The sequence below is a fragment of the Engystomops pustulosus genome, chromosome 4 (assembly GCF_040894005.1).
Source record: "Engystomops pustulosus chromosome 4, aEngPut4.maternal, whole genome shotgun sequence".
In the NCBI taxonomy this organism is placed as follows: Eukaryota; Metazoa; Chordata; class Amphibia; order Anura; family Leptodactylidae; genus Engystomops; species Engystomops pustulosus.
In genome coordinates, this window is record NC_092414.1 from 63,105,407 (window position 1) to 63,168,001 (window position 62,595).

General features: G+C 41.8%; 1 protein-coding gene across 2 annotated transcripts; it reads left to right on the forward strand.

The window, feature by feature from the left end:
* The first annotated feature begins 523 nt into the window (after nucleotides 1-523).
* HSPA4 (heat shock protein family A (Hsp70) member 4) lies at nucleotides 524-26,116 on the forward strand. 2 transcript variants are annotated; one of them, XM_072146100.1, is made up of 19 exons: nucleotides 524-635; nucleotides 11,582-11,639; nucleotides 11,891-12,031; nucleotides 15,556-15,678; nucleotides 16,276-16,375; nucleotides 16,614-16,747; nucleotides 16,846-17,090; nucleotides 17,283-17,359; nucleotides 18,196-18,347; nucleotides 19,103-19,209; nucleotides 19,296-19,429; nucleotides 20,791-20,972; nucleotides 21,058-21,144; nucleotides 21,962-22,114; nucleotides 22,540-22,665; nucleotides 22,929-23,036; nucleotides 23,147-23,266; nucleotides 23,466-23,627; nucleotides 24,615-26,116. In XM_072146100.1, exons 1-19 carry the CDS (start codon nucleotides 577-579, stop codon nucleotides 24,813-24,815), a joined length of 2,469 nt encoding a protein of 822 aa, XP_072002201.1. In that variant the 5' UTR covers nucleotides 524-576; the 3' UTR covers nucleotides 24,816-26,116. The 2 variants fall into 2 exon arrangements, with proteins under 2 accessions (XP_072002201.1, XP_072002200.1); XM_072146099.1 differs by lacking the exon at nucleotides 524-635 and adding an exon at nucleotides 655-932.
* The last annotated feature ends 36,479 nt before the right edge of the window (nucleotides 26,117-62,595 follow it).

Below are 62,595 nucleotides of genomic sequence, written 5' to 3' on the forward strand. Positions count from 1 at the left end.
GGGGTAGTGGTGAGCAGCGCTCACCCCTCCTCCTATCCCCGCGCACTGACGTTGCCCGCCATGCTAGGGTACGGCGGGTAACGGCAGTGTGAATGTAGCCTTAAACCTCCTATTATAATCCGGTGCGGATTATATAGTGCAGTAGGCGGGAGCATTATACTGTGTGTGCACATCACTGGTGGAATAACAGCAGCCTATGCCGGGCAGGTACATCTTCCATAGTGTGCTATGCGTCCTACAGGTTATTTCTTCACAAGGTGAAAGGTAAATGCCGCAGCTCCCTGGTGTTACGTAACATAGTAGTTCATGACGTCATTTTAATGTATTCATAACGGAAATAATCTATTAACAATCAATTCTCCTCCCCAGTGTATTTATAGCCCTGGGCACGTCACAGTCTCAGATGTTGGGGGGCTCTATCACCTCCATGCAGTATCCGTAGCAACTGCATCAACGTGCGTATGACGCACTCGGCGGCGGTAACAGCGTCGCCCCGCCCCCTCCCCTTGAAAGGAAAATCGAAGCGTGAGGAGGCCGCTTAGTCACCCGGTGCCTCCTGCTCCTTCTAGTGACGTCATGAGTTACTGGCGCGCCTATTCGTCCGGCAGAGGCGCAGGGAGGAGCAGATTGGTCAGGTTAGGCCGAGGCTGTGACGTAGGACGCATCGCGAGATCTGCCGGCGCTGTTTCTTTCCTTTACTCCTCCTTTGACAGCGAGATCTTTCGAGATCTTCCCCAGCTCCATTCATCTCCCTGCGGTGGAGCGTAGTGCGGCCAGTCTCCGCATCCTCAGTGCTGTGCGCTGCCAGTGTGTCCGGCTGCAGTCATGTCGGTGGTGGGAATCGATCTGGGCTTCCAGAGCTGCTACGTAGCGGTGGCCCGAGCTGGGGGCATCGAGACTGTGGCCAATGAGTACAGCGACCGCAGCACTCCGTGAGTATAGCCGGCGCCGCCATGCTTGTGGGCAGGCGAGGTGCACATGCCGCTGCTTCCTGCATGGAAGAGCTGCCGCCTCCCTCCCATGTCTGCCGGGAGCCGGCTGCTAGTGTCGTCTCATCGGCCTGTGTGTGGTAAGATGGCCGAGCACCGCGTAGTTACAAACCAGTAATAAGACGCCTGAACAGCAGTGTGACCAGGGAATGCAGCTCGTCTATGCTGCTTTATGGTTGTGTTCACACAGAGCTGATCTAATAAAGACGCATACACGTGGAATAACTTCACTTTTAGAATCCTCAAGTAATTTAGACTTTTCTGCAATATGTCACTTGATTATGTCTATAATGTGGAGCAGATCAAGGATTGTGCAGTATCTCCCTTCCACAGGCTATAGGATATAAAGTAGATCAGTGGGATCTGACCTCTGGGATATCTGAGAATGGGGATCCATTGTTTTCCCATCTGCATGGAATGGTGGATGAGCAGGCCTTCCACTGTGACTTTATCTGACAGCCCCATAGAGTCGGAGACACATGGGTGTTATTATAAAGTATGATGCAAGCTATCAGTACAGCGTCACACCCCTATGACCACATGGGATTTCATAAATGAGGAGCAATACAACAGAAAAGTGACTGTCACCTACTTCTACGCCACTAGCAGCCTCAGGTAGGGTAGGAAACGTCCTTTCTTGAATTCCCTCTTTTAGGTAAAATCTCATCTGTTTACCTTTATAAAAAAAAAAAGTCATGTGAGAATGAGAAGAGTCATATTTTCCTTGAGGTTAGACCTGTTTAGAGGCTGCTGGGAGGGCTGTCACATTATATGCATGTTGTTAGTGTCATTAAAGATCAATCAGGCTTGTGGTTCTGAGTTCTAAGACCAGAGATACTGGCAACTAAAGACATGGGGGCAGATCTATTAAAAATGGTGCAAACTGTGCTATGTGCCTGTGTAGTGAGCAAAGGCCACCAGATTCTTGAAACTGCACCAATTTTTTTTTTTTTTTGTGCTCCTTTACCATAGGCGTGCAACACACAGGGTACCAGAGGGGAGATTGAGAGAAAAGCTCATTACAAGAAATGATCCAGAAACGATAAATTATGGGAAATAAAACTATTTTCTAAAACTTGCCTGCAAGGAATTGATATTGGTCTCCTCTCCAGACATACCATATACATATATAGACATACTGGTATTTTACAATACAATAGAATTTCACTAATCCCCCTTTGGGAGAATTTTTGTACACACAGTATCTGAGCAAAGACATCTTAAAGGGAAATGAGGTAGAATAAAAATTCTTTGAAATATCCTTCTCTAAAATTTTGATCGTTTATTTATAAAATAAAAAAAATAGCTCATGTTCAGATTACATAAGAGGAGTCATATTTTGCCTGAGATGAGTCACTTTTTTTTTTTTTTAGACTGAAAGGGTAGTGTCATTTCAAATGGTTCTAGAGTACCTAAGTACATGCTTTTGGTAAACTAGAGAACCATCGATATAGAGAGTTGAAGGCTTTGTTGGGATTACGAGCTGTAGATAGATTTCCCACCTATTTAATAATGTTTTCACATCTGTTTCCGTAAATCACAAAAATACATGTCTTGCTCTTTCTTAACTTCACTACAACACCAGAAGCATGTTTTAGATACTTCTCCTTGCAGCCTTTAAGCCTGACTCCTCTAGGACAAAACATAACTCTTCTCTGCTCATTGTCACATGACTTTGGAAGCCATATTTTTATCATTTTTCATAGTGGTATCTCCTGACACTTAGGTCCCTATTTTCCCAACAGCAGAAGCTTTGTTTTTTCTTATCTTTTAGACATGTTTGTGTTTTCATGTTCTTGATCTATGGTGATCATTTCTATAAAAGGGATGCCTGGAAGTTCAACTCCAAATGTTACTGTCCCTACGAGGATTAGGGTCTCTCTACACAAAACCTCATCCAACCTAGAAATGTGTAATTGGAATACTCCACAAGTCTGTATATACAACTTCCATTTGGTGTAACTGAGAGGCAGGGCCCTATAAGTCTTTTGCATGCCCCCTCCTGCCTTAAAGATATACATATTTGTCACACTCACACATTTACACGCTCATGTGCATACATGTAGAGCATATAAACGATCGTTTGCCATGACAGCCATTGGGTCTTCGTCAGACCCCAGGCTGTCTGGTTTCTGACACTGGCTCATTGTAATGTATACTGTGTAAAAATGCCATATACTGCAATGCAGTAGTATTGCAGTATATATTAAGAACGATCAGACCATCTAGGGTTAAGACCCTAAAGGGTCTAAAAAAAAAATAGTATAAAAAAGTTTCAAAGATGCCGTAATTGGAAAAAAAAAAAAAAAAAAGTAAACCTAAACGTTCTAATAAACAGCAAAAATTAGACACATTAGGTATTGCCGCGTCCCAAAATGCCCGGTCCATCAAAATATATAAAAGGTTTTTGTAGACGGTGAACCACATAACGAAAAATAGCGCCCAAATATCCAAAACGCAACATTTACACCATTTTACATCACATAAAAAATGGAATGAAAAGTGACCAAAATGTCGCACAGACCACAAAATTGTAGAAATTAAAGCTTCGGCTCATTTCGCACAAAATTACACCTAACACAGCTCCGTACACCAAGCATGAAATAGGTATTAGCGTCAGAAGATACGCACACAATTTTCCGCACACATTCGTTTAATTTTTGAAAATGTATTAAATTACAATAAAACCTATATAAATCTGGTATCACCGTGTTTTTTTTTTTTCCCCCCATATTTGTATTTTTTTCCAGCTTTCCAGTACACGGCATGGAATAATAAATAATGTGAGGGAGGAGTAAAATTTGTTGCGCTCAAAATAAGCCCTCACACAGATCTGTACACGGAAAAATGAAAAAGTTATGGATTTTTGAAGGGGGAGAGCAAGAAATGGGCAAAAAAACCCTGCGTCCTTAAGGAATTAAAATAGTATGAGCTGTTCATCCTCCATGCAAATGCCGGCGTCTTGCCTAGAAGTTAGGATAGTGCAGGAACACTTCTCACCATTAGTGCCTTTAAAAGCTTTGTAATTTAATGTGGGGTTCACCAGTGACATACAAGTGCTGTGAATAGGGGCTATCTTGCTGATCAGTGGGGTCTTGATGATGGGACCCCTACGGGTCATGAGACCGGGTCTGTTGCACACCTGTCGTATCCCGAAATGAAGAGAGCAAATGGTTGCGCATGCTCCTTCCATCATATTTAAAAATCTGTGACGCTGGCCTTCGTTTATTGATTGCTTTAACCCCATAGCGCAATAAGACGTACCCTTACGTCTTACTGCGCATGGGGGAGTATGAAGAGGGCTCACGGGCTGAGCCCTCTTCATACTCACCGGGCATTTGCTTCATAATGAAGCAAACGCCCGTTGCTAACACCCGCGATCGGTGCTTGCACCGATCGCGGGTGTTAACCCTTTGATCGCCGCCGGCAAAGCTGCCGGCGGCATTAAAGAGCCGGCGGCGCGTGGGCGCCGCCATCTTGGCTCCGATCGTTACTCCCCGTGACGTCACCGGGGAGAGGCGATCCGTTGCCATGACAGCCTGGGATCACACAAAGATCCGAGGCTGTCATGATCGAGGCTATCTATTACAATGTGCGATCTGCACATTGTAATAGATGGTGTGCAAAATCCCCATATACTGCCATACTGTAGTATGGCAGTATATGGTAGGATCAATCAGACAACCCAGGGTTAAAGTACCCTAGGGAGTCTGAAAAATAGTGAAAAAAAAAAATAAAAAAAAGTAAAAAAAAAAAAAATATATATTAAAAAAACATAAAAATTCAAATCACCCCCCTTTCCCTAGAACTGATATAAATAAACCGTAAAAATCATAAACACATTAGGTATCGCCGGTCCGAAAATGCCCGATCTATCAAAATATGATAACGGTTTTTCACTGCGTTTAACCCCGTAGCGGAAAATAGCGCCCGAAGTCGCAAATGACATTTTTTTGCCATTTTGAAAAATAGAAAAAATTCTATAAAAAGTGATCAAAAGGTCGCACAGTCCTAAAAATAGAAGCATTGAAAACGTCATCAGAAGTCGCAAAAAATGACACCACCCACAGCTCCATACACCAAAGTATGAAAAAGTTATTAGCGCAAGAACACGGCAAAATGAAGAATTTTTTTTCTGTACAGGAGGTTTTAATTTTTGTAAATGTATGAAAACATTATAAAACCTATACAAATTTGGTATCCCCGTGATCATATTGACCCAATGAATGAAATAGACCTGTCATTTGGGGCGCACAGTGAAAGCTGTAAAAACCAAGCCCACAAGAAATGGCGCAAATGTGTTTTTTCATCATTTTCACTGCATTTAGAATTTTTTTCCCGCTTCCCAGTACATGGCATGGAATATTTAATACCATCACTACGAAGTGCAATTTGTTACGCAGAAAATAAGCCATCACATAGCTCTGTACACGGAAAAATAAAAAAGTTATAGATTTTTGAAGGTGGGGAGTGAAAAATAAAAACGCAAAAACGAAAAAGGGCCTGGTCCTTAAGGGGTTAAATTCCACCTGTTTTGCGGACTTGTCTTTATGTATTTTATGAACTTTACAGAAGCATCCTCTGTGGCATTGTTGGCAGCTGGGGGGTTTTACCAGTAGAGGAAATGATTTCTATCATTGGAGATTTGTCTTTTGACTTGCTTACTGTAGGTCCCGCAGTGAATTTATTTCTTTTTCATGGACATATTACATCATCCATTTAATAACGTATAGACTGGTGTGCCATATACCACGATGGTGTGTAAGTACAACAGACTTGTGTGGTCTTGTATTTAGTTTATGGACCGTTTCTATGGGGACGGAAATCTGTGGCAATATTTTCACTGAACAGTACCATAATTTTAGGACACAGATGGTGATATAATTGCTTAGTGTTTATTGGAGCAGGAATTGATCTAATAAACCACTACCAGTATGTTGTCGAGCAGTTAAACTCCTTTGAGTTTGTGTTTCTCTCATGGCCCAGTGTGGTGGAATCATCCAGAAAATCTGCTTTGGAGTAAGATGTAAATTGGTTGTATAAAGTTGTACAGGGACATCACAACTGGCTCTGCACATTCTGGTTTATGTCAATCACAGCAGAGGGGAATTTCAGATGGGGAGAGCTTGGCTTCAGTGATAAAACTCTGAGGTCGCAGTCACACGTTCCGCTAGCGTTACGTTCATAACGGGTTATACCATAACTTTATACATTAAATTTGCATATCAATTCATAGGTGAATTTCAGGATGATGGCGCATCCCTGAGGCATGAAGAACAGAAGGGAAAATTTATTGCGCCCCTGCGCTAGTGCACCAGGGTATGATGGCGTCCACATCCCTTCGGATACATCAATAAGCTAATGTATCTGTCAGGTGGCGCAGCAAAGGGCAGGATGTCCTGTGCCCGCATGATCTCCGGCGGCCATGCCCCTCTACACCCAAAAATTGGCGTAGAAGAGTTGATAAATATCCCCCATAATCTGGAAGGTGTTAATCTGCTTCACAATGCATTAGTGGTTTAGTTGGTCAGTTTCAGCTGACAGGTTCCCCTTTAAGCTAAACCCCTTCACAACAGCCATACATCTATACTCACTCTATTTGCACATGCCCCCATACAGATAGCCGTTTTTGGGCTGTTTTTAAGCAGTCAGTTAAAAACTGCATGCATTAAAAACCGCATGTGTTTTTGACCCGTTTTAATTAAGATAACTAATTGCAGTTTTTAATGGACTGCTTAAAAACGGCCCAAAAAACGTTCAAACCGCCACCTGTGCTACCGGCCTAAGGCTACATTCACACGGACGTATGAAAACGGCCGTATCCGTACCGTTTTTTTACGGGTTACATACGGCCACATTAATTTCAATGGACAATACGTCTGACCATTTATATTGCCGTTGTTAAATCCGTACCGTACCGTATACTAGCCGTATAAAAATATAGAGCATGCCCTAGAAGTCTATGGGGACGTATAAAATACGGGTTACATATGGGTTACATACGTGCTGCATACGGATGAAAAACGTCACGTATATACGGCCCGTAAATACGGGACTGGAGAAATCATACGGTCGTGTGAATGTAGCCTTAGGCTGTGTTCACACATTGTGTGTTGTTTGCATTTAACACATGGGTTTTCAACTGCAGAAGAGGAGATTTGCCTAATTACATTGTTGTCAATATTGCGTTTACAAAGCGCAAACTTTAATGCATGTGTTACCAAAGTGTTAACGCATACGATTTGTAAACGCAATGTTGTGAACATGTGAACACAGCCTAAGTGTCCACTTTGTAGTGTCCTTTATGAGCCATTACCTATGGGAAACCTAGCAGTAATAATCTTGTGGTGCCACTATTAAAAACTGGGTCTCTTGAGGATTGTGGAAACAGATCTATCATTTTCTGTAGATGACTTGTTGTTCTCAGTAGCTGCAGAAACGTGTAGATACAATGAAAGCCGGTGATGTCTCATGTAACACATGGCTGAAATATTGCCTCTAAACAAGTTAGGAACAGTTTTTCATTGTACGATCTTGCCAGCCTTTGTCCTATAGATATTATAATATAATGTTTCCATGATCATCCGTTCAGAGCCAAGGCTCATCAGATCCAGTTCTATGAGTCACACAATTACATTGCTTGTACATGAAGTTGAAAATGTAGATCTTCCTGATTTCTCAGTTACCTTTTCCATTAACATAACTGAAATATTTTTTTGAGGTTTTTTTCCCCTTAAAATATATATATATATATATATATATATATATATATATATATATATATTTTTTTTTTTTTTTTATTCAGAAGACGCCTGCAAATTGATAGTTTCATTGTGCCCCCCCCCCCCCCACTGATCAGGAGAATAGGGCTCTGTCAGTCTCTTAATGTGAACCTATGTGAATGGCAGAGAAGTGCACATATTGCACTCTGTTTTTATTTTTACATATCCAGATCTGAGAATGAGGGGTCCATTGGATGTTAAAGCAGCGAATGGCATCTGTGACCCAATGGTGTGGACTGTGCATATATACAGTGGGGGACATTTACTATGGCGTTTCTGCCAGTTTTGTGGCATTCTCGCCGCATGTTCTGCTCTCCGACCTATTTATTAGCTGTTGGTGGCAGAAAAAATGACTTTTTCCACCTGCTCCGACTCTTCTCCGGCTTTGGCAGAGTGGTAACAGAATTAATATGTGTCGCAGCCATTTTTGGACGCTGTAAACTGGCGCAAAGTAGATCAAAAGAAATTTGGTCTAGCAGGGAGACAAAACAGCGCTATTGCACTCACATCAGGATGTCTGCCGCCTGTTCTCCGACTGTTGGACACATTTCTGGTGTTCTGGACAGATTTTGGTCCCAGAGACAGAAATGTATGTGCACAGCTCCACAATATTACATGTGTATCTTCTTTCCAAGAGCAGGTCATTAACTAAGCCAATGCAGCCACCGACGCTTTTATGTCCCCCAATGTGTTTTTATGGAAGCTCACCACACCTGCTGCATCACTTTTGTGGGGGCTCTGTGTTTTGGAACAGGTAGCCCACCACCTGTGTTCTCCTGCCAGGGAGCAGAAACCCTTACAATGTTAAATATACCTCCAGGTTTTAATTATTTGTGACCAGATGTTTTCAGTCAAAGCCTTGTACATGCAGGCTTGTTAGTGTCAGACGTCTCCTCAGCTCTGACGTGACCTGGATGTGTTTATGACCTTTGCAGATGACGAGAGAGTTACCCCGGTGTTATTGAAACAAGTATTTTGTATGGTTGTGGAGCTTCTTCTACTACAGATTATTACCTCTGGTTTTTCTTTATTTCTGTCAGGCCTCTTTATCAACATGAATAATGGGACGGAGTCACTCATGATAGTATTATCATTGCCACACTGAATATCAGATTAATAACTCCTATCACACATTGTGAAACTGATTTTGGACCCTACTGTCACAGTTTGACTGCAAACTAGTTGCACTGGCCCTCATAATCCCTCATAATCATGTTTTTAATAAATATATATTTTATATTATGATCATAATTGGACACTTGCTGATTTCCTTTTGCCTATGGCCAAAAACCAGAGTCACTGGCTACATTACTGGTTCTGTATCTGACATGGAGTTTACAATGACTTGTTGGGCTTTTTTTTTTTTTTTTTAAGTTAGGTTGACCTCCTGCATGGTAAGGTTAAAGATTGCATGAAATGTGAGGTAAAACTTGGAGATCTTTTTTTTTTTAAAGTAGGACGTCGATATCATATAAATGGACAAGACAAAAGGGGAATTGTTTACCAAAATGGATGTTATATCTACGGATACATTCATGTGTCAGGTTTTTAGACCAGTGCAGGGTAGACCGTTCTCTGATGCTGGGTGGTTAATCTGGCGAGTTGTACTTTGCACTTCCTATAAGTTGGTCTAGTTTGCTGACTGCAATATTGAATTGTCTGGCACTCAGGGTTTTTCTGTCTAACCAAGGGCCCTTCATTTTTAGTTTTCTAACTTGTCTGCAAAATGGGTCTAAAACCTTTAAGGCCGCATTCACATGTGGCGATTTGGTTGGGTTTTCATCACGTTTTGAAACACATTGCAACACCTGAGGAGAGGTGATTTGCCATATTACCTTACTTTTAACATTTAACAAAGAAATGCCTCAGCAGCCTGCCCCCAGAATTTTACAAACATTTGGATAACCCCTTTAATAAATATGGCGCTCATCATTTTAGGTGCAAATTACTCCTGTCTCCTGGCTTAGACTAATTGATATAACTCCCTATGATTGTGTGATGTATGGCTGATTGTGGTAGGGTGCTGCTGCTGTATCGGGTGTTATCACCTTACGATGGCAGCCATTTTCATGGACTCGTGCTGTCATAGGTTTGTATTTTTTTTGCTTTCCACAATTCTCATTAGACTTAATCCGAAGTAATTGCCTGGATAAATGGAAATATATTCCTAGCCGCACTGATATAAATGGTACGTGACAATCCAGAGCCTCTGACACATACCGAGACTTCTGTATGCGTAGGTGGATATTGTGAATGTATTAATAATAAATGTAAATGCCGCGTAGTAAATATGTTGTAGATGGGCTGGGAGAGTGATGCTGCCTCTCTGGGAAAGGATTGTCGCAACAAAATTGTTGTGTGACGAGATTTTAGAACGAGACAACACTTTTTAATCCATTCTATTGCTACTTTTTGAAGGACTTTTGAGTACAAATACTTATAACTTGTAGACCTACCAGAAAGGTAACAGCCACATGCACGCTTTCGGTCCGTTTTTAAGCAGTCTGTTAAAAAAAAAAAAAGCATGCGTTTTTTGAAAACTCATCCATTTTTGACAGGTTTTACCAATTATCTTAATTAAAACTAGTCAAACATGTTAACGCAAGCGTTTTTGAACGGACTGTGTGAGGACTTATCATTAAGAAATACTGCTCCTCTATTTTCACTCTCCTCCTGGTTTGGGCCTCAAAAACTGCAACTGATAAACTAAATGTGTGGATGCACCCTGAGGGTGATGCCACACATGGCGTTTTGAAACGGTTTTTGGTCCTTTTTTTTTCAGCAGTCTGTTTAAAAAACGCATCGGTTTTTGACAGGTTTAACCAATTATCTTAATTAAAACTGGTCAAAAATGCATGCGTTTTTGGATGGACTGCTTAAAAACGGACCAAAGACGGGTTCAAAACGCCATGTGTGGCATCACCCTAAGCATCCAGCTTTCCCAGACCTTCTAATATTGATTGATCCGGCATTACTTTTGACATAAATTTTGCAGCCAAGGAACTAGCCTACATCACAAATTCACAAACTGTTCTGGGAGTGGCATCTCCTCTCACAACACCATGGGATAAATGTTTGTTTTGACCCCAGAAAAAGTCTAGCAGTGACATATACCTGCTGCAGGAGATAGGAGTGTTTTTCTGTTTTCTGAGCAACCATAATCAGTATAGGATATGTGTATCTTGGGTGGAGTTATTCTGCATATATTAGAGATTTTGCACATTATCTTGCAGTTATCTGGGCTCTTTCTAAAAAGCTGAGTCATAAAATTCCCAATGTATCCTCTGTGACATTCCTTGGATGTTCTTTGTTGCTCTGTTCATTGTCATTTGCATAGCAACACTGCATTGCTGATATGTTTGTCCAGGGACAGGTATCACAATCTATAAATACCAGAATTGCCTTGGATACATTCATTACTTTGTTCATATATATAGGAACTATAACCCCGCCGTGGAATACTCTTGTTAGAGAGATCATGTGCATCCTGTGGATATGTCATAATACCAAAGATGGAAATGGTTTTGTGAGGTGTGGTATTACAGCACTTCATTTTATAATTTACAGGAGTCATGGACTCCTTTCCATGTCGCCATGCTTTGCAGGTTACATGACGGACCTCTAATGTACTAATAGAACAGAGTTTATAATTTTTTTTTTTCTCCCAAGTTTCTATATTAAAATTTTAGGGATCATTTTTGTTTTAAAAGTTTGAAATATAAAATTAGAACTCTTATTAGCAAATGACATTTTATTGTGGTGAAGTTGATTTAACAAGGCACATGTATTCATCGTCTTCATATTTTGCAGGTCCTGTATTTCGTTTGGTCCTAAAAACAGATCTATTGGAGCAGCTGCGAAAAGCCAAGTAAGTAAATTTTGTTCATCCACCACGTGATGGTTTCTGTTCCATCACACATGGTTTATCGTCACATCTTTGCTGCTTCCCATATTATGCAGACATATAATAAAACAGTGTTACTTGTTTTGCTTATCTATTTGGGAAGGAAGCAGCTGACTGAGTGAAGTGTGTTAGCATTGTCATATTGGCATGTCTGCAAGTTTTTCAACTATTAGCAAGAGAAAAATCTGCTAAATAGCGTTTTCTCTTTCCTCCAGGTCATTTCCAATGCAAAGAATACACTACAAGGCTTCAAAAGGTTTCATGGCCGAGCTTACACTGATCCCTTTGTGCAGGCTGAGAAGCCCGGCCTGGCCTATGATGTGGTGGAGCTGCCGACTGGCTCTGCTGGCATCAAGGTGAGTCAAGTGTAAACCAAAACAGGAAATCTTAGTTGTTTGCCTACAAATAAAAGTTCTCAAATTTTAATCCCCTAGTGATGTTTACACAGTAAATGGTTTTAATTTTCTTACTTTACAATTTTACTCAGTTTTATTGCTGTTTTTGGCTCCTATCATTAAGTGATGGTCAGTATAAAATCCCAGAGTGTGGGCGAGGACTCTCTAAGCAGACACTTCATGATTCCTCTGTGCTACGAGATGCTGTTTGCTGACAATGTGCTTAGATTATAAGGGTACAGGGTTATCTACACTTTAGCTTCTGAATGTTCTACTAGTATCTGACACTGCGAAAGAGAGATGAGACAATTTGAAAATAAATTATAATATTAGGTTAACTATTTAAAAAATGTATAACTTTTCACTAACTCTGTGACTTCTAGTAATGGAAAGTCCAGCTCTTTATAGTGAGTTGAATCATTAGGCTTTTCTGGCTTCTGAACGGCTCCTCCTCCTCCCTCCATAGGAAACAGAGGTACATGGCTGCACACCAGTAAAATATATAAAATGCTCTATCTTTTCCCGGTGTGCGGCGTGGAACGGTGCCACACACATGTGGCACCGTTCCGCTGCCGTGCCGTCTATGGGGACGTATATGCGGCCGCATGTACGTCCCCGCAGACGGCTGTGTGAGTGAACTCTTAGGGTGAAGACACACAGGGCGCTTTGTCTGCGATTGCAAACGCAGACAAAGTCGCGCCCACCGGGGCGGGCCTCGGCCCGATCGCATCGGCGTTTCTATGGAAACGCCTGCGATCGGGAACGAGCCGCCGGTGTTTCGCGTTAAATTAACGCAAAACACCGGCGGCTCGTTCCTGATCGCAGGCGTTTCCATAGAAACGCCGAATTAACGCAAAACACCGGCGGCTCGTTCCTGATCGCAGGCGTTTCCATAGAAACGCCGTTTGCAAGCGCAGACAAAGCGCCCTGTGTGGCGCCAGCCTTAGGCAGCAAAGCCACCCACCCCTACTCTACTTCTAACCCAAAATTTTCATGTTAGAAGGTGGATTGATAATGAAATGGGGGTTGGGCTCTCTTAATTGGGGCATAGCTAAATGAGCCGTCTGGTCTCGGGCTCTCAGCTGGATCTTGAGTCGTTCGCGAACAAACCGGGCCTATCACTAGTGACTTCTTCTGGAAAGATGTTCCTTTTTATGGTGAAGTGTGCATCATATAACACCGTATTCTACTCGGTATTTTACACCAGTATTTCGAATACTTTAAAACAGGGGTCCCCAAACTTTTTACTTAGGGGGCTGCTCACTGTCCCCCTCAGACCGTTGGAGGGCCGGACTAAAGTCTAAAAATAAATAGCGGTACATGTGACCGCATCCATAATACACTGGCACCCCCCTCAATTAATTATTTAATATACCGGTACTGCACCCCCTTGTGAACTATTTTATATATTGGCCCAATTAATTAATTAATATACTGGGACCTCCCTCTCTCCATTAATTATTGAATATGCCTCCCCCACCATTAATTACTAAACTGCCCCTCATAATTAATTATTTCCTATACTGCGCCTCATAATTAATTATTTAATTAATTATATTATATATTAATTAATTATTCTACCCCTATTAATTAATTAATTATTCTACCCCTCATAATTAATTATTTCCTATTCTACCCCTCATAATTAATTATTTCCTAAGCTACCCCTCATAATTAATTATTTCCTAAGCTACCCCTCATAATTAATTATTTCCTATTCTGCCCCTCATAATTAATTATTTCCTAAGCTACCCCTCATAATTAATTATTTCCTATTCTGCCCCTCATAATTAATTATTTCCTAAGCTACCCCTCATAATTAATTATTTCCTATTCTGCCCCTCATAATTAATTATTTCCTATTCTGCCCCTCATAATTAATTATTTCCTAAGCTACCCCTTATAATTAATTATTTCCTAAGCTGTCCCTCATAACTAACTATACTAGCCCCCAGTCGCCACAATCTTTTTACTGCCCTATAATAAAAAAATAAAAACCCTGTACTCACCTAAGTCTACTATCTTCTTGCCGCGTCCGGGCAGGAAGGGGTGCGCGGCCGCCGTTTCCGGCCGCACCGAGCACTATACAGTGACGGGCAGGAGCTTCCTGTCCCGACGGACTGAGGCTCCTGCCCGACTGTTGCAGGCCGCGAGGGCCCGGCGCTGGCGCGCAGTGTCGGGGGCCGGATCGAAACGGTCCGTGGGCCGCATGTGGCCCGCGGGCCGTAGTTTGGGGAACCCTGCTTTAAAACAAAGATGTAAGATATGGAAATATTAGTCTTACAAATGCTGTTGCATATTTCAGCTAAAGTACTGCCTTGTGAGCTTTAGGTGTTGCTGTATCCATTTGAAGTCTGAGAAATTTCTGCTTAATTAAATATCATCTATGAACTTTTTTTTTTATATTGGCTCGATTTTCAAAAAATTATGAAATTTTGGTTACAGTGCAGTAACAGACCAAAATGTTTGTCTCTTGAGTCCCACTGAAAATAGTGGTTATCGGGAGAGATTTATCATGGTTGGTATGACCATTTTCTGGCATACAATCCGTAAATTGCAATTACCAGGACATAGCCATTGAGCGCCTGCACAATTGCTTACGCAATTGGGTAGGCCCTGGCGTAGAATTGCAAAAGACTAAGCCATCTTGCTGAATACATCAGGAGGCCTTAGCCGGTAAATTATAACTGTCCCCCAATTGTTTTTGGAAAAGATGTATGTTTAGCATTGATCCCGTTAATGTCATTAAAGTCAGTTATTCTTTATCAGGATTGTTATTTATCTCTTAATGTGTTTGTATTGAGATGTGAGATTTAAAGTTTAAAGGAAACCTACCATTTGATTTCATGCATTATGAACCAAACATACCTTGAGAATACTGTAGCTACACTGATGCAGAAACATATCTTGTTTAATCCCTAAAATGACTGGCTTTGCTGAAAAAAAACAATTATAACATTCAGGATCTTGGGAAAGCTGGATTGCCTTCAGCCTGCATGTTACAGTGAACTGTCCAGACAGGACTAATAAACCTGAGCTGGATGATTTGTACAAAGCAGCTGGGGCATGGTGCAGCAATTGATTACTCGGCCTGTCACGCACAACAGTGATAATATCATTCTCTGTACGGTGCATAATTAATAAGGAGAAGTGCCGGAGCCAGGCACAGGAGTGGCAGAGCTTCATTATCATAATTTTATAATTGTTTTTTCAGCAAAACCACTCAGTTCAGGAATTAAACAAGATATGTTTCTGCATCAGTGTAGCTATAGCATTCTCAAGGTATGTTATGGTTCATAATGGATGAAATCAAATGGTAGATTTCCTAGAAATATTATAATCCTGTTCAATGAGACTGCCTTTTCACAACTCTTTGATTAAGAGCATTATAAAACCATGTTAATTGCCTTATGCAGTTTTTAGGAGGACTGATGCATTGCTATTTTTTTAGATTGTTTCTGAAATGAACATTTTATATCTTGTAGGTCATGTATTTGGAAGAAGAGCGGAACTTCACTATGGAGCAGGTGACAGGGATGCTGCTGACCAAACTGAAAGAAACCGCAGAGAGCGCCTTAAAGAAACCCATGGTGGACTGTGTTGTTGCTGTAAGTGGTTCCCTGTTTACCAGTGTTATCATGATTGTACACTGTTGGGTCATAGATGTTCTGGCAGAGATTAGGATTAATTACCCATGAGCACCTTTTAGCAGATTTTCCTTTACTTGGCTTGCTACATTGGGGTCAACACAGATTTTTGCAACATGACGGTTTGATAAAGACTTTTGCCACCCCTTTGTTACCGATTTGTAGTGAATTACAAGACTGAGTTTGTACATGCAAAAGTCTGGCATAGCCCAGAATGCAAATACTACTCTGCCAAATTCCTGAGTGACTGGAAATCTATCCATTGAAGTGAACAGAGCTGTGAGTTCTGTTCACAACCAGAACACTATCTGTCAAGCTCATTGCCCACAAGCAAGTTAGGTCTGACAAACTCGCACAGTAACAACCGAACCTACAACTCCCTAACTAAGGATGCCCATTCAGATCTGCGAGTAAATGTTCAGTCCTGTAAATCCCGCAAATGCATGGAGTTCATTTGTGGGACCAAACTCCCTCATGGGCAGAGGGTTTAAGTCTGTGAATAACCTGAAGAAGAGCTGGTCTGACACATCTAAGATTGCTTCATGTTTGTTGGTCCAGGTTCCTTGTTTCTTCACTGATGCAGAGAGGAGGTCTGTAATGGATGCCACACAGATCGCGGGACTGAACTGTCTGCGACTCATTAATGAAACTACTGCAGGTAACGTGGAGATGCTTATTAATGAATTAAAATGATGAGATAATGAGGGACTGGCGCTGGCTTCACTTGTGCAATGAATGAAGAGGTTTTTTTTTTTTGGTCATGTAAACTCATACGGGGAGATTTAGGACACTAAACCAGTGGTCCCTGAAGGGTTTCCCTTGCATCCTTTATCTTGTAATACTGTAAGAAGAGAAATAACTTTACACATTTTATGGTTTGCTTCTCTTTAATTTAGTTGCACTTGCCTATGGGATTTATAAGCAGGATCTGCCTGCTCCAGAAGAGAAACCAAGGATTGTAGTGTTTGTGGACATGGGCCACTCTGCATATCAAGTGTCTGTCTGTGCTTTTAACAAGGGAAAACTCAAAGTAAGACACTTTTATTTGTGTAAAGGCAAATGCCTGTTACATTATTAGTCATTATATTATAGGTGTAATTCATGGCCTGGTATTCTTGTCTTCTCTAGGTTCTAGCTACTGCCTTTGATCCGTTTGTAGGTGGAAGGAAATTTGATGAAGTTTTGGTTAACTATTTCTGTGAAGAGTTTGGCAAGAAGTACAAGCTGGATATAAAGAGCAAGATAAGGCCTGTGCTGCGGCTCGCCCAGGAGTGCGAGAAACTGAAAAAGCTAATGAGCGCAAATGCGTCCGAGCTGCCACTGAATATTGAATGTTTTATGAATGATATTGATGTCTCCGGATCCATGAACAGGTACGCTTTGGTATCCTGTGCAGGTCAGATTTTTTATGCTTGGTTGTATTTTATTTATTTTCTGTTTAAAATTCTTTTGCATCCAATACATTTTGTATTGCACCATTCCGTTACAGCTATGTTGTGTTTTATTTGTTAGTCTATTTTTAACATTAATTATTTTTTTTTTTTTGTTTCTCTCCTTTTATAAAGGGGTCATTTTGAGGAAATGTGTGAGAGCCTGCTAGCTCGTGTTGAACCTCCACTCCGCAGTGTCCTAGAACAAGCCAGTAAGTACAGCGGATTAATAACCCCTATAGACAGAAATAATTAGGTTTATTAATTTAAAAGCATTATTTACCATTATGTAAAATTTATTATTAACCCCTTAATGACCTGGCCCTGTTTTTGCTTTTTCATTTTTCACTCCCCACCTTCAAAAATCTATAACTATTTTTTATTTTTACATGTAAAGAGCTCTGTGACAAATTGCACTTCATGGTGATGGTATTACTTTGGTGTACAGAGCTGTGTAGTGTCATTTTGTAGTGACATTTTCGGATGAGGCAATACTTAATGTGTATAATTTTTGCTATTCTATTTATTTCAGTTCTAGGGAAAGGGGGTGATTTGAATTTTAGTTTTTTTTATTATAATTTTTTTTTAACTTTTTATTTTCCACTATTTTTCAGACCCCCTATTTTACTTTAACCACCTAATTCATTAAAATGTGCAAATCGCACATTGTAACGGATGGGTTAAAACAAGACAGCCTTGGGTATTTGGAAAACCTGAGGCTGTCATGTCGACTGATCACTGTTCCCCGATATTATGGGGAGCGACGATCGTCACCAAGATGGCGGCACCCATGGCCCTCTCCATGTACCCCCACCCAACGTGCACCATACTATTACTGCACAAGTCGTTAAGGGGTGAAAGTTCTATCAGCCGAAGTTATTCTAGCCTAGCTTAGACTCCGTGCCAGTGTGGATTATATACTTTTCTAATACATTCATGCATGTTGTGGTATACTAACATTTTATTGGACTATGCATTCTTCCTATTACTTGCTATCCTGCGGTTAACAGGATAAGGGTTTAATTTTTACTTTCCTTGATATTTGCAGAGCTGAAGAAAGAAGACGTTTGTGCTGTAGAAATAGTTGGTGGTGCTACAAGAATCCCAGCCGTTAAGGAGCGGATAATGCGTTTCTTTGGTAAAGAAGTTAGCACTACACTGAATGCTGATGAAGCAGTAGCCAGAGGCTGTGCGTTACAGGTGAGTGAATGCTTAACCTGCGGGAATGTTCTGTTAAGATGTATGAGCTTGTCTTGGGTTCTGTGGATCTCATATTACACTGGAACAGTTCATTTGCATGTTTTTCAGGTCATTTTCTAACTTAAAGGAAACCTACCATCAGAAATCTACCTATTTAGGCATATCTGATGGGAGGCTGCTATTGGGCTACTAAACCCTAATCTGTCTAAACTTCATCTAGCTAATATGTACATTTTTTCTAGAGAGGCTACTGGAGGGTGGAGTAGCCTCTCCAGGCAGTGGAAGCAAAGGCTATTCCATGCCCCAGTAACCTCCCCAACCTGTGTCTCTCTGCTAATCCTCTCGCAGTTCTGTGCTCTGCTTTTGCACTGATGCCAGAGCTACTGCGCGTGCACAGAGCTCAAATGACACTCTAAACACAAAAAAAATGAAAGGCACAACCGACATGCAAAACACGCCTGTGTGAATCCACCCTTCTATGTAGTGTGTTTTGCTTGTTACTGGAGATGGTAAAGAAGCCTTTTGCAGCACCATCCAAAGTTGTTTAAAAAAAAAACAAGTTAGTTTTTCATAAAAACACTGCATGGAAGCTTTTACATTACTGAAAGCAGCTGGTGGTTTATGCCATTGCTTTCTGACTGGTCATGGTCCCAGATTGTGCAGTAGACTCCATCACTACCCTATTTATAGCTTACGTTTCATCTATTATGGTCATTCGTTGAAGCTCTTCTCTTGTTAAATGTTTTCTCTTGTAGTGCGCTATTCTGTCCCCCGCATTTAAAGTTAGAGAGTTCTCCATCACTGATTTGGTACCATACCCAATATCCTTGAAGTGGAACTCTCCAGCTGAGGAAGGTTTAAGGTGGGTACACCTCACACGTTTAAAATCGAAGTTCCTAACAATTTTTTTTCTACTTTTTATATTAATGTGTAAACTTGTATTATCAGCGACTGTGAGGTGTTTCCCAAGAACCATGCTGCTCCCTTCTCCAAAGTGCTTACTTTCTACCGGAAGGAACCTTTCAGTTTGGATGGTTATTACAGTGCACCCAAAGAACTCCCCTATCCTGACCCATCTTTAGGCAAGTACAGTTTAGTTACTTTTGAAGACCTTTGTACAAACAAGTTTTAAGGATCTTATTGTATTAGAAATGTTTATACTTAGAACTAGAAACACTATAATGCCCAGTCCTCATCTTTGTTAGGTTTTCAGGTGTTTTCAGGCTTAATTCTTTCCATTCTTCATAAACTCTTTATAGTCGCTGGACAGACTTGCACTTATTCTATGTGTTTTGCCCACCCCAGGTCCTTAGGTTTTGGCTCAGAATAACTAACAGAGATGTGAAGTAGGAGATTACCAGCAGGAGATGTAAAAGCAATAGCAAGTTACAATCATAAGCAACTATTTTAAACAAAGTATTAGATATCTTTCAGAAACTTGTATAAAACATTGGGCTCAGTTAAAGTCCTGATTGCCTCTAATTTTTTTGGCTTTAAGCAACGGCTTCTTGCCTAGATTCTTGAGCTGAGACTTCGATGTATGTGACTTATTTTTGCCTTTGGACCTATTGGGTTTTATGGGATTTTTTTTGCTTAACTCTGAATCAACTCTGCAGGATTTTTGGTTGGACTTGTCTTAGGTCAACAATATATAGTATGATAATATGAATTAAAATGATTTTGTCAACTGCTTTCCTTTATGTAAATTTTCGAATTACCTCTGATCATAAGCAAAAAGGATATGTGTTATGAAAGTTTACATTTACTATCAATTTAGTACTCTAGTGGCTGCTAAAAAATCCAAGCATACAATATGACCCTCCTAAAACATTGTACCAGTGCTTATTGAATACACTGGATGTGTAGGAACCATGTAACATACTTGGTTGGCACATCATTACATTAAGGGTCCTTGCACACAAACGTATGTAGCCAGGGTGACCATACAGCTACGTACAGGTGAGAGGGTTGAGCGCTCTTCATAGAGAACCCTCTTTATAGCAGCAGGCGCCGTAACACAGATATAGTACCTGTCCTATATTCTTCCATGCACAGTGCGGTGAGAACATCTGCTCACCGTAACCGGACGCCGTAGGCGTCCATGGGGACCAATATTTGCGGCTTGATATTGGTCGCCCACACATGTGCAAGCCCATGTTTGTTAACATTCCAAATAAAACAAAATTTTCCAGCAATTAAAATCTTTAATAGAACTCCGAACAGGGCACACCATTCCCTCTGAATTCTACTGACTGGCTTATAAAACGTGAAATCTGCAGCAGCTTGCTTGAATAATTCACAATGTAGGATCTGGTTTGTAACTGATGTTTGCACAGTATGTTGTATTGTTCATAGATGAGCCATTTGATGCATTTTTAAGCTGACACAAAAAAACATTCAGAATTCTTAGTTTCTATAAACCTGATCTATTTCACCAATACAGGTCAGTTCCATGTGCAGAAAGTAGTCCCTCAGGCTGATGGATCCAGTTCCAAGGTAAAGGTTAAAGTACGAGTAAATGTCCATGGTATATTTAGTGTCTCAAGTGCATCACTTGTCGAAGTCCACAAGACAGAAGATTCTGAGGAACCCATGGAAACGGACCAAGCTGCGAAAGAGGAAGAGGTACAACAGTCATGTAAATCTCTTAAGAAAAGTTCAGTCTGTTACCTTTGTCTGCTGCTTATACTTTATACATGTCTGTTGATAGAAAATGCAGGTTGATCAAGAGGACACAAAAGCAGAAGAAAACCAGCAGTCACAAGCCGAAAACAAGCCCAGCTCTGAGGAAATGGAGGTGCCTGGTTAATTTATTACAGGCTTGCATAGATAGGCGGGTTGTGGGTCAAGTGTTCTTTGAGGGATGTTGTTTCACAATTTACTGTTGGGAAACCGTTTCAGTTTCGGGGTGTATACTACGTTTATTTTTTAGGGTGCACAGCTGAAAAATGTCGTTAGTGAGGGGGCATGGTGGCTGCTTCTAGACATTTCATTAGCATTGCATTTTCCTACTGTTGGGGCTCCCATACATTGTACATTTTGCAGCATAGGCTTTTAGTTTGCCTTTCAGTTGGGGTTAAGTTTTTTTTGTTTTTTATTACACTTGTGGGTTTACAGTAGTAGCCAATTTTGCTAAGTGATTTTGGAAAGTGCAGCCTTATTAACAGTTCAGAAACGGTTCTGTAAGTATGATCCGTCTAAGATATCAAAACACTATTTTGGTCTAATAAAAGAGCAGCCATCTATTTCTAACCTTTTTTACTTTTTTTATGTTCAATTTTGGGGTTTCTATGGAAATCCTCTGACCTGGAATCCTTTTAATACAAGTGTGCAAAGGTCACCCCACAGATTGTATTGGCACATTGCTGCAGTTCATGTGTGCCACTTTTTCATTTGGCAACAATCTGTTTATCAAGAATAGCAAAGAGTTAAGGAAATAAGTGACACACTTATGCACCTCCACTGAAGCAACAGGCGTCAGGCAATCCTTGTTAATGTTAGTATTTTCTGTGTCCAACATAGCAACAAGTAATTTGCACAGCTAAGAGATAATGGAGTGGTGAATGTACATTTATTAGTTGTTGTATCTTGAAGAATTTTTTTTTCTTTTTTAGACATCCCAAGCTTCACCTAAGGAGAAGAAGAATGATCAGCCTCCTCAAGCCAAAAAACCTAAAGTGAAGACCAGCACGATTGACTTGCCCATTGAGCACTATCCTCCTTGGCAGATAGGAAGAGACTCCCTTAACTTATTTATTGAAAATGAGGTTTGTGATTTAATTCTAATGTGGAGGCCTAGACAAGCTGTATAGTCACAAATGTAGATCCCCCTTGGGAGCCTGAAAAACTATAATTTATAAATAAATAATACCATTTTTAAAGAATAAATGTTTGGTAAACCAAAGAGTAAACCGAAATTGTGCCATCTGTCAGAATCTAAAAGAAACTATCCCATTAAATGAACAATATGGGAAAATCTAAATCATAATTTTATTTTTCCGTTTTGATACCCCCTAAAATTAGCTTCTCTTTGACCGCTTTCAGTGTGTGGTTCAAGCAAGTCTCCAAGAAAATTGTTCAGTCCTATAGGGGTTAATTTATATTGGCCGCTCTGACCTCCTTTTGCAGGGGGGTAATGGTCAGGGGCATGGACATCTGAAGACTATTTTGTTTACCGCTTGCTCTTCTTTAGGGAAAGATGATTATGCAGGATAAATTGGAAAAGGAACGAAATGATGCCAAGAACGCAGTGGAGGAATATGTCTACGAGATGAGGGACAAGCTGAGTGGAGTATATGAAAAGTTTGTCAATGAAGATGTAAGTATTGAATGCAATAAATACTTCTCAAAGATTCTTTGTACTGTGAGCATGCGTCCTGCCATTCGATTTAATTGTATCAGAAATACCAGGCACAGCACTTGGCTGTCTCCAGCAGTCCCATTCCCTGCCCCTCTGTCAGTCTGTGTCACCCCTGATCTATTGAATGTAGTGGCAGGAAGGGACCCTTCTGATCAGGGGCCGCTGGCTGTGGGTCCCCCAATGATGTCTATTTTATTTTTATTTTTTTTATTTGTTGAAAGGAACGGAACAGCTTTATTCTAAAGCTGGAGGACACTGAGAACTGGTTGTATGAAGATGGAGAAGATCAGCCGAAACAAGTTTATATAGACAGAATAACAGATCTGAAGGTAATGGCAGATTTACAAGCATAACGTGGTCACCATTGTAAGGTTATAATATGCATGTTATTATATATGAATTCAAACTATTTGTCAATTTTGTCAAATTTTACTCCCAGAACCTAGGTCAGCCCATCCAGACTCGTTTCCTGGAGTTTGAGGAAAGACCAAAGTGCTTTGAAGAGCTTGGAAAACAAATCCAACTGTACCTGAAAGTTATTAATGCTTTTAAAAATAAGGTATGTTATCCAATACTTATAAGATGATCTAGGTAGGAGATATACAAATATATGTTCTGTAGGGCATGTTTTAGTCATGTATGGTTGAAAGTGTGAGAAAAGGAAAGACCTTAGACTTTACATAAGTGATTGTTATTGTGTTATGGATCATTATTCAGGATTGTGAGATTTTGGTGTAAAGTAACATTTCTGGCTGCAGGAAGAGGCCTACGACCACTTGGATCCTGCTGAAATGGAGAAGGTTGAGAAGAGCACGAATGACGCGATGGAGTGGATGAATAACAAAATGAACCTGCAGATGAAGCAGAGCCTTACTGTAGATCCAGTGGTGAAAACCAAGGATATTCAAGCAAAAACAAAGGTATTTTTTTTTTTTCTCCATACAATGTATTTGGCAGTCTGGAGTGTTCCCCAACACAATGTAAGTGTACACCCCTTGTCAGTTAGACACTATACTGCACACAGACTTTTTAATTTGGTGTGCTTGTTATTTACACAGATGACACACGTCCCCATGTATTGCTATGGGCCCACATTGCTATGGTCCTTTTCCTGCCCGTGTTTGCCGCTTGGGCAGTATTTTTTCTCTCCTGTCATCGTCCTTTGAGCAGACCTCACGTGACACTGGTGGGATATAATGTACTACAGGTTGTTTGTGGCTTGTCAAAAGCACATGTTGATGTGCAGATATAAGTTTCTCAGTTTTACCATAACTTCTTTTAGGGAAAGTTAGTAATACCATCCTATAGTGCTATCAACTGTGTGACCTAAAAGTAAAAATTCACTTATTCACGAAGTCAATTTGTTCATTTCAGCACTTTATTTGCGATGAGAGCAACCAACAGTGGCCATTGAATATAATGTCATACAGCAGTTTGAACTGTGTGGAATGCATCCAATACAGCACAATCTAATGTATCTGCAAGTAGTCAAGTCAAGAAGCCAATAAAGCATTGACATGGTTAAATAATTTGGTCATATAATTCCATGGAGTTGGTCTTTTGTCATCCATTCTTTACATATCGCATCCATGGGCAGCTAAGGAGACCTTGAAGTGAAAATCAAATCTAAAAAATAGACCAGCTGCACATAACCATGGTCAGTCTGTGTAAAATGGACCTTGTGTAGGTTACACATTAGGTTACCAAAAATTGGTGTAGGTTACAAATTAAATTTTTCCTACTTATTTTTTGCCAACTAATTTTTCTCCAATATATTGCCCAGTTTATTACTTTATGGATTTCAAACAAAATGTATTCATTTTTATCACAATCCTTAATAAAATGTTAAGGATTATGGTACATGGACTTGAATTCCCATTTCTATTTACTTTGCTTCTATTTTGTAGGAATTGACGAGCGTATGCCACCCGATAGTCTCCAAACCAAAACCCAAAGTGGAACCTCCAAAAGAGGAGCAAGCAGGCGGCGAGCAAAACGGACCAGTAGATAGTAACGTAAATAGCACGGGCGCGCAGGGTGCAGAACAAAGTGCAGATACAGCTTCTTCTGACGCCGAAAAGAAACTTCCAGAAATGGACATAGAATAAATTCCATATTTGATTACTATTATCAAACAGTATAACAAAGCTTTAAGTTGTTACCTACATATGGCTCGGAACACTGATCAGAGAAAAGTGATGACTGCAAAATTCTCGTAGTTTTAGTATATCCCTACGATTTCCTGCATTTTCTTAGTTTTTTTTTTTTTTTTTAATCCTCCTATGAAAGTTGTATTGGTTTGACAAAGTCCTTATTTTTGTTGTATGTTGCTTAAGGGTGAATCCTTGTTACTACAGTTTTAGCAAAGGCTGTAACTTGCACATTTCCTAGTAGGCTTGTGTCTGGAGTTACGCCAAGTCTGTAGCTTACTTTAGTGGTACTCAAAGTCTACCAATAAACCAATAGCTCGGAAAAGCTTTTTTTATCACAAAGCAACACTACGGTATCATCTGCTTATGAGTTTGTCAGAAGATGCTGAAGTTTTGGTTTGCATCTATTTCTGTATGCTTGGTATCTTCCTCATTGACAGCTGGTTTCTGGCAGTAATCTCAACCTCTTGCATGGAAGCCTGGGCGCTTGTTGGGGCTAACAAGATATAGGAGTATTAAAACCCAGCTCTAGCTGCAATCTTCTGATAGTAATGTTTATGTGCATTGTTCTCTTAAGAGCTGGAAATGGTTTGATCCATGAAGTATTATATTTTCCATACATCAATGTAAATTTATAGACTTGCTATGTTCAAACCATAAGCTGTTCTGTCCACGATTCAACTCTGATTAATTCAGTGTGGTAACACTTGTTTTTAAAGGAAAGCTTTGCAGAAGGTAGTTTAATGTGGATGGGAATCCCATACATAGCCAAGAACCATCCTTTGCAGTACTGTTGGATTTCTAAGAACCATATGCATTTCGTCCCCATCTCTTAGGGTGCAGCAGCGGGCGTTCATAGACAAGGGTACTTGCTTGAAGGGTACAGGTGGAGTCACTTGCACCCATGCAATGCAGCTTGTTTGTCAATCATCCTTCATGTTATTTTAAACATGGGACAATATTTTGTCTTTGTTTTGTGGTATACGTTTCTAGTAACCATATTGGTCCCAGAAGAAAACTGGATCCTGTACAAAGCACATGAGGATTGTGTAGAGATGTTGTACATATGGGGGGATCCCCTTCTGAATACTTTCTTCAGTACAACATTAAAGCATAATTTTTATGTTGAATAAACTTCATATCCCATTGGAAAAAGACAACTTTGTATTTTTTTTTTTTTAATTGTTGATGTTGTTATAACCAAATCTCTTAACACCTGCAGCAAATCCTGTCTGAAAAAATAAACTTGCTGGGTTGCATATGTGTTGGTTTATTCATTATGCATCTATTTTATTAATCTTTTGGATTTTTAAATATATTTGGAATTTTTTATTATTATCCACCAATGTGATTGCACTGCAGATTCAGTGTAAAACACAATGAGTGTATCAATTGTAGTGGTAGAGTATTATTTAAAAAGAATTCAAACTGTCATACTTGAGACAAAAGATAAATTATTTCCAGTTAAAGAATAATTCTGTAAATTGTAGTAATTGGCCATATATTTCTATGGTAAAAGGGATGGAGACTTGCAATACTCCACCATAAGCTTTATTACAGATGTTATTTACAAATACAACTGTTACAATTTCTAAACTACAATTGATACTCTCATCATTGTGTTACTTTGCACTGAGTCTAAAGTGCAATCGCATTGGTGGACTTGGTCGTCAATTAGATTAGCATACAAAAGGCGCCCGAACATGGCCGCCCACGCTCCTAGAAGAAGCTGGGGAGACCCAGCGAATCACGTGTCAGGACACTATCTGATTATTTCTGGCCATAGCTTAGGGATATGATTAATGGAGGGACAGTACTAGTGTCAATACTTGGAGCAGTAGCGTTTTATAATTAATCACAGAAGCGTGTTCCAGTAGACCATCTCAATGGCGTGGACGCACACGATCGGAGACACTTTCATCAGCACCGCTGCAGTAAGTGGATTCGCGTCGCACCCTACATCCAGCCGCGATCCTCACTTAGCAGCGATCAGCACTGCGATGCAAGGCAGCTACACTGATGCCTTCTATAAACTGCTAGCCCGAAGACAATAATACCACACAGTCTCTCCTCTAAGATTCCCACAACAAATTATTAGTGGGATTCTGTCTGATTACAGGAGGGACATAATATGTTAACCCCCCACCACCACCACTGTGTTTGCATCCTTATGGCACCACAAATAATTCTAGTTTTTTCCATTTATTAATCTGAAAATATGTTCAAGATATTAGAGCTCCAATAAAGGTTATATTTTATTACACTCACAACTTTTTTTTTTTTTGTCCCTCTCCCTTTTTCTTGATACAAATTTTATCCTGTTATAACTTTAGAAGGCTTAAAGAGAACCCGTCATGCAAAATAACCCCCCTAAACTAAATATATTTTCATAAACTACCATTAGAGAGCATTGCCTCTATCCCTTCATTGTCCCTGTACATGCCTGTAAACTTAACCCCTTAAGGACGCAGGGTATTTTCGCTAATTTCTCGCTCTCCATCTTCAAAAATCCATAACTTTTTCATTTTTCCGTGTACAGAGCTGTCTGAGGGCTTATTTTGTGCGTAACAAATTTTACTTTCCCATGATGTTATTTATTATTCCATGCCATGTAGTGGGAAGCCGCAAAAAAATTCCAAATGTGGAAAAATTTAAAAAAACTGCATGTGCGTCATGTTCTTGTGGGCTCAGTTTTTACGACTTTCACTCTGCGCTCCAAATAACACCTCTACTTTATTCTTTGGTTCGGTACGATCGCAGTGATACCAAATTTATATAGGTTTTATTGCGTTTTAATACATTTTCAAAAATTAAACGGATGTGTACAAAAAAGAAAAAAAATTTTTTGCCATCTTCTGACACGAATAACTTTTTCATACTTTGGCGCATGGAGATGTGTGAGGTGTCATTTTTTGCGAAATGAGCCGACGTTCTCATTGCTACCGTTTTGAGGACTGTGCAACATTTTGATCATTTTTAATTACATTTTTTATGTCATCTAAAAAGGTGTAAAAGTCGCGTTTTGGACATTTGGGCGCCATTTGCCGTTCCGGAGGTCACCGCCGTCAATAACCGTTTTTATATTTTGATAGATCGGGCATTTTGGGACGCGGCGATACCTAATGTGTCTGTGATTTTTACTATTTATTATATTTTATATCAGTTCTAGGGAAAGGGGGGTGATTTGAACTTTTAATATTTTATTTTTTTACATTTTTTAAACTTTTTTTTTTTTCTTTTTTTTTCCCACTATTTCTTAGACCCTCTAGGGTACATTAACCCTAGATGGTCTGATCGCTCCTGCCATATACTGCAATACTGCTGTATCGCAGTATATGGCATTTCTGCTCACTATACATTACAATGAGCCACAGACTCATTGTAATGCATATGCAGAAGCCATGTATCCTCGGGTCAAACGAAGACCCGAGGCTACCATGGCAACCGATCGCCGCCCCCTGATGACGTTCGGGGGAGCGGCGATCGGAGGTAAGATGGCGGCGCCCACGCGCCGCCACATTTAAAGTGCCGCCGGCGACTTTGCCGGCGGCAAAGAAAAGGTTAACACCCGCGATCGGTGCAAGCACCGACCGCGGGTGATAGCGATGGGTCTTTGCTGCGATATGCAGCAAAGCCCATCTCTGTATGAGGAAGGCTCAGCCCGTGAGCCTTCTTCATACAACCTTCACAGCTCCGTGGCGGATATATCCGTCACGGAGCGTGAAGGGGTTAAGCAATGAGGTCCTAAAGCTGTATGCAAATGACCTTGTGAAATGTCCAATGAAGCATTAGCATATTCAATCTGTCCACCTTATTCATGAGTGGGAGGCACAGCCACACCCCCAGTGCTTGACTGACAGCCTGTATAATGATGTGTTTCCTGGTGCTGGTGGCCACACCCCCTGCAGTGTGTGTGTGTGTGTGTATAGGAGAGATACAGCTGCTCCAGGCAGCCATGTTACAGCAGAACATGTCAGATTCATGTGTAGCTGATGTCTGTGTCTCTCACCTGTATATTAGGAGGATGCAGCATGTCAGCAGATACACTAACTATGCTTTACTATACATTGCAGACAGACATGAGCAGGGGAGGGGTAACAGGGGTAACATCACTGCCTCTGACCATGTGACCAGCCTCATTTACATGATAAAGAATAGATGATTTTACAATGAATAATGTATGAAATAACTAGATAAAGGCTGGGATGGGATCCTTGTGAGCTGCTCCAACAGGTAGTAGTGACAGGACTAGTGACACAGACCTGATGACAGGTGTCCTTTTAAGCTTACCCAAGTGTATTTCAGTTAGTTTTTCTGTTACCCTTTGTACTTCAAGTTAGTGGGGAACTTATTTATGAAAAAAGGTGGATTTGGTAAACATTTTGAATAAAATTGTTTTTTTTTTCAAACTTCAAAATATTAGTAACTAATTTGGGTAGTAATACTAATATTTACCATATCAGCTTTATGTTGGCATCATTTTCTAAGTGTCCTTTTGTTTTAGTACGTTGCTAGAAAGATCACAAATTGAACAGCATTCTCTCAAATTTTTAAGAAAATGTTAGAATAAATTATTTTAGGGACCATTTCATTTCTATTTTAATAGAAATCCACCACATATCACCCCATTCTATTAACAACACCCCCATCCCACTACCCACCCCCCAACCCCCCCGGGCAAGCAAACTATTCAAAACAGCAGGTAGGAGGTGCCAAAGGGCCAGGGAAGTGTCAATTCCTAACCGGGTCCCTCTCTCGCAGGAGCAGACAGGTACCTCTGCCGTAGTATACTATGTATATTACTTAGAGGTCAGGCTCCTTGACCTCCGAAAGAGAGCATGCAGGGCGCCCTCTTAATTTGGATGACTCTGATCACCTTCTAAAGTTTATCAGGATGACTATGCATTTGGAATTTTTTCCTGTTTCCAAGTACATGGCATGGAATATTTAATACCATCACTATGAAGTGCAATTTGTTACGCAGAAAACAATCCATCACAGAGCTCTTTACGTGTAAAAATAAAAAAGTTATAGATTTTTGATTGAAAAATGGACATGAAAAAACAGGAACCGGTTAAGTTCCCTAGATTGATGGTTAATCCTAGAAAATCTGAGGTTGAGTCTTCCTTGGAACCCCGGTCAGGATAGAGTTATTACTACAGATGCCAGTCCTTGGGGGTGTGGAGCTCACATAAACAAGCAGGTTTTTCAGGGAACCTGGGACATAGCGGAGAAAAATGTGTCATTGAACGGAAAAGAGTTGTTGGCAATGCTAAAAGTTCTAATAAAAGCCCTTCCTCTGTTGTGGGGGCATGGGGTGGCCGTGATGTCAGACAACACTATGGCCATCATATATCTCAACAAACAGGGTGGTACAAGGAATTCAGGTCTCATGTACATAGCCGCTCAATTCTTTCTCTGGCGGAAACATATTTCACATCCCTAAAGGGGATTCACATAAGGGGTATGGAGAATATTACGGCAGATTTCCTAAGTCGAAAAGCCCTATGTCAGGGGGAGTGGGAACTGAATCAGTCTGTGTTCCGCAAGAACCTTGTCGAGTCGAGAAACTTGTTGTCAGAGGGTCCGATCCTCCATCCAGAGATAAAAGCCATGCATCTGACAGCATGGCTTTTGAGAGGATAATTATTCAAAAACAAGGTAAGTCTCCTGAGGTTATTAATACTTTGCAAAGAAGTAGATAACCAGTAACGTACAAAATTTATCATAGAATTTCCAACGCTATCCTGAGCAGTTGGCTCAGCCTAATGTCAGTCAGATTTTAGAATTTCTGCAGAAAGGTCTTGAAAAGGAACTAGCTACACTTAAGGTTCAGGTATCAGCTCTAGGAGCCTTATTTGATCAGGAGTTGGCAAAACATGTGTGGATTTCCAGGTTTATTAGGGCAGCAGGTAGAATTTGGCCCACAATTAAAAATAAGGATAAATCCCAGGGAGTTACTCTATTTTTTAAGGCTTTGTCAGGCCCCCCCGTTCGAATCTTTGGATAGTATTTCCATCAAACTCCTCACGTTTAAGACAGGTTTTCTTTCAGCCATCACCTCAGCCAGAAGAGTAGGTGAGATAGCGGCTCTGTTACATAAACAGAGAAGGAAAGATCTTTTCATTGTCTTGATGTTAGAAGAAGTATTGTCTTCTGCTTCTATGTGGAGGAAATTGGATAGTCTCTTTGTTTTCTTTTCAGGAAAGAATAATGGGAATAAAGCATCTTCCTCAGCCATTTCTAGATGGATTAAAGTCACAATTCAAATGGCCTATGAAATTACAGAAGTTCCTGTCCCAGATGACATCCGTGCTCATTCAACTAGAGCAGTGATGGCGAACCTTTTAGAGGCCGCGTGCCCAAAATGCAACCCAAACCCTTCTGACTTGAAGTGAAGTGCCAACACAAAAATTTAACTAGAATAACAAGGTTTTAATTGAGAAAACGAGCCATAGAGAGACGCCCCCCCCATATACGTAATATAGTATAAAATGCGTACAGCTTGTCGCCATGTAGTATAAAATGCATACAGCTGGTTGCCATGTAGTATAAAATGCATACAGCTTGTTGCCATGTAGTATAAAATGCATACAGAATGCCGCCAAGTAGTATAAAATGCATACAGAATGCCGCCAAGTAGTATAAAATGCATACAGAATGCCGCCAAGTAGTATAAAATGCATACAGAATTCCGCCAAGTAGTATAAAATGCATACAGAATTCCGCCAAGTAGTATAAAATGCATACAGAATTCCGCCATGTAGTATAAAATGCATACAGAATTCCGCCATGTAGTATAAAATGCATACAGAATGCCGCCATGTAGTATAAAATGCATACAGAATTCCGCCATGTAGTATAAAATGCATACAGAATGCCGCCAAGTAGTATAAAATGCATACAGAATGCCGCCAAGTAGTATAAAATGCATACAGAATGCTGCCAAGTAGTATAAAATGCATATAGAATGCCGCCATGTAGTATAAAATGCATACAGCTTATCGCCATGTAGTATAAAATACATACAGAATATATATATATATATATATATATATATATGTATATATATATATATATATATATATATACACATATAAACACCTACATATACACATAACATACATATACACCCACATATGCACATCACATACATATACACCCACATATGCACATCACATACATATACACATTACATACATATACACATACATATACACATTACATACATATACACATACATATACATATTACATACATATACACAGATAAACTTACTTTAGGTTCTCCAGGAATGCATACAGGTTACGCTGTATGCATTCTCCACTCCCACCTGGAGCGGAGGAGAGGGGGGCCACGGAGCGGAGGAGAGGGGGGCCACGGAGCGGAGGAGAGGGGGGCTACGGAGCAGAGGAGAGGGGGGCTACGGAGCAGAGGAGAGGGGGGCTAAGGAGCGGAAGAGAGGGGGGCTAAGGAGCGGAGGAGAGGGGGGCTACGGAGCAGAGGAGAGGGGGCCACGGAGCGGAAGAGAGGGGGGCTAAGGAGCAGAGGAGAGGGGGGCTACGGAGCAGAGGAGAGGGGGGCTACGGAGCGGTAGAGAGGGGGGCTGTGGAGCAGAGGAGAGGGGGGCTATGGAGCGGAGGAGAGGGAGCAAAGCAGTGCGGAGCGGACCGGACAGAGTAGAGCGGACAGGGAGGGAGCAGAGCGGAGCGGCCCGGGATAATTAATGCGCATGCGTGGTTTCTATGGGAGCGACTGAAACTTTCAGCGCTTCCCAAGTTACCGCGCATGCGCAAAAACTCTGTCTATGGTTCTGTCTATGGAGCGGCGCGTAGTTCCGCCGCTCGCATAGACCAAATTTTTACGGGCAGAGGCTTACTGGCGACGGTACGCGTGCCAACAGAAACGGCTTCGCGTGCCGTCTGTGGCACGCGTGCCATAGGTTCGCCATCGCTGAACTAGAGCCTTAGCTACATCTTGGGCGGAGTGTAGGGATGCTACAATGGAACATATTTGCCAGGCGGCCACCTGGTCTACCCCTCACACTTTCCTAAATCATGTGGATGTGATGGGGTCCTCTTCTATATATTTTGGAAGAAAAGTCTTATCCTCGGTTGCCCCCCCCCCCAATTGTTTCGGTTTTTTTCTCTGTAATTCTCTCTGGTGGTGCCGTCGTGATGAAGGGGAAAACAATAAATTACTTGTACCGGTAATGTTGTTTCCTATATCAAAAAGATATAGAAAGATAAGAAGAGATATATATATATATATATATATATATATGCCGAATAAATATGTATGTAAGTTCTATCTATTAACTAAATGGTTCTTCCAAGAAATCTCTGTAACCAAACTGAGGAGGAATAGGAGGAGCCTCTTTTTATTCTAAGGTTTCCTGCCCTTGGAGGGCGGATTCCAAACTCTCTGGTGGTGCCGTCGTGACTTAAGGAAACAACATTACCGGTAACAATAATTTATTGTTTTCCCTAATGCTAGATCCCAGCTTTCTCTCGAAACTGACGACAGACTTCCATTATAGTCAGGAAATTATCCTTCCTTCCTTTTGCCAAAATCCAAAATCTACTGGGGAAGCCAATTGGCACACATTGGATGTGAGAAGGGTAGTTCTACACTACCTAGAAATAACAAATAGTTGGCGCAAAGATTCAAATCTATTTCTTCAGCTCCAGGGCAAGAATTAAGGAAGAGAAGTGTCGAAGATCACCATTGCCTGCTAGATTAAACAGACTACCCAGAATTGTTACACTCTCCAAAACCTGGAAGCCCCCACTCCACCAGGCAATGGCCACCTCCTGGGCAGAGAGAGTAGGAGCCTCTCTTAAACAAATTTGCAAAGCTGGGACTTGGTCCAGCACTAGAACTTTTGCCAAACATTATAGATTGGACTTCTATTCTGCTAGAGTGTTATAATTTGGCAGAAAAATACTACAAGCAGTGGTCCCTCCCTAAAATTCCCAAATCATTTAGTACATCTCCAGGTGGGCCATCATGGGGGACGACATGGAAAGCGAGAATTGGACTCACCGGTAATTCGTTTTCCATTTAGTCCACCATTACGGTGTGAAGTAACATACTAATAAACCTCTTGTATCCTTTCTTGGTGTAGTTATTTGGTAGAAACTGGAGAGGGATCCAGGGAGAGGTACATTTAACCACTCTGTCCCTGCAGAGGTCAAGGGGTAATCCTCCATCATGGTGGACTAAATGGAAAATGAATTACCGGTGTGGCTAATTCTCGCTTTCTCCATGTACAGAGCTGTATGAAGGCTTATTTTCTGCAGAACAAATTGTACTTCCTAGTGGCAGTATTTTATGTTCCATCCCGTGTACTGGGAAGTCGAAATTTGATTCAAAATATGGTAATATTGATAAGAACCCGCATTTTCTGGTGGGCTCTGTTTTTACGTCTTTTACTGTTCATTCCAAATGGAACCTCTGATATATTCTTTGGTTCGGTACAATGACAGGGATACCAAATACATATAGGTTTTATTAGGTGTAAGATTTTACCAAAAATTAAAACCTTTTGTTCCCAAACAAAATTATTACCTTTACCATTTTCTGACTCTAGTAACTTTTTCATACTTAAAAGAACAGAGTTGGTTAAGGTGTAATTTTTTTCAGGGACAAGCTGATGTTTTTATTCCTACCATTTTCGGGACTGCGCAACCTTTATATCAGTTTTTTTATTACATTTTTTAATTAGTTTTGCAAAGGGCCAAAAATTTGGGATTCGGACATTTTAAGCACATTTTTCCTTTTATGAGTTTCACCGCCTGGAATAACCGTTTCTACATTTTTAGAGTTTGGGAATTTTGGGATGTGGTGATACCTAATATGTTGTATGTTTTCACTTTATTCAACTTTTTTTTAAATCGTTTTACATGTGTTAAAGCCGTTTGGGACATTTTTTATGATTTTTTCCCATTGAGTTTATTTACTCAAAAAAATAAACCATTGCATCAAAGGTTTTTTTTTTTATTTTTTGGTCTGGGACTGAGAGTTCAGTTCTAAAGGTAGAAATGTACAATATGTGCCCTAACTTTGTACCCAGAAAAGGCATAACTGATTCTGCACAAAATAAGTGTAGCACCTTCCACTTAGTCTAAAATGTCGGGTCCTACAACAATGTACTGTGTATATACCTTTAAAGGAAAACTACCACTTCCGATGGTGGGTATAAGCAGCAAATGCTGGGCACCAGTAGCTTCACCGCAGCGTGGTCCTATTCAGATGCACGCACGTTCGCGTGCATTGTGCGCCGAGCGCGGACCACGGTGCGGTGATGCTACTTGTATATAAAGATTACTAAAGCGTTTAAATGCTTTACATCTGTTTAAAACAAATAACTAAAATAAGCGCCGGCACCAGCTCACCCTGAGCTGGTGCACGGCATTTGCAGCTTATAACCACCACCGGAAGTGGTAGGTTTCCTTTAATTGTTATATGGTCATAGTTAAATGGTTAATAAAGAAGGTGTCAGCCTACCAAGGTGAGAGCAGCAGCAAAGGATTATGGGAAGAAGTGGGGAGGAGTTTAGAGTCACGCAGAAGGAGTCAGAATCTGAGGCTAAGCAAAGTGTAAGCAGAGGTTGGGCTTGTGGGGAGCGCAGTGCAATGCAGCGCAGCTGAGGAACACATTGAAAAGCATATTGAGGAGGATAGCTCACCAAGGTGTTCGACATCCCTACAGTTCAAGTTTAAATGCAAGTGTGCGAGTTGTTTATTTGGGGCGCCGCCATTACCACAAGGCAAGTCATATACAGCTCCTCCTCCATTCATACCCTGGGAGCCAGACCTAGTCGGGAACGGTTTATAACACCAAGCTGACCCACAACACCTATCTCCAAGGGCCCAAGTCAGCAAATATTATCCCGACAGGCGTCACAAACATTTCCCTACAAGTGCTTTCCTTTCCCCCTTGTCAGCGAGCACAGTGGTGGCCCCTGGTCCCCCTGTCAGTAACCTCGGCCTGAGTTGAAGGGGTGCTACATAAGCAATCACAAGTTGATTGAAAGCAGGAGTATGTACCGTATTTTTCGTACTATAAGACGCTTCCTACTATAGGACGCACCCCTGATTTAGGCTTCCAAAAAAGGAAAAATATATTTTACACCAAATAAAATATCCATGTTGGTCGCACCTAAGGACAGCACACACAGATCTGCTCCATCCATACATTTATACACACAGATCTGCATCATCCATACAGTTACAAACACAGCTCTGTATCATCTATACAGTTACACACAGAGCCCGGCTACATCCATACCTTTATACACATAGCTCTACATCAACCATACAGTTACACACACAGCTCAGCTATACACACAGAGCCCCCACAAACACTTCCCCCCTTCCCCTATTTCCCTCTTACCCTGTCCCAGGGAAGCATGTCCCCATTCTCAGCAAAATGTGGTGATGTAAGAATCATGTGATCAGTCACATGATTCTGACATCACTGCAGGTCCTGAAGGACACCCGGGAGAGGGGAGAGCAGTGCGGAGGCTCCTCTTTGGAAGATCGGGTGCAGCGCTATATCAGCGCATCACCAATCTCCATTACAGCGGCCAGGAGGGTCTGGCAGTGCTGGATCCTCCTGACCTTCGGTCTAAAGGGTGCAGTCACTTTTTAGCAATAATTTTTCTTGTTAAGGTGCATCTTATAGTCCAAAAAATACAGTATGCATATATCTATATAAATATAGATCCCCTTTGCAACCAACTTACTTGTGACACTAAGTAGCATAAAATAGAACACTACTTGTGTCACAGTAAAGTTCCTTGAAAACTGGGTCCATGACATCATAAAGGGTCTTACTTAGGTGGCAGCCATGACATTTTTACTGCTCATTCAAGCTTTGAAGCTCTTCATGAAAGCTTCAGGAAATGCTTTGTGCTAACCTTGTCACCTGAGGGTTCATGGAAACCCCAGAAGGGGTAATGGGTCATGGCAAGGTCGATACTCTAAGGTAGATTTAAAGCTTATAGCAGAACATAATGCTAAACGTACAAAAGTCACATCATGCTCATTGTATATGACAAGGTAACCATCATATATAGGTGAGTGTTTCCCCTACTCCATCCCCTATAGTACTGTTTACAAATATGTTTTGGGGAATGTTGTCTGAAGTACAAGACAAAATCTAGACACCACTCATCCCCAACCCCAATGTTATCAGTGGAAAGTAGTCAGCCTGTGACGTTTGCCTCTGCTCTTAAAGGAAACCTATCACTTCCGATGGTGCTTCTAAGCAGCAAATGCCGTACACCAGCTCAGGGTGAGCTAGTGCAGGCGCTTATCTTCGTTATGTTTGCAGTGACCCAGAGGGGCCACTTTAGTATGTTTTAGGGTTTTCCTGTACCTTTGATGGCAGATGTTATATTTGCACTGTATAGGTAATGTATTGCACTGTGTTGTTTTACAGGTTTGCACAAAAAACACCTATTTTCAGGTTGATATTGTTTTATACTTCCTATACTGTCTTGACATTGTGATTGAAATGTGATTGCTACAGTTATGTAAGAGCTGATGGGTCACTGTAGGGATCTTCTCTCCCCCTCTCTCACTCTTGGATTCACTCAGAATCTTCTGGAACCCTCCAGAAGTCCCTGTGTGAAGACCTTACATAGTGTGTTTACACAAGGCTCCCTGCTATTTGGCTGGGGAGACCCTGTGCAAGGTCAACACCCCTGCAGGAGGTGTGTTTTGGTTAGTGTTTCCCTGGGCCTACACGAGTAGTGTGTGCTGGGCCTTAGCCAGGCCAGAGGCCTGCTCCTGCTCTCTCCATCCATAACCTACCTTGAGCCGCTGCCCTGGTGGCTAGAGTCGAAGACTCAGGTTTGCTATTTTGATTCAAAGCACACTAGACGTATTTTTGAGCCCAGCTCCGCAACCAGGAGGAAATTTCGCTATTTTTCTTCAAGACATTCCGGCAGTTATTCGTCAGAGAAGATAACAGTAAGTCAAGGGCTTCTCTGCCTAGTATTGTAGCCTTTAATGGGTTCCCCAGCACAGTACGCTTAAGAAGACGGATCCGTTAATCGAACCGGACCGCCTCATTACCCACGGTAAGCCAAGCTGTGGAAGTCCCCTGGATTGCAGTAAAGTCATTGAGCTAGGAGCCTCCATTTTCCTAATCTGAGACCGTTTCCTTACCCTTGCCTACCCATCCCAAGAGAGAGAGAGTGAAGGAGATTACTGGAGAATCTATCAGCTATACACTGCTAAGTAACTGTTATATAACAAATGACTGTGATAGTCTTCTGGCACCACATTCAGTAAAAAGTACCTGGTTCACCTGAACTTTGTGATAGAAGTTATTTACCCTGCACACTGCACAAAGGTGTTCCGGAAGAACTGAAGGGGTCCGTGTGGTACTTGGGAACTCTAGGGCTGCGTACCGCCACGTGACACTACAACACCCAGCAAGCCCATTGCTCCCAGGTTACTGCATGGTCTTAAATGCTTTTAAAGCATTTAAACACTTTATAATTCTTAATATCTGAAGTAGCTTCACCGCACCATGGTCCACGCTCGACGCACCATGCGCGCGACCACTTCCTAATTAGGCGCACGCACCACAGTGTGGTGAAGCTACTTTGGATATAAGGATTAATAAAGTGTTTAAATGCTTTAAAACCGTTTAAGAACATAACGAAGATAAGCGCCGGCACCAGTTCACCCTGAGCTGGTGCACGTCATTTGCTGCTTAGAAGCCCTTTCGGAAGTGGTAGGTTTCCTTTAAACAATAGTCTTTATTAATCCAATTATAAGTCAGAATTTTTCAGTGCATTGGAAGGTCTACATTCAGTAGAAACATGTACCTAGATGTAGGACCTCCTTCCTGAAGTGCATTAAGATCCTTTAATCCAACCCCTTGTTCTCTTGTCCCCTTTTGCCCTAAGTGAAATCCTATTACGTAGGGTAAACCATGCATCATTTGATGAACATTTTAGGACAATATCACAAGATTTATCATCCGGAGCATTGATTTCAGTGTATTATTGAGTTATGTATACTGATTAATCCATATTAAAAACGAATAAAGAATATTTCAACACTACGTGATTGTACTTAATTTTATTACCTGGTAATTTTACTTAGGGACCTACAAGTGCGGTCTGTAAGAGAAGCTTGATAGATGAAATTCAAAATGGCTGCCCCGGAAGAAACAAGTCGAAATGGCTGCCTCCAGTAAAAAAATATATAAATGGCCACCAGCATAAATAAAAGTGAGACTAATTTGCATAAAATAGAACACTACATGTGTCACAGTAAAATTCCTTGGAAACCGGGGCCATGACATCATAAAGGGTCTGACTTAGGTGGCAGCCATGACAGTCTTACTGCTCATTCAAGCTTTGGAGCTCTTCATGAAAGCAGCAGGAGATGCTTTGATGCTTTGTGCTAACCTTGTCATCTGAGGGTTCATGGGAACCCCAGAAGGGGTAATAGGTCATAGCAAGGTCGATACTCTAAGGTAGATTTAAAGCTTGTAGCAGAACATAATGCTAAACGTACAAAAGTCACATCATGTTCATTGTATATGACAAGGTAACCATCAGATAAAGGGGAGTGTTTCCCTACCCCATCCCTTTTATTACTGTTTACATATATATGTTTATGGGGAACGTGTTTGAAGTACAAGAAATAATCTAGACACCACTCATCCCCAACCCCAATGTTATCAGTGGAGACTACAGTCAGCCTGAGACGTTTGCCTCTGCTCTTAAACAATAGTCTTTATTAATCCAATTATAAGTCAGAATTTTTCAGTGCATTGGAAGGTCTACATCCAGTAGAAACATGTATCTAGATGAAGGACCTCCTTCATGAAATGCATTAAGATCCTTAAATCCAACCCCTTGTGCCATTGTCCACTTTTGCCCTAATTGAAATCCTATTAAGTTGGGTAAACCATGCATCATTTGATCAACATTTTAGGACAATATCACAAGATTTATCATCTGAAGCTTCGATATCAATCTATTATTGAGTTATGTAAACTGATTAATACATATTAAAAACTAATAAAGAATATTTCAACACCACTTCATTCTACTTAATGTTATTGCCTGGTAAGCAGTTGTCTCTTTTACTTAGGGACCTGCAAGTGCGGTCTGTAAGAGAAACTTTGTAGATGAAATTCAAAATGTCTGACCCAGAAGAAACAAGTCAAAATGTCTGCCCCCAGTAGAAAAAATATAAATGGCAACCAGCATAGATAAAAGTGAGACTAATTTGCATAGAATAGAACTCTACTTGTGTCACAGTAAAGTTCCTTGGAAACTGGGGCCATGACATCATAAAGGGTCTGACTTAGGTGGCAGCCATGACCAGGGCCGGTTCTAGACAAAGTGGGGCCCTGGGCAAAACTAAAAGTCACAGTCACAGTCAGCAAGAGGCTCCTTTAGTATGGTAAAACAAACTGTAATATGGGAGAATTTTATAGGAGATAGATAAATGATAGGGAGATTTATGGGCAGCACGGTGGCTCCGTGATTAGCACTACAGCCTTGCAGCGCAGGTCAACATCTGCAAAGATTTTGTATGTTCTCTCTGTGTCTGCGTGGGTTTCCTCCGGGTCCTCTGGTTTCCTCCCACACTCCAAAAAATTACTAGTAGGTTGATTAGACTGTGAGGCCCATTGGGGAGAGGGACCGATATTTTCTGAAAGCAGACACTTGCCCCATTTTCAACATTGCATCAAAGATTTTATAGACATAGGCGCCTTCATGCAATTTTGATTCAAATTGAAACATTTTATTAAAAATACTTAAAATTTGACTTTGATGGCAAAAAATTTAGATAGATGGACATGTGTCCCATGTCCCATATTGATATGTTCACATAAATAAATCCACATAATATCACTAAAACTGTAATAACTAGATATCTGCTTTTCAGCTAGAAATTTTTAGACAGTCACAACCTGCAAAATATAGCAATAAAACAGAATAAAAAGTAAAGGCGCCATAAAACCTATAGAATTTTTAAAAAAGCAGACAACCAGGCGATGCATTTGGCAATTAACATTCAAAATTTCCTCTAAAATATGAACAAATCCAGAATACTTATAAGAAGAAAATATACTTTCCTAAAACAGTAAGAGGTGAGGAGATCACACAGACCCCACATGTGTATATTCACCAAAATATGCAGCAAAGGGAACTGCAGAAAATTCACACAGATGTATCATTGTCTGCTCCTTACATAATGGTGACCCAAATAAATAACTATATATCCATAAACCTCTCTAATGAGATAATAAAAGTCACATTTAGATGTGCGCCACTGTATTAGCTGCACAATAACAGAACCCTCCGCGCTTCATAAGGATTTGAGTGAGAACGTCATAACATAGGTGTAAATAATGGAGGATGGTGGGAAATAAAAACTTTATTCCAGGACATGTGTGTGTTTTTGGTGTTACATATAACTTTATGGACATGTTCTGGTCGCGGTGTAGTCACATTAGACGAAGAGGATTGAATGTTCATCGTATCAGTCAATTTTCCCATCAAAAAATAACTATCACAAAATAAAAGGGAATAAGAGAGAAAGGGCCACATTTATCACTTTTGTGCGCCTAAGTGTAGTAGTTGCGCCTAAATTCTGGCGCACTGTTTTGCCAGAATTATCCCAAGCTACAACCATCTGTGATAAGTTAATTTCCTGCCTCTTATTAATCACTTTACTTTAACACAGTTTAGGCGCAATTTTGGCGCAGTTTAGGCGCAATGTTAGATTCAGACACTTACATGTGATCCTGCTACAAGCTCCTCTTTGCTTCTCCCACAGCCCAGAATGAAGATAACTCTCACAGCAGCACCCAGGTGTGTGGCACCCTGTACCCAGTTACCTCCTCAGCAGGGGCTTCTCCTGGAGGGGATCCCCCAGTGCTGATCTCCTGCTGCACCCCTGTAATTCTGCACAGTATCCCCCTCAGACACACTGGTGATACTGTGCAGTATTACATGGGGGACACTTGTCAGTACTATGTGCAACATTCTGTAACGTTCTCTTCTCTCTTGCTTTGAGCTCAGGATTCTGCAGAATGTTTTGTAAATAGAAGGTGATGAACTGTAAATAGAGTCTGCAGCTCCTGTCTGCAGAGTATCTCATGTCTGTATAACCTGTACTAGTGTCTGCTGTGTCTGGATGAGCTTTGCTGCTAGAAATGAGCTGTTCTGCAAAGAGGCTCAGTGCTTTCTTCTCAGTTAACACCACCTTGGGCTGGAGTGTTTTTGCGCCAAAATGAAAAGTCGCAAGTGATGAATATCATTAGGCGCAGCAAAACATCTGGATTACTAGGATAAATGAGGGAAAGCTGGTTATTTTTTCTGCGCAGCTAGTTTGGTGTTTAGTCGCAAAAATGGCTCAAAAACGATGCGCCTGAATGAAAAGGCACAAAAACAACAGAAAAAAAACGATTGATACGTGTGGCCCAAAGTGTGTTCTTAGATAGTTCCGCATAGAGAAGGGTTAAAAACATGAATATCATGAATATTAGTTGATATTATCCCTTCTCAAAATGTAGTAACATATAAAGTGAATATTTCCATTATCTGTGAGCTCCTGTATGCAGCAAATGCTCCCTGCAGCCTGATGGCTAAGAATCTGGATTGGGGGGGGGCTAATTTAAGGGGGCTGTATCTCTGGCTCTGTGACACATAGAACCTTACTTCTTTTTTCCTATGAAAGAAGAGAGTCTCCTCTTTTAAAATGTAGGAAAACTGAGATATTAACTGTTAAACTGCAGTCGGGAGTGATTTTTATATATAAAAATGGCACCTGATATTCTCACTTTAAACCTGAATATCTCTGGATCCATGGCACCTAGAAACACAATTCAAGATTCAATTGAAAAAAGAGATTCTCCCCTTTCTCCCAGGGGCCCTGGGCAATTGCCACCTTTGCCTACCCATAGCGCCGGCCCTGGCTATGACAGTCTTACTGCTCATTCAAGCTTTTGAGCTCTTCATGAAAGCATTAAGAGATGCTTTGTGCTAACCTTCTCACCTAAGGGTTCATGGGAACCCCAGAAGGGGTAATAGGTCATAGCAAGGTCGATACTCTAAGGTAGAGTTAAAGCTTATAGCAGAACATAATGCTAAACATACAAAAGTCACATCATGCTCATTGTATATGATAAGGTAACCATCAGGTAAAGGGGAGTGTTTCTCCTACCCCATCCCCTATAGTACTGTTTACAAATATGTTTTTGGGGCATATTGCCATATGGACATGACATAATCTATGGTTCAATAAAAGTTTATTGAGTAAAAACAGAGTTGTGAAAAAATGACAGTAGTATGAACAGTAAAAACAAAGTGCAAGTACCCAGAGTCTGGGGATCACCAACCTGAAGGCCACCAAGAAATGTCTTAAGATACCTTTCTTAATGTCGCGAAGGCGACCTGGTACACACAACATAATCTAAACACCACTCATCCCCAACCCCAATGTTATCAGTGGAGAGTACAGTCAGCCTGAGACATTTGCCTCTGCTCTTAAACAATAGTCTTTATTAATCCAATTATAAGTCTGAAGTTTTTAGTGCATTGGAAGGTCTATATGCCATATAAACACGTTGATGTAGGACCTCCTTCATGAAGACCATTTATATCCTGAAATCCAATCCCTTGTGCCATTGTCCACTTTTGCCCTGAGGGAAATCCTATTACGAAGGGTTATCCATGCATCATTTGAGCAACATTTTGGGACAATATCACAAGATTAATCATCTGAAGCATTGATATCAATGTATTATTGAGTTGTGTAAACTGATTAATACAAATTAAAAACTAATAAAGAATGTTTCAACACTACTTGATTGTGCTTAATTTTATTGCCTGGTAAGCAGTTGTCTCTTTAACTTAGGGACTTGCAAGTGCGGTCTGTTAGAGAAACCACAACGTTTTAGGTAATATTTTTATTATTATAATTTTTGTTGTTGTTTTATAAAACTTTATTTCATTTTCCATTTACCGTATTTTCTGGACTATAAGACGCACTTTTTAGCAAGAAAAAATCTTGCTAAAAAGTGCCTGCGTCTTATAGTCCGGAAGTCAGGAGGATCCAGCACTGCCAGACCCTCCTGACCTCTGTAAGGGAGATCGGGTGATGCCCTGATATAGAGCTGCACCCAATCTCCCAGAGAGGAGAGGCTTCATACTGATCTCACCTCTCCTCGATGTCCTACTGGTACAGGACTGAGTACAGCTAAGAGTCAGTGCAGCCAGCACACCAGACAAGAGCAGGTGAGCCCAGCTCCCTGCCTGAGTGTAGTGAGTTAGTGAGTGAGGAAAGGGGTATCATCCTACCTTCAAGGGTGATACCTGACGCAACCCAGGACAAGCTGAAGCATCCTACTAGGACACAGCTATCTCCCAGCCTGCCATTGCATCCAGGCTGATGATCTATCCTGTGGCTCCTCCAACTACATTTCCAGCATTCCACCATTCTGTCAAGGCACGTTGCTACGGTTCCTGTCGATTCCAATAAAGAACTGTAAGTTGTTTTTGTTAAACGTCTGCCTCCGTCTGGTACCAGCTACTACGGCTGTCACCATCACGGGCACCCTATCCACTACACTCGGACCTATACTCCAGACCCCAAAGGGTTGCCTCAGGGAGAACCGCTATAGCAACCTCTCCCTCATCATTTCTTGCCAACACCACCCTGCTGGAGACCTGCCAGGCTGTAGGACAGCCCTCCGGTTCCCCATACCAAGCACCGTGACACTAGCGTGCCTAGGCCGCAACCGCCAGCCACTCAGGTACTGCGGGCCCCGGCTGTCTCCAGGCCCCAAGAAAAGGCTAGGCCCCGGTGGGGGATGTTGCATGTGTATAGGTGAGCTGAGTGTGTATGTGGATGGATGATGCAGAGCTGTGTGTGTATGTGGATGGATGATGCAGAGCTGTGTGTGTGTATGTGGATGGATGATGCACACATCATCTGAAGCATTGATAACAATGTATTATTGAGTAATGTGAACTGATTAATACATATTAAAAACGAATAAAGAATATTTTAACACTACTTGATTGTGCTTAATTTTTTTGCCTGGTAAGCTGTTGTCTCTTTAACTTAAGTACTTGCAAGTGCAGTCTGTAAAATAAGCTTGAAAGATGAAATTCAAAATGGCTGCCCCAGAAGAAACAAGTCAAAATGGTTGCCTCCAGTAGACAAAAATAAAAATGGCCACCATCATAAATAAAAGTGACACTAATTTGCATAAAATAGAACACTACATGTGTCACAGTAAAGTTCCTTGGATACTGGGGCCATGACATCATAAAGGGTCTGACTTAGGTGGCAGCCATGACAGTCTTACTGCTCATTCAAGATTTGGAGCACTGCATGAAAGCTTCAGGAAATGCTTTGTGCTAACCTTGTCACCTGAGGGTTCATGGAAACCCCAGAAGGGGTAATGGTTAATGACAAGGTCAGCATCATAAAGGGTCTGACTTAGGAGGCAGCCATAACAGTTTTACCGCTCATTCAAGCTTTGGAGAACTTCATGAAAGCTTCAGGAGATGCTTTGTGCTAACCTTGTCACCTGAGGGTTCATGGAATGGGTAATGGGTCATGGCAAGGTCGATACTCTAAGGTAGATTTAAAGCTTATAGCAGAACATAAGGCTAAACGTACAAAAGTCACATCATGTTCATTGTATGTGACAAGGTAACCATCATATATAGGTGAGTGTTTCCCCTGCCCCATCCCCTATAGTACTGTTTACAAATATGTTTTGGGGCATGTTGCCTGAAGGACAAGACATAATCTAGACACCACTCATCCCCAACCCCAATGTTATCAGTGGAGAGTACAGGCGGTCCCCTACATAAGAACACTCGACTTACATACGACCCCTAGTTACAAACGGACCTCTGGATATTGGTAATTTATTGTACTTAAGTTCTAGGCTACAATGATCAGCTGTAACGGTTATAAAATGTGTCTGTAATTAAGCTTTAGTATTAATATTGATTCTTATGACAACCCAACATTTTTAAAATCCAATTGTCACAGAGACCAAAAAATTTCAGGCTGGGATTACAGTGATAAAATATACAGCTCCGACTTGCATACAAATTCAACTTAAGAACAAACCTACAGACCCTATCTTGTATGTAACCCGGAGACTGCCTGTACTGTCAGACTGAGATGTTTGCCTCTGCTCTTAAACAATAGATTTTATTAATCCAATTATAAGTCAGAATTTTTCAGTGCATTGGAAGGTCTACATCCAGAAGAAACATGTATCTAGATGTACTACCTCATTCCTGAAGTGCATTAAGATCCTTTAATCCAACCCCTTGTGCTCTTGTCCCCTTTTGCCCTAAGTGAAATCCTATTACGTAAGGTAAACATTTTAGGACAATATCACAGGATTTATCATCTGGAGCATTGATATCAGTGTATTATTGAGTTATGTATACTGATTAATCCATATTAAAAACTAATAAAGAATAAAGAAGACTGTACTTAATTTTATTACCTGGTAATTTTACTTAGGGACCTGCAAGTGCGGTCTGTAAGAGAAGCTTGATAGATGAAATTCAAAATGGCTGCCCCAGAAGAAACAAGTCAAAATGGCTGCCTCTTGTAAAAAAAATATATAAATGGCCACCAACATAAATAAAAGTGAGACTAATTTGCATAAAATAGAACACTACATGTGTCACAGTAAAGTTCCTTGGAAACTGGGGCCATGACATCATAGGTGGCAGCCATGACAGTCTTACTGCTTATTCAAGCTTTGGAGCTCTTCATGAAAGCAGCAGGAGATGCTTTGTGCTAACCCTGTCACCTGAGGGTTCATGGGAACCCCAGAAGGGGTAATGGGTCATGGCAAGGTCGATACTCTAAGGTAGATTTAAAGCTTGTAGCAGAACATAATGCTAAACGTACTAAAGTCACATCATGCTCATTGTATATGACAAGGTAACCATCAGATAAAGGTGAGTGTTTCCCCTACCCCATCCCCTTTATTACTGTTTACATATATATGTTCATGGGGAACGTGTCTGAAGTACAAGACATAATCTAGACACCACTCATCCCCAACCCCAATGTTATCAGTGGAGACTACAGTCAGCCTGAGACGTTTGCCTCTGCTCTTAAACAATAGATTTTATTAATCCAATTATAAGTCAGAATTTTTCAGTGCATGGGAAGGTCTACATCCAGTAGAAACATGTATCTAGATGTAGGACCTCCGTCATGAAATGCATGAAGATCCTTAAATCCAACCCCTTGTGCTCTTGTCCACTTTTTCCCTAATTGAAATCCTATTAAGTTGCGTAAACCATGCATCATTTGATCAACATTTTAGGACAGTATCACAAGATTTATCATCTGAAGCATTGATATCAGTGTATTATTGAGTTATGTATACTGATTAATCCATATTAAAAATGAATAAAGAATATTTCAACACTACGTGATTGTACTTAATTTTATTGCCTGGTAAGCAGTTGTCTCTTTTACTTAGGGACTTGCAAGTGCGGTCTGTAAGAGAAGCTTGATAGATGAAATTCAAAATGGCTGCCCCAGAAGAAACAAGTCAAAATGGCTGCCTCCAGTAGAAAAAATATAAATGGCAACCAGCATAGATAAAAGTGAGACTTATTTGCATAGAATAGAACTTTACATGTGTCACAGTAAAGTTCCTTGGAATTGGCACCATGACATCATAAAGGGTCTGACTTAGGTGGCAGCCATGACCGTCTTACTGCTCATTCAAGCTTTTGAGCTCTTCATGAAAGCATTAGGAGATGCTTTGTGCTAACCTTGTCACCTGAGGGTTCATGGAAACCCCAGAGAGGGTAATGGGTCATGGCAAGGTCGATACTCTAAACGTACAAAAGTCACATCATGTTCATTGTATGTGACAAGGTAACCATCAGATATAGGTGAGTGTTTCCCTTACTCCATCTTCTATAGTACTGTTTACAAATATGTTTTGGGGCATATTGTCTGAAGTACAAGACATAATCTAGACACCACTCATCCCCAACCCCAACGTTATCATTGGAGAGTGCAGTCAGCCTGAGACTTTTGCCTCTGCTCTTAAACAATAGTCTTTATTAATCCAATTGTAAGTCAGAATTTTTTTAGTGCATTGGAAGGTCTACATCCAGTAGAAACATGTATCTAGATGTAGGACCTCCTTCATGAAATGCATTAAGATCCTTAAATCCAACCCCTTGTGCTATTGTCCACTTTTGCCCTAAGTGAAATCCTATTACGTAAGGTTAACCATGCATAATTTGAGCAACATTTTAGGACAATATCTCAAGATTTATCATTTGAAGCTTTGATATCAGTGTATTATTGAGTTATATAAACTGATTAATACATCTTAAAAACTAATAAAGAATATTTCAACACCACTTGATTCTGCTTAATGTTGTTACCTGGTAAGCAATTGTCTCTTTAACTTAGGGACTTGCAAGTGTGGTCTATAAGAGAAGCCTAATAGATGAAATTCAAAATGGCTGCCTCCAATAGAAAAAAATAAAAATCGAAACCATCATAGATAAATGTGAGGCCAATTTACATAAAATAGAACACTACATGTGTCACAGTAAAGTTCCTTGGATACTGGGGCTATGACATCATAAAGGGTCTGACTTAGGTGGCAGGCATGACAGTTTTACTGCTCATTCATGCTTTGGAGCACTTCATGAAAGCTTCAGGAAATGCTTTGTGCTAACCTAGTCACCTGAGGGTTCGGGAAACCCCAGAAGAGGTAATGGTTAATGGCAAGGTCAACATCATAAAGGGTCTGACTTAGGAGGCAACCATAACAGTCTTACCGCTCATTCAAGCTTTGGAGAACTTCATGAAAGCTTCAGGAGATGCTTTGTGCTAACCCTGTCACCTGAGGGTTCATGGAATGGGTAATGGGTCATGGCAAGGTCGATATTCTAAGGTAGATTTAAAGCTTATAGCAGAACATAAGGCTAAACGTACAAAAGTCACATCATGTTCATTGTATGTGACAAGGTAACCATCATATATAGGTGAGTGTTTCTCCTACCCCAGCATTGGCGAACCTATGGCACGCGTGCCACATGCGGCACGCAGAGCCGTGCCTGTGGGCACGCGCGCTGTCACCATTGAAGCTCCGGCTGTCGGGAGCGCTGAATGTTATTGCGGTTCTCATAGAAACCACTGCAGGGAGAAGAGAGCAGTATGAAAAAGCTGCTCCCACATCATTGAATTGGGCAGGGGCATAAGGATCTGGCCCTAATATACAGTGGGCCAGCGGCTGTCACTGTTCATGTGCTATTTTGGGACAATTGCTTTGCCGCCCCCCCTGCTAAAGCAGGGACTCACAGAGAGGGTTGGTCACCTGACCCGACCAGCCAACAGGAGAAGAGAGGAGGGGCAGAGCACAGAGGGGGGAGGAGTCACCAGAGCCCAGGCTGCATGTAGTAGCTGCAGTATAGAAGGTAACAAGTGACATACACAAAGTATAAGATCAGCTCATTCTCCCCTTCTCCCTGCTATCCTGTAAAGATCCCCCTGACAAATCTGCCTGTAAACAAGACAGATCGATAAACTACTACATCATGCAGCTATTTCATATCTTTCCTGCTCCCTCCTATCTATCTATCTATCTATCTATCTCTCATGTCTTGCTATGCCACTGGGATTGGGGTCACGTATAAAGGTCAGCAGACCCCTATATTTGACATATGACATAGCTATAAATAAAATACCTCAATATTAAAATGGGGCAATTCTATCTATAATGCTGGTTATCAGCTGCAGGTGTACCTGAGCTCTGCCCCCAATTCTTCCCCTGAACAGTATACAACAGTTTTAGGCAAGCAGAGGACAGCCGCAGTACACTGCCAGGATTGTCTAAAGTTTATTACACAAGTCTCTATATTTAACACCTATGTGTTTTTTTTTTATTATTTTTGTGTTGGCACTTTGCTATAAGTAAGTTGGGTTAGGGTTGCATTTTGCGCACTCGGCCTCTAAAAGGTTCGCAATCACTGCCCTACCCCATCCCCTATACTACTGTTTACAAATATGCTTTGGGGCATGTTGCCTGAAGGACAAGACATAATCTAGACACCACTCATCCCCAACCCCAATGTTATCAGTGGAAAGTACAGGCGGTCCCCTACATAAGAACACTCGACTTACATACGACCCCTAGTTACAAACGGACCTCTGGATATTGGTAATTTATTGTACTTAAGTTCTAGGCTACAATGATCAGCTGTAACAGTTATCAAATGTGTCTGTAATGACGCTTTAGTATTAATATTGATTCTTATGACAACCCAACATTTTTAAAATCCAATTGTCACAGAGACCAAAAAAGTTCTAGCTGGGATTACAATGATAAAATATACAGTTCCGACTTGCATACAAGAACAAACCTACAGACCCTATCTTGTATGTAACCCGGGGACTGCCTGTACTGTCAGCCTGAGATGTTTGCCTCTGCTCTTAAACAATAGATTTTATTAATCCAATTATAAGTCAGAATTTTTCAATGCATTGGAAGGTCTACATCCAGAAGAAACAGGTACCTAGATGTAGTACCTCCTTCCTGAAGTGCATTAAGATCCTTAAATCCAACCCCTTTTGCTCTTGTCCCCTTTTGCCCTAAGTGAAATCCTATTACGTACGGTAAACCATGCATCATTTGATTTGATTTTAGGACAATATCACAAGATTTATTATCTGGAGCATTGATATCAATCTATTATTGAGTTATGTAAACTGATTAATCCATATTAAAAACAGATAAAGAATATTTCAACACTACGTGATTGTATTTAATTTTAAATTCAAAATGGCTGCCACAGAAGAAACAAGTCAAAATGGCTGCCTCCAGTAAAATAAAAATATAAATGGCCACCAACATAAATAAAAATGAGAGTAATTTGCATAAAAAAGAACACTACATGTGTCACAGTAAAGTTCCTTGGAAACTGGGGCCATGACATCATAAAGGGTCGGACTTAGGTGGCAGCCATGACAGTCTTACTGCTCATGCAAGCTTTGGACCTCTTCATGAAAGCATCAGGAGATGCTTTGTGCTTACCCTGTCACCTGAGGGTTCATGGAAACCCCAGAGAGGGTAATGGGTCATGGCAAGGTCAATACTAAGGTAGATTTAAATCTTATAGCAGGACATAATGCTAAACGTACAAAAGTCACATCATGCTCATTGTATGTGACAAGGTAACCATCAGATTAAGGGGAGTGTTTCCCTACCCCATCCCTTTTATTACTGTTTACATATATGTTTTTGGGGAACATGCCTAAAGGACAAGACATAGGGGGTGTGGGAGATTTGGCCCAGTAGAGTCTGAGGTAGCGGGGTGTTGGGATGCAGTTCAAGACAGTGACACCAAGGTACAGTCCAAAACAGGTCTAGCCTGTGTTTATTGCAGCAGCAAAACAAAACAGCCTTTACATTCAGGCATTAAACAAACAAAATCCTACCCGTCAGGGTGCTAACTAAACAGAGTTTCTCTAACTCACCACTAGTACATAAAATAAGTCGCTGCTCCAGGCACAGAGGTCAGGGCTGTGTGCTCTCCAGCCTCCTTTCAGAGAGACAATACTATCAGCTCTACTCAGCGGCTTTATGCAGGCTGATTAGGCTGCTCCCGCCACCTGTGTCCAAGGTGCTGGACAACACAACCTCAGCACTAAGGCCTTGCATAGTAGGAAAACCTAGGGGAAACATACCGCCCATCCACAGTTAACCCCTTCAGTGTCTCACATACCCTCCCCCTCTGTTTGACCCTGTGGGGGCGAACACTTTTGGCCATCAGACAGTGGGTACAAGACAGGGCATCAGCATTCCCATGCAGCTTTCCTGCTCGATGTTCTACTGTGAACTTGAAATTCTGCAACATTAGGAACCACCTTGTGACCCTGGCGTTCCTCTCTTTAGCCTGACTCATCCAGGTGAGGGGAGAGTGATCGGTCACTAGTGTAAACTGTCGCCCTATCAAGTAATATCTCAGGGATTCCAGAGCCCATTTAATCGCCAAGCACTCCCTCTCAACTATGCTATAGTTCTTCTCAGGAGGTGTGAGCTTGCGGCTCAGGAATGTCACGGGATGTTCCTCACCCTCCACTACTTGGGACAGGACAGCCCCTAAGCCCACGTCAGAAGCGTCAGTCTGCACAATAAAGGTTTTGGTGAAGTTAGGGGTGATCAGTACCGGTCCCTCGCACAAAACCGTCTTAAGTCGCTGAAACGCCCCCTCAGCCTCTTCACTCCACTTTACCATTACCGACCTGCTACCCTTGGTCAGGTCAGTCAGGGGTGCCGCTATTGTCGCAAAATCAGGAATAAATCGGCGATAATAGCCCACTATGCCTAGGAAAGCCCTCACTTGCTTCTTGCTTATAGGTCGTGGCCACTGCTGGATCGCCTCCACTTTATTTACTTGGGGTTTGATGACACCTTGCCCAATACGGTACCCCAGGTAACGGGCCTTTTCCAGACCCAGTGCACATTTTTGGGGGTTCGCTGTCAACCCTGCTGCCCTCAGGGAGTCTACCACTGCTTGTACCTTGGCTAGATGACTCTCCCAATCGTTACTATAGACTATGATGTCATCCAAGTAGGCCGAGGCATATCTCTGGTGAGGTTTTAGCACGAGATCCATTAACCTCTGGAATGTGACGGGAGCTCCATGTAGCCCAAAGGTGAGTACCACATACTGAAAAAGCCCATCAGGAGTAACAAAAGCCGTCTTCTCTTTAGCCCTGTCAGTGAGGGGTACCTGCCAATACCCTTTCGTCAGGTCAAGGGTGGAGAAGAACCTAGCCTGTCCAAGTCGTTCTATCAACTCGTCAACTCTGGGCATAGGATAAGAATCAAATTTGGATATCTCGTTCAACTTCCTAAAGTCATTACAGAACCGTAGGGAACCATCAGGCTTGGGAATCAACACAATTGGACTCGACCAGTCACTTTTAGACTCCTCAATAACCCCCAGGTCTAACATCTGCCTGACTTCTTCGGATATGGCTTGGAGGCGTGCTTCAGGGACCCGGTAAGGATGTGGGGTTCGGTTATGATGTCATGCTTGATGACTGAAGTACGACCCGGTAACTTAGAGAACACATCAACGTTACGGAGCACAAACTCCTTCGCTTCCTGAATCTGGGCCCTGGAGAGGGACTCCGAGATCCGTACTTCAGGCACCTTGTCATCGGGTACACCTAGCTCCGGTGTCACCTTCTTGGGGACAGACGCTTTTCCTACTCCCACGGCTATCAGGGACTCTCTTTCCCTCCACGGCTTTAGGAGGTTCACGTGGTATATCTGTTCAGGTTTCCTCCTCCCCGGCTGATATACCTTGTAGTTAACCTCCCCCACTTTCTCCATGACCTCATATGGACCTTGCCATTTTGCCAAGAACTTACTCTCAACGGTGGGCACCAGAACTAGCACTCTGTTGCCTGGGTTAAAGGTCCTGAGTCTGGCTGATCTATTGTAGACCCTACACTGGGCCTCTTGTGCCCTTGTCATGTGCTCCTTTACAAGGGGCATTACTGCCGCTACGCGTCCTGCATAAGGGAGACGTGTTCAATCACACTACAGTGGGGGGTCCTTTCCTGTTCCCAGGTCTCCTTAGCTACATCCAAAAGCCCACGTGGGGAACGGCCATATAACAGCTCAAAGGGTGAGAAACCTGTGGAAGACTAGGGTACCTCACGTATGGCAAACATCAAATAAGGCAACAAACAATCCCAGTCCTTCCGATCTTTGCTGACCACCCTCTTTAGCATGCCCTTCAAGGTCTTGTTAAACCTCTCGACCAGGCCATCTGTCTGAGGATGATATACAGAGGTGCGGAGCTGTTTAACCTGCAGTAATTTACACATCTCCTTCATTACTCTAGACATAAATAGGGTTCCCTGGTCAGTCAAGATTTCCTTGGGGAGGCCTGTGCGGGAGAATACCTGGAACAGCTCCCTAGCAATGTTTTTGGAGGAGGTGTTCCTTAACGGAATTGCCTCTGGATACCGCGTAGCATAGTCCAGGATAACCAGGATGTACTGATGCCCCCTTGTGGACTTGACAATGGAGCCAACCAAATCCATTGCAATCCGTTCAAACGGCACCTCTATGATTGGTAACGGGGGCCAGGGGACTCCTGAAGTGGGACACCGGGGCAGTAAGTTGACACTCAGGGCAGGAGCTACAATACCTGTTTACCTCCTCCCACACCCCGGGCCAGAAAAATCTCTGCAGGATCCTCTCTCGGGTCTTCTCAGCACCTAAGTGCCCTCCCAGCACATGTTTATGTGCCAAATCTAGCACCAGCCTACGGTGAGATTGGGGTACTACAAGTTGCTCAACCTCCTTATCCCGTATCTGGTCAACCCTGTACAGCAGTTCCCCAACAATCATCATTCGGGGGTATATTTTGTCAGCCCCTGGTATTTGGAGTACCCCATTTATCACTTTAACATTCTCCCGTGCTTTAAATAAGGTAGGGTCCTGTAGCTGTGCAGCCTCAAAATTTACACGGGAAACCTCAAGGTCCGGCATGTCGGGGACCTCCTCGTGAGCCTCGACCTCACCAGCTAGGACCTCTAGGGGAGAGAATTCTTCACCTGGTGTCACCCCTACTGCTGGTGTGGGTACATTGGCCTCAAAGGGTTCGGGGGCCAAGGCCGGACCTATCTGATGTCCATTATCTGTAATAGCACCTGAGGTGGGTCTTCTTCTCCAGAGGTCCCAAAACACCGGTAAGTCTCTGCCGAAAATAGCCTCATGAAACAGGGTCCCCACCACCCCCACTTCATGGGTGATAGTACCACAAGGTGTATGTAGGTTGATGACGGCAGTGGGATATTCGCGAGTGTCCCCATGTATACATAACACTCCCACTTTACGCCCACTGTACAGTCCAGGATCAACCAAAGTTCCCCGCACCAGGGTGACCAGACTCCCTGAGTCTAGCAAGGCTTCCACCCTGTGACCACCGATTGTGACCATACACACTTGGGGTTCTGCATCCGTGACTGACTCGGCTGCCAGAACCGGCCGGGCAAACAGTGACATTCGCCGGGTCTGGTTGCAGTCCATTGGCTCCACTGACAGGGGACAGTTGGCAGCAATATGGCCCATTTCATGGCATCGCCAGCACTGGATACGGCTATGACCTCTGTCACGAACCTCACTGGGTTTCTGTGTATCCAAGCCCCCCCAGTGGACCCCCTCCCAACCTGTCCTGTTTCCCTTTTTCTGCAGTAGCAGTCTTACCAGATGGTTTAATGGCCTTGTCACTGGCACTACTTCGTGTGGGAGAGATAAGTAGAAGATCCTCCGTAGCCCGATATCTCTCTACTAGGGACATGAGTTCCTCATCATTTGTGGGACCGGTCTGTCCAACCCATCGCTGGAGCCGAGAGGGCAGAGAACGGGTGAACTTGTCAAGAACCACTCTCTCGACCATCTGGGCTGGGGTGCAGTCCTCGGGTTGTAGCCACTTCCGGACAAGATGGATCAGGTCATGCATTTGGGAGCGTGGGGATAGTTTTTCAGAGTATGCCCACTGGTGGACCCGGCTGGAACGAACTTGTATGGTGACCCCAAGACGAGCCAGAATCTCCGCCTTTAGCTGGGGGTACTCACGGGCCTCCGTTTCACTCAGGTCGTAGTAGGCCTTCTGCGATTCACCTGTCAGGAACGGTGCCAGGACATCTGCCCACTGCTCAGCTGGTAACTCCTCTCGCTCAGCTACTCGCTCGAACACAGTGAGATACGCCTCCACGTCGTCAGTCGCCGTCATCTTTTGTAAAGCCTTCTGCACTGCAGCCCGTGCGGAATGCTGGACAACCGGGTACCCTTGCAAACCAGTATGGGACCCCTCAGTAGTCGTCGCTTGCGGTTCTGCCATAACGTCAGAAAACTTTTCCATCATCAGCTGGAACATGGCTCGGGACTCTTCCTGCTGCTGGCGGGACCTCTCCTCCTGCTGCTGGAGCATGGCTTGCTGCAGCTGTCGATTAGCTCGGGACTCTTCCTGTTGTTGCTGGAGCATGGCTTTAATAAAGTCCTCCATCTTGGCTTTATCCTGCAATTTGCCTGCTGCTTTCACCCAGGCCATGCAATGTTGCAGGATGTAGCAAGCCTTTCAGGTGTGTGTCTTTTGAACTGCCCGCAATCCGAAGCACCATATGTGGGAGATTTGGCCCAGTAGAGTCTGAGGTAGCGGGGTGTTGGGATGCAGTTCAAGACAGTGACACCAAGGTACAGTCCAAAACAGGTCTAGCCTGTGTTTATTGCAGCAGCAAAACAAAACAGCCTTTACATTCAGGCATTAAACAAACAAAATCCTACCCGTCAGGGTGCTAACTAAACAGAGTTTCTCTAACTCACCACTAGTACATAAAATAAGTCGCTGCTCCAGGCACAGAGGTCAGGGCTGTGTGCTCTCCAGCCTCCTTTCAGAGAGACAACACTATCAGCTCTGCTCAGCGGCTTTATGCAGGCTGATTAGGCTGCTCCCGCCACCTGTGTCCAAGGTGCTGGACAACACAACCTCAGCACTAAGGCCTTGCATAGTAGGAAAACCTAGGGGAAACATACCGCCCTTCCACAGTTAACCCCTTCAGTGTCTCACAGGGGTCATTTACTAAGGGCCCGATTCGCGTTTTCCCGACGTGTTACCCGAATATTTCCGATTTGCGCCGATTGTACCTGAATTGCCCCGGGATTTTGGCGCACACGATCGTATTGTGGCGCATCGGCGCTGGCATGCACGCGGCGGAAATCGGGGGGCGTGCCCGAACGACAACCCGACGTATTCGGAAAAACCGACGCATTTAAAAAACGAAATTGTGTCGCTTGGGACGCGCTTACCTTCACCTGGTCCAGCTCGGTGTATTCCGGTGCGTTCAGTTGATTTTCAGCGCAGCAGCGCCACCTGGTGGACGGCGGAGGAACTACCTTCATAAATCCGTCCAGACCCGAATCCTGTTCAGAGAACGTGCTGCTGGATCGCGAATGGGCCGGGTAAGTAAATCTGCCCCATATTCTAGACACCACTCATCCACAACCCCAATGTTATCAGTGGAAAGTACAGTCAGCCTGAGATGTTTGCCTCTGCTCTTAAACAATACTTTATTAATCCAAATATAAGTCAGATTTTTTCAGTGCATTGGAATGTCTACATCCAGTAGAAACATGTATCTAGATGTAGGACCTCCTTCATGAAATGCATTAAGATCCTTAAATCCATCCCCTTGTGCAATATTCCACTTTTGCCCTAAGTGAAATCCTATTACATAGGGTTAACCATGCGTCATTTGAGCAACATTTTAGGACAGTATCACAAGATTCAACATCTGAAGCATTGATAACAATGTATTATTGAGTAATGTGAACTGATAAATACATATTAAAAACGAATAAAGAATATTTCAACACTACTTGATTGTGCTACATTTTTTTGCCTGGTAAGCTGTTGTCTCTTTAACTTAGGGACTTGCAAGTGCAGTCTGTAAAAGAAGCTTGATAGATGAAATTCAAAATGGCTGCCTCAGAAGAAACAAGTCAAAATGGTTGCCTCCAGCGGACAAAAATAAAAATGGCCACCATCATAAATAAAAGTGACAATAATTTGCATAAAATAGAACACTACATGTGTCACAATAAAGTTCCTTGGATACTGGGGCTATGACATCATCAAGAGTCTGACTTAGGTGGCAGACATGACAGTTTTACTGCTCATTCAAGCTTTGGAGAACTTTATGAAAGCTTCAGGAAATGCTTTGTGCTAACCCTGTCACCTGAGGGTTCATGGAAACCCCAGAAGGGGTAATAGTTCATGGCAAGGTCGATACTCTAAGGTAGATTTAAAGCTTGTAGCAGAACATAAGGCTAAACGTACTAAAGTCACATCATGTTCATTGTATGTGACAAGGTAACCATCAGATAAAGGTGAGTGTTTCCCCTACCCTATCCCCTATAGTACTGTTTACATATATGTTTATGGGGAACATGTCTGAAGTACAAGACATAATCTAGACACCACTCATCCCCAACCCCAATGTTATCAGTGGAGACTACAGTCAGCCTGAGACGTTTGCCTCTGCTCTTAAACAATATTCTTTATTAATCCAATTATAAGTCAGAATTTTTCAGTGCATTGGAAGGTCTACATCCAGTAGAAACATGTACCTAGATGTAGGACCTCCGTCATGAAATGCATGAAGATCCTTAAATCCAACCCCTTGTGTCATTGTCCACTTTTGCCCTAATTGAAATCCTATTAAGTTGGGTAAACCATGCATCATTTGATCAACATTTTAGGACAATATCACAAGATTTATCATCTGAAGCTTCTATATCAATTTATTATTGAGTTATGTAAACTGATTAATACATATTAAAAACTAAAAAAGAATATTTCAACACCACTTGATTCTACTTAATGTTATTGCCTGGTAAGCAGTTGTCTCTTTTACTTAGGGACCTGCAAGTGCGGTCTGTAAGAGAAACTTTGTAGATGAAATTCAAAATGGCTGCCCCAGAAGAAAAAATATAAATGGCAACCAGCATAGATAAAAGTGAGACTTATTTGCATAGAATAGAACTCTACATGTCTCACAGTAAAGTTCCTTGGAATTGGGACCATGACATCATAAAGGGTCTGACTTAGGTGGCAGCCATGACAGTCTTACTGCTCATTCAAGCTTTTGAGCTCTTCATGAAAGCATTAGGAGATGCTTTGTGCTAACCTTGTCACGGAAACCCCAGAAGGGGTAATAGGTCATGGCAAGGTCGATACTCTAAGGTAGAGTTAACGCTTATAGCAGAACATAATGCTAAACGTACAAAAGTCACATCATGCTCATTGTATATGACAAGGTAACCATCAGATATGGGGTAGTGTTTCCCTACCCCATCCCCCCCACCCTATAGTACTGTTTACAAACATGTTTTTGGGGCATATTGCCATATGGACACGACATAATCTAAACACCACTCATCCCCAACCCCAATGTTATCAGTGGAAAGTACAGTCAGCCTGAGACGTTTGCCTCTGCTCTTAAACAATACTTTATTAATCCAATTATAAGTCTGAATTTTTTAGTGCATTTGAAGGTCTACATCCAGTAGAAACATGTTGATGTAGGACCTCCTTCATGAAGACCATTTATATCCGGAAATCCAACCCCTTGTGCCACTTTTGCCCTGAGGGAAATCCTATTGCGAAGGGTTATCCATGCATCATTTAAGCAACATTTTGGGACAATATCACAAGATTAATCATCTGAAGCATTGATATCAGTGTATTATTGAGTTGTGTTAACTGATTAATACAAATTAAAAACTAATAAAGAATGTTTCAACACTACTTGATTGTGCTTAATTTTATTGCCTGGTAAGCAGTTGTCTCTTTAACTTAGGGACTTGCAAGTGCGGTCTGTTAAACCACAACGTTTTAGGTAATATTTTTATTATTATAATTTTTGGTGTTGTTTTATAAAACTTTATTTATTTAATTTTCCATTTACCGTATTTTCTGGACTATAAGACGCACTTTTTAGCAAGAAAAAATCTTGCTAAAAAGTGCCTGCGTCTTATAGTCCGGAGGTCAGGAGGATCCAGCACTGCCAGCCCCTCCTGACCTCTGTAAGGGAGATCGGGTGATGCCCTGATATAGAGCTGCACCCAATCTCCCAGAGAGGAGAGGCTTCATACTGATCTCACCTCTCCTCGATGTCCTACTGGTACAGGACTGAGTACAGCTAAGAGTCAGTGCAGCCAGCACACCAGACAAGAGCAGGTAAGCCCAGCACCTTGCCTGAGTGTAGTGAGTTAGTGAGTGAGGAAAGGGGTATCATCCTACCTTCAAGGGTGATACCTGAAGCAACCCAGGACAAGCTGAAGCATCCTACTAGGACACAGCTATCTCCCAGCCTACCATTGCATCCAGGCTGATGATCCATCCTGTGGCTCCCTCCAACTACATTTCCAGCATTCCACCATTCTGTCAAGGCACGTTGCTACGGTTCCTGTCGATTCCAATAAAGAACTGTAAGTTGTTTTTGTTAAACGTCTGCCTCCGTCTGGTACCAGCTACTACGGCTGTCACCATCACGGGCACCCTATCCACTACACTCGGACCTATACTCCAGACCCCAAAGGGTTGCCCCAGGGAGAACCGCTATAGCAGCCTCTCCCTCATCATTTCTTGCCAACACCACCCTGCTGGAGACCTGCCAGGCTGTAGGACAGCCCTCCGGTTCCCCATACCAAGCACCGTGACACTAGCGTGCCTAGGCCGCAACCGCCAGCCACTCAGGTACTGCGGGCCCCGGCTGTCTCCAGGCCCCAAGAAAAGGCTAGGCCCCGGTGGGGGATGTTGCATGTGTATAGGTGAGCTGAGTGTGTATGTGGATGGATGATGCAGAGCTGTGTGTGTATGTGGATGGATGATGCAGAGCTGTGTGTGTGTATGCTGGAGACCACCCTGATGGAGACCTGCCAGGCTGTAGGACAGCCCTCCGGTTCCCCATACCAAGCACCGTGACACTAGCGTGCCTAGGCCGCAACCGCCAGCCACTCAGGTACTGCGGGCCCCGGCTGTCTCCAGGCCCCAAGAAAAGGCTGGGCCCCGGTGGGGGATGTTGCATAAGTATAGGTGAGCTGAGTGTGTATGTGGATGGATGATGCAGAGCTGTGTGTGTGTATGTGGATGGATGATGCAGAGCTGTGTGTGTGTATGTGGATGGATGATGAAGAGCTGTGTGTGTATGTGGATGGATGATGCAGGGCTGAGTGTGGAAAAGTATATCTGTGTGCGCTGTGCTTTAGTGCGACCAACAGGGATATTTTAATTGGTGTAAAATATATTTTTCCTTTTTTGGAAGCCTAAATCTGGGGTGCGTCTTATAGTAAGAAGTGTCTTATAGTCTGAAAAATACGGTATTTATTTTATATTATTATTATCATTAACTTTTTACTTTTCATTTATATAATTTTTTTTCTTGATCCCTTTCTCTCCCTGATTGGCGCCTCTGGGGTGGTGTGGGTGTTGGTTATATGGAAGTATATTAATGTGTATTGGATATAATGTAATATTATAGAATTTCTCTTGTACTTTGTACATTTTAATTACGGTTTGTAATATATTGCATCATTACTCTTATATTTTAATCTTTTGTATTTGAAAAAAAAATCAATAAAGATTTTTTTTAAAAATCACAAAAATGCCTCTCACCTATGGAAATTTTCATTATAACCCTTCTACCAATCATCTTCTATTTCTAGGCGACACACTGCCTCTGTAGCCAATCATTAAGAGTAAAACAATTAGCATAGGGTGACGTAGCACAGGCTATCCAATCACGTATTTGGCTCACTTGTGGGGATTTACATTATAAATTTAAATAAATCATTTCTATTAAAAAGAAAAACACCTTCTTTTTAACCAATCATAAGACCAGCTCCACTCTATACAGGTTTCCGTTATCCACAACCTACTGATCGTATTTTAAACTTTACAGAGCTAACCTTTTTTTGTAGCCAATCACAAAGCTGTGATTCCATTGACAGTAGGCAGCTTTGTGATTGGTTACAAAATAGGTGTTTCCCGTATTGTTTAAAATATGATGTTTTAAGTATGATGTGGATAATGAAAACCTCCATAGAGTGTAGCGAGGTGTGTGTCATACTAATAGAAATAATTTGTTGAAATGTATAAAGGAAATCCCCATGAAGGTGAAGCAGATCCATGATTGGGTAGTCTGTGTTATGACACCCTCTGCTATTTTTTTTTCTCTAGGCAAAATCCCATAGGAATTAGGCAGATTAATTATTGGCTACAGGGGAGGTGTTGCTATAATAATAATCTTTATTTATATAGCGCCATCAAATTCCGTAGCAAAAGATGAGTGGTAGAAGCGTTATATAGTAATGAAAATTCCCATAGAGAAGAGGTGTTTTTGTGAGGAGGTATAGCTTTCACCATAGAAATGATTGCTTTTGGGATATAGGTCCCATTAATGGCGACTCAGATTTTCTAACTTGTGATTGTCTAGTTTGGTGATATACAGAAAAGGCTGGCAATTTAAAATTAAGAACAAAAACTCAATGTATTATTTTAGAAAAATTTTAGGTGTAACACTACTATACATGTGAACTATTGATAGAAAAAGTGTTTGTGTTTTCTAATGTACAGTATGTACATGTGATAAATTGGAATTGTGAAGGCAACCAGAGACATTCCCCAGAAGAAGCTATATAGTGAAACCCAAGGTCGGGCGATGATGTCTACTGGCTATTGTTTTCTGTAATTTTACATTCAAAGCACTTTTTAGATGTGTTTGTGAGTATAATAAATACTTTTAAGTCGCTATTTGTAGTCACTGTTGATCTGAACTACGCATCTGCTCTTCCTGAAAGAGCCTAAACTGGATTAACCTATTGGAAAATCGCTACCTTTTTTCTGAAGAGGTGTGGACGGTAACCAACAAGCCCGGTGGAAAAGAAAAAGAGTTGGATCATGAAAAGCACTTTTAATGTTTTTTTTTGTAAAAGGAACCTACCACCACGAATCTACCTATAAAGGTAGATCGGGTGGTAGGTGGATCAATAAGATGTGAGGATAGCTAATCCTCATGTCCCAGCACTTTTTTGCAAACTTTTATTAGAGTTATATGTAAATTTTCTTATGCAGCTACTG

What these genes read in the sequence shown, in the direction of transcription:
- HSPA4 (XM_072146099.1), top strand. Translation starts at nt 826, where the DNA reads ATGTCGGTGGTGGGAATCGATCTGGGCTTCCAGAGCTGCTACGTAGCG. An exon ending in CATTAATGAAACTACTGCAG is followed by an intron (nt 16,376 to 16,613) that starts GTAACGTGGAGA and finishes TCTTTAATTTAG; the next exon opens with TTGCACTTGCCTATGGGATT. An exon ending in ACAGAATAACAGATCTGAAG is followed by an intron (nt 23,037 to 23,146) that starts GTAATGGCAGAT and finishes TTTTACTCCCAG; the next exon opens with AACCTAGGTCAGCCCATCCA.